Consider the following 72089-nt stretch of genomic DNA (forward strand, 5'->3'; position numbering starts at 1 on the left):
GTTGCTTTGTATTCTAGCTAGTCCATGCCTTAATTTTTGGATTTGTTGATGAATTTGTGAGTTTCCATTGATGATAGCTTGATGTTTTTGTTTTTTGATGATGAAAAATAAATATTTGTTGATAGATTATCATATTTTATTAAGTGGTTTTTTTGATAAGAATGCTTATTAAGGATTAAATTGTGAAATTTGTAAATTGAGGGGTCAAAATTTGAAATAAATGGAATTAATGGGCTGCTAGGGGCCTAGGGAAAATTCGACCTAACATGAGCACAATAAAATTTTGTGTATTTTGAGTTGTTTTGAAATATATACTAAATTGAAAAAATGTGACATATTAGGGGATAAAGTGCAAAATGCCCATTTATGTGTTTTTGGATGAAATTAAATGAATATGTGATTAAATAAGTTAAATTTGAATTAATTTAGATCAAGAAAGAAAGAAATCAGAGTTAGATTGGGGAAAGTTGAAAGTTGTCGAATAGTCATTCCGATTCGTTCATTTCTGTATAAGGTAAGTTTGTAGGTAATTAAATGCTCTTAAATTCAAATGTATTGATATATATTTTCGAATTGATCTGAGCATAGGATGACCTGTTTCGAGTTTGAATTGATTGAATTACGACGTCCGAAAGCCCCGTATTAACCATAGGAATAGTATAGGATACGTATGTCATGACATTAGGACTTCCGATGTATGATTTCGTGTAAGACCATGTCTGGGACATTGGCATCGTATTTGATTCATGTAAGACCATGTCTGGGACATTGGCATCGTATTTGATTCATCGTATTTGATTCATGTAAGACCCTGTCTGGGATATGGCATTGTATGTGATATATGTGTTTCTGAGCATCCTTAACGATTCCGAATGGTTCAACGGGCAATGTCAAAACGAGTCCAAATGTGAATTTGAGCTAAATGACTCAGGTACGTATGAAGTTTATATATTCATGAAATATCAAGGTAAGTGTAATATTCAATGTGGTAATATGTAATTATATAAGTAAGATAATATTATATGTGTATGAAATTGATTAAATTTGGCCTATTTGAATTGAACTATTAATGTTCTTGTGATAAATTAATTGCTTATGACTTACTAAGCTTTCAAAGCTTACTTTGTGTGTCTATTCATTGTTTTATAGATTTTGAAAGCTAGCTCGAGTTCAGGGATCGTCCAGGAACATCGTCACACTATCGAATGCTATTTCGGTACTTTAAAAGTTTGTACTTTTGACATATGGCATGTATAGGCTAGTTTCGATACGGTTCATTTTGATCTGTATATATATGTAACCATGCGAAAATGGCTTGATAATGATGCTAATGTTTGTGTATATTCGGTCATGGTATATATATATATGGTGTTTTGGTTATATGTTTTGGTTGAGTAATGATTTAGTTGATGGATGTGTTTTTACTATAATATATAAGTTCCCATAAGCTAAGTCATGTATAAGTGTCTGTTTGCATATTGGTTGTTTAGGTACGGATGGTGATGGCAAAAGGTGACTATGTTTTATAGAAGTTTGGTCAGTCATTTGAGCAAGTATAATGTGTTTGGTTAATAATGTTATTTATTTATGAAATGGTACCTAGTTGAGAATTTGTTTTGATATTGGTATGACCTATAAAGGTTAAATTGGATGACCGATTAATTGATTAATTGATTGGTTGAATATATGAAAATTAGACATGCTATTTATCATGCAAATTATGTGTACATTTATTTGTTATTTGTATACAAAAATGTTTAATGCGGCTATTGTGAAATGTGCCTAAGTTGGTTATGGTTACAACTGTATTTGGTTATTTAGTGATGCTTGTTTATGTTTTATATATATATGTATGCCTATTAAGTCGTATGGGATAGCATTAAAAGTAATTTTGACTATGCGGTAATGTTAACTAATGTTTTATAGGTGAATGAATATTAGGCCGTGTATTATATTTTGTTTTGATAAATATGCACATGTGCAAAAGCTTTTAAAATTGAGGTGTTTGATATTTAGCCAATGAGATAGATGTATACAATTGAGTGTAGTGTTATATATATATGCTCGATATATGAAAACGCAATGTAATAAGTTTATTTATAATTTCGATTATTCGAATGACTTGATTGTTGATCATATGATTCGGCTACTGGATTTATAAAGCATATGTAATATGCTACGATGTATGTTAGTTGGCTCGAAATTTGAATAATTGAATGGTTATGACTCGGTTAAATTTCAGAGCATGAATTGTAATAAAGAACTGTGTTAGACTGTGTTGTGCTCGTTAATGCCTCGCAACCCTTTCCGGCGGTGGATACGGGTTAGGGGTGTTACAGTTGTATAGAGGCAGAGTATGTGTATCGAGGAATTTAGAGCTTGTACAGAAGATTTTACACGAAGCTCAGAATGGTACTATGTCAATTCATCCGAGGAGTAACAAAATGTATAATGATTTGAAGAAGATGTACTGGTGGCCTGGAATGAAGTGTGACATTTTTGAATTTGTATCTAAATATTTGATATGTCAGCAAGTTAAAGCTGAATATCAGGTACCTTTGGGTTTGCTACAGCCAGTGACGATACCGGAGTAGAATTGGGAGAAGTATCTACATTTAGTCGAATTCGCATACAATAATAGTTATAAGTCAAGTATTAAGATGACACCGTATGAAGCTTTGTATGGTCGTAAATGTAGAACTCTGTTGTATTGGACTGAGCTTAGTGAGAAAGAGATACATGGAGTCGATCTGATTTGTGAAATTGAAGAGAAAGTGAAAGTAATTTGCGATAGTTTGAAAGGAGCTTCTGATCGTCAGAATCCTACGCGGATTTAAAACGAAAAGACATAGAATTTCAAGTGGGTGACAAGGTATTCTTGAAAATTTTGCCTTGGAAGAAAATTCTTCGGTTTGGCCGTAAAAGGAAACTGAGTCCACAATTTATCGGGCCATATGAAATCACTGAAAAAATTAGACCCGTTGAGTATCGATTGGCACTACCACCAGAACTTGATCAGATTCACAATGTCTTTCATGTGTCTTTGTTACAAAGATATCAGTCAGATCCTTCACATGTTATCTCCCTAACAGAGGTTGAGATCCAGCCTGACATGACCTACAGTGAGGAACCGATTAGAATTCTAACACGAGAGACGAAAGAGTTAATAAATAAAAAGGTAGCTTTAGTAAAAGTCCTCTGGCAACGACACGGAATAGAAGAAGCTACCTAGAAAACGGAAGAAACTATAAGAAAGAAATATCCAAACCTCTTTACTGGTAAGATTTTCGAGGACGAAAATTCTTTAAGGGGGGAGAGTTGTAACAGCCCGTTTTCAGTGAAATCGGAATAGTGGTTTCGAGACCACAAATCCAAGCTTCGAAAGAAAATTTCTTTTAATAATATTTCATGGTTTGCATTATGATAAAAATGTCATATGAAAATTTCGTTAAGAAAATTTTTACTGATTACATGATTAATTGATAAAAGGACCAAATTACATGAAATGCAATAGTTGAGTTCTAGTAGCTATAAGTATCAAATAGCTATGGAATTCAAAGTTTGAGGTCCTTATATGGGAAATAAACCATTAAGAGAAGTTAGTAGATAAGGATGATGATTCCTCCATGGAAATTTAATTAAAGAAAAGGATGAAATTGGAAAGAAAAGATATTAAAAGATGATAAATGATTAAATTGAGAAAATATCATCTTTTCATCATCTTTCCTAATTCATTCCATGAAAACCCTAGCTAAGAGAAAATAAGCTCAAGCAAGCATTCTTGGTTTAATTAGGTAAGTAATCAAGTCCCTTTTTAGTAATTTTATATTTTCGAGATTATAATAACTTAATTTAACTATCTCGGAATTAATTTGTAAAGATATCAAAGTACTAAAGTTTTTCCATGGATGAATATAGTTGAATTATGAAGTTTTATAGTAGAAAATGAAAGGTTGTTGATAGATAAACAACTTTTGTTAAAGGAATTTTAAGAAAATATTATTTAGGGACTAAATTGAAAAGATGTAAAATTCATGGAAAAATTATAATTTTGTGAAATACATGGACTATTATTGTTATATGTAAAATTCGGCTAGGCTTGGAATAAGTTGTAATGGCCTAAATTCAAAGTTATCGGAACAGTGATTTCGTAACCATAAATCCGATTTAAAGAGAAATTTATTTTAATATTTTTGCGTGAATATTGATATGATAGGAAAATCGTATGAAAATATCGATAGAAAAATTTTATCGATTTAGTGGTTAGTTAGAAAAAGAAATTATTGAAGAAATTGGGTAAAAACAAGGTATCGAGACCTCGATCTCGTAAAACCGAGTCAAAAGTATTTTTATAAATATTTATGAAATGTTAGTAATATGGTATTAAAATTTCGTTAGAAAATTTTAATGTTTGGGTAGTCAATTAAGTGAAAAAGACTAAATTGAAAAAGGTGTAAAAGTTACTAGAAGGATTAAATAGCTCAATTGTTATATGAGGAGTGACATAAATTGCAAATAAGCCCAAAAGGAGATATTTTGGGCGGCATAAGCAGAGAAAAATAAGGAGAATCGGAGAATTAAGGGTAAAATTGGAATATTGCAAAATTTACTTTAAAAGTTAGGACTAAAGTGAAATTATCTAGATTTCTCTTTATTTTTCTGCATTCTCATCAGCCAAAGCGTCCTAAGGGTTTTTCGAGCTGGTTTTTCATAATTTTTGCACCAAGTGAGTTAATCCTTGCCTTTTTCTTGTAATTTTTGTGTTTCTAAGACTTTTACCACTAGGTCCTATTACTAAATTCATTAGTTTTTTATTTTATGAATGAAATTGAAAGTTTCTGTAATATGTGCTGGAATTTTATGATGAAATAGCATGAAATTGAAGCTTTAATTTGTTTATGAGCTGATTTTATTAGGTAATTTCAATAGAAATTGATTTGTAGGACCTAATTGTGAAGAGGTTTGGAATTGAAGTCTAGTGCTAAAATTATGATTTCCAAAGGTTATAAAGTAGTTTAAAGTGATGGTATAAAGTTTTAATTGAGAAAAATCAACTTAATTGAGAGGTTAATTGAGCAGGGATGAAATTATCATTTATTGAAAGCTTAGGGGAAAATGGTAATTAACGTCATGCACTAAAACAATTTTGGACAGCAGCAGTAGTCTAACTTTGAAAAATCACCAAAAATTTTATAAATTTAATTAGAGGATGAATAAAATATGAAATTAAACCTTATTGATTCTAGTTTCTTATAAAAGAAATGGTGTAAGCAATGGAATTGTAAATCATGAGATATAATAGATTTTGTGAGACAAGGTTAGAATAAATTCGGGTTCCCCTGTTCTGACTTTGGAAAATAATTAAAATTGTAAAAAAATGATTATGAGTTATAATTTATATTCTTAAAATCCTTAATGAGTCTATTTTCAAAATAAACAAATAATAACATCATCTAAATTCTGTAAAATGAGATAATTAATTTTTAGTGAAGAGGGGTCGAAACTGTTGAACAGTGAAACATGGGAAAATTTAAAGGATAAACTGTACTTATTGGCTAAACCAAAAATTATGAAAATTTTATGGTAAGAATATATGTGAGTCTATTTTCGGGGAAAATTAGGAGATTTTAATTTGGGGTTCCGTAGCTCAAGATATAAATAATTTAGTGACTATGACTCAATGAGACAGCTTTGAATGCGCTATAAATATTAATAGAATTATAGAGAATGTTACATATGAACATGAAATGTAGTAGATTAATGATTAAATTTATTTATTTAGATCCAAAAAATTCAAATACGAAGTTAGATCGAGGAGGAAAAGAAAAAGTTCGGGATTAGTAGATTTTTGTTTACGAACAAGTATCGAGGTCAGTTCGTGTAACTTGAATTATATTCTTAAATGCTTGAAATGTTTGTTATTGATGTGAACATGATTTGAATGTTTATTGTATGAAAATTGATGAAACATTGATATATTTGATAAAAAGTTGAATGAAAGGAAAATTTGATGGATATCTGAAAAGGAATTGACGGTAAAAAGGATCTAGCCCGGACGAGTGATCCTATCTTGATATAGCCCTCCCGAAGAATATGTGGAAAATGGATTTATCCCGGACGGGCAATCCAAATTAGGGTCTGAATTTAGCCTGGACTGGTAATCCCGACAATACTCTATGAGTTTATATTATAGGGGATTTAGCCTGGACAGGTAATCCCACTGTAAGGATGAGGTTTGCGGGAGTGTGCTCTCTGAAATGGAAATGTGCGCACATGAATATGAATTGACGGACCCGGATTTGTACACTAAAGTGTACCCCTGAAAATCCATTGAAATTCTAAGAAGTTAAATGGGATAAATATGGAAAAATAACAAGGGAATGAAAATCATGGTATTGATGAGCTCATCAATCGTGATATATATATATTATTGATACATGTAATTATTGAACTAACTTAAATGTTGAGTTTGTGCATGTTAGGGGAATAATGTATTGAATGGATGTATGAATGTTTATTGCATTGTATTGAAAATATTAGGTAAGTATAATTCTTGTTAAATGAGCTTACTAAGCACAAAGTGCTTACCCTATTTCTTTTTCCCCTGTTTTGTAGTGTTAAGAGCTCGGAGGTCGGTTTTGGTCGGAGACGTATCATACTATCAACCTCAAGATCTTGGTATATAAAGAAACTTTATTTTGGAAATCAATGGCATGTATAAGCTAGTAAAGTAAATGTTAATGCGAAAAAATTCTTATGGTTTTGATTTAATCTCAATTTGGTTTTGATTTAATCTCGATTTGGTCCCGATGTATGTTTTGGGCTTCGCAGGCCCAACCAAGGGACGTCATGACATGTTTCAATAAATGAATAGTATTTAATTCGTAATAATGGAAAAATCTGGTAATGCCTCATACCCTATTCTGGTGACGAATACAAGTAGGGGGTATTACATAAGGATTGAATTGTATGAATTTTATTTTTCGAGCCTAGGGACAAAATCGTCATTAATTAAAAGTGTAGGGGCAAAATGGAAATTTTTCCTAAGATATGAATTAGATTGAATTGAATATGAATTGTGTTAAATTGATGTGAAATTTACTCGTATAGATCCGGATAGACCAAATCCGGAGCTAGATCGGGGTAAAGAAAATGTAACAGATTAGTAGCATACAAGTTCACGGACATTGTCGAGGTAAGTTCATGTAACTAAATTTGTATATTTATATACTTTAATTGAATGTTATGTATGAGAATTATGTAATTGTCATGTATATGAAATTCGTCACGTGTCCGATAATAATCGATAAGTATTAAATCTTGTATGAATAAATAAGATTCGATGGATATAGGGTTCTGTTCCCGAATTGGCATTGGTCCTGCATATGTTGTGGACATACCGTAGCTCGAAAGAGCATCCCGTTATAAGTCCTCTCACGCTTTCCGTTAATAGCTTTTCAAAGCATCCTGATTGGTTGTGATTCTGCATGTGTTGTAGACACACCACAACTCTTATGAGTGTCCCGATATATGGCTCTTTGTGAGCTTCCCGATTAAAGGCTCTTTGTGAGCTTCTCGTTAAAGGCTCTTCGAAGCTTCCTGATATGGCTCGCTTGAACTTCCCGATAGAGCTATTCAGAGCTTCCCGTTAATGGCTCTTTGAAGCTTCCCATTATTGGCTCGCATGAGCTTTCCGAACATGGCTCTTATGAGCTTCCCGTATAAAGCCCAAATATACTTCCTGTTACATGCTCACATGAGCATTCTGTTATAAGGCTTGAGAGAGTGCATCCCGTTTAAGTTCTTTTATGGGCACTCCTGATTATGAATTGACGGATTTACAGTATTGTACACTTTATGTGTACTACCCACGTATCCATCGAGATTTCAAATGATTCAACGGGTGAAATTCTGACATGAGAACAAATGGATTCAAAATGAATCATTATCCGTATATACATAAATTACATGGAAATTGATATTTGATGAGCTCATCCTTATTATTGATATTTACATGAAATAAATAACTAAGATGTTTGGTGAGGTTATGTGTGTTAGGCTAATTGCCAAATTTCTTTGGATGCATTTTGTATGCTTACTTTGAGTATAAATGTATGGTAAGTTAAATTCCATTATACGAACTTACTAAGCACTAAGTGCTTACTCAGTTTTATTTACTCTATTTTATAGTGCTCGGAGGCACGTAAAGGTTGGAAGCTGGTCAGAGCTACATCACACTATCCCTCGGACTTTTCGGTATATAGATAGTAATCTAAATTTTGGTTATAATGGCATATATAGGTTACCTTAGCCAATGTTGGCATATAAACATTTTGGTTGTAACTAGCCATTGGTAAGGCTTGTGTTTGGTATATTTTGAGATGAATACATATGCCATAACATGTTTGTGGTATGAGTTGAAATAGTTAAATAATGGTAATTACATGGATGAATGGATTGGAATAGCATAGTTGATAAAATATGCATATATGTGAATTTGGTCAATTAGGTAAGTTTGAATACATGTACATATGTGAGGACATGTTATGCATAAGATTTGGCTTTGGATTGGTTTAATTGTCTTGAATTGGTTGATGAATGTGTTTAAATGTTTATGTAGGTGAAAGGTAAATTTGGGTAAGGATTAAGGTTTGGGAGTTGCCTTATTCTGTCCACATGGGCAGAGACACGGGCGTGTGTCTCAGTTGTGTGTGACACATGACCTAGCACATGGACGTGTGTTTTGGTCGTGTGTCCCCTGTATCTTAAAATTTCAAAATAGAATACTCAGAATTGATCACACAGCCTGGCACACGGGCGTGTGACTTGGCCATGTGACCCCTGCACGTAAATAAATTACAAGAAGAGAGTTACACGGGCTGGGGACACGGCTGTGTGCCCTACTCCAAATACCACATAGCCTAAGACACAGGCGTGTGTCCCTTGTACCTAGGAAAATTTTTGATGTTTCGAGAAAAATTCTCTAAGTACCCGATTTAGTCTCGACTTGTTTCTAAGACATATTTTGGGCCTTGAGGGCTAGTATAAGGGACAAAATAATTTATGTATTATTGATTTCTGATATAATTGTAAAATGTTACGAAATGTCTGAATATTGATCTGATTATTCTGGTAATACTCCGTAACCTTGTTTTAGAGTCAGATACGGGTTAGGGGTGTTACATTAAGTGCTTGCAATCACTCCTGATATGTTGTGCTTGAGTTGTGACAGAGCCAATTATCAACGTGCCATAATGTTCTATTGATGTAGAAGCTGAAGCTTTTGTTGTGTTAATGAAGCTTGTCCTTCATTGAATGGATTAATGAATTTTCCTTTCAAAAAAAAAATCACCCATGAAAAAGACCTCAACCAACTCCTAATTAATAGACTAAGCCCCATACATCCAATACCTAAAACCTTTCATCAAAGGTTACACTATGAGCATCAACTGAAAGAAAAGGAGATAAACAAGATGGAGCAATAACATGTGTAAACAAGCTAGCATAGACATGGGCTACTTGTGCCAACTAATGAACGACTTGATTAGCTACTCGTGATGTGGGTGAAAAGAATATAAACTAAATTTATAAAACATAATATATATATACTAGATTTATAGCATACTCATGACGTGGGTGAAAAAAATCTACATGATAAATATAATTATTAAAAATTCATATAAAAACTAAATGATACTTTTGTTGCAATGATAAATATGCATGGTTTTCTTGATTCAAATATTATGGGTAATTTTTTATTGATTTATATAGTATAAAAGATAAAATAAAAATCATCATAATATAACCTCGCTTTATAAAAAGAATGATTTTTCAATAATTTCTCAATTAAGTTGGGCTCAATTGATGGGTGATACTAACTTAGCTAGAGACTTTATGATAGTAGAGATACCATATAAAAAAATATCTTGTCTAACTTTGAACTCTAATAATTAAAAATCTTGTGAACATTGAGAAGCAATGATATATAATATGATAGGCTTTACTTGCATGACAATCTGTAATTTTCATTAAGAAGCATAAATACCATTATTCGCATTATATATACTCTTTTTTTGTTACTAATTGTTTTGTCCACAGCGATATCGAGAAATATTGTTCCTTGCAAAAATACTCATTAGGAAAGACACTCCATTTGAAAGATGTGAAATTAAGTTTAAAAAGGTTGGTAGGATCCTTAGGTTTGCTCCAGCGTTAGATGTCTAGGAGAATATATCAAATATTATTGAAAAGTCTACTTCTTAACCTTTCTATGGAGTACAAGTGTTTTCCCTTCCTCTTTTTCTTGATCAAAATGCACACTAGTACTTGAGTTTGCAATAGTACTCTCTTGGACAAAATGAGTTACATGAGTGTAACTTTCACAACACTACAATCATATCCATTATTTTTATAACCTCTCTCCATTTACTCGTTACTAATGTTTAGTTTAGCATTGCTTCTCAAAAGTGCTTTTGGATCAAAAAGCACTTTTGAGCAAAATCTAAAATTATCTGCTTTTGCTTTTGGCTAAAAAGGTGATTTTGCAAAGCATTTTTTGTCCCCAAAGTACTTTTGAAAAGCCTTAAAAGCATCTTATTTACAAATTTTTATCTCAAAAATATTTTTTGTCCTAAAAGTGCTTATTAAAAGCAATGCTAAACTAGGCTTAACAACATAAATATGATTTCATTCGCTTTAATTCCCAGTCATAATGCATACTTTTTTGAATTAACCCACATCTCTCTCACGTCCTATAAAATATATTATTCTTTTGTAATCGTTCTTTTGATAACTACCTTAGAAAGACTATAAATAATGATCTAAAAATTTTATTTGAGATTTTTTTATCTTTTGACAAAGTTAAATATATTCAATTTTCTTTCTACACGTTTCTTTCTACAATTGCTACAAGCATCACAACCTTCACCATCCTTAGTCACTTATCACCATCATCCTGACCATCTGCCACTGCACTTATTCTCTAGAGTCCATTCCAATCTTCTTTTCTATCATTTTTCCAGGACATTTTAGTTTGCTACTTTTTAACATTTCATCACCTTAACAAAATAACTTTTATATATATATATATATATATATATTCATTTATTTGAATAAATAAATTACCTACTTAGAATTTTAGAAATTAATGATATAATAATATTTATAACTCAGTTATGAAAGTTACATAGCATTACCAAAATGGGGTCGTTAACCCTAATGATTCTTGTGTTCAAAGATTTTAATTTTCGAAGGACTAGGCCCCGTTATATTCTGTGTTCGTTTGTTGGATTTCCTAATCAGATTGGACTAAATAGTAAATAGGGCTTAAAGTTGAAACACAATCTAATAGAAGGACCAATGAAGCCCTAAGTTGTTGGATAGTTATATGAACCCCCATTAATGTCCTACATGTAGGTATGTATCTAAGAGATTAACGACTTGAATGGTTGTAGATCATATTATATATAGTATATAATATATTAATAGTTTATATATATATCAATGATTAAATATTCTAATATTATGTAATATATATTATTATACTTTATAATATAATAATAGTTATATATGTATTAATATTTTTAATAATAGTTATATATTATATTATTATTTTATGTATTAGCAATATTTATTTATTATATTATTACTAGCATATATTACACTATTATTTTATTTATTAGTAATATACAAATTTAGTATATTGAGGTTATGTAATCGATTTCGAGAATAGTTATATAATATATTATTATAGTATTAAAGTTTAATTTTATATATTTATTATACATTTATAATTATAGAATTGAAAATATTTTATATTAAATTAATGTTTTTTAAAAATATTTTATTTTATATTTTAAAATAAAAATTATTAATTTCACCAAAAAATATTATTAATTACTTTTTCTATTAATAAAAATTTAATATAAATACATTATGCTTATGAATACATTTTTAAAAAATAATTATCATTTATTTATATTTTATTTTTATTTTAAGTAATAACATAAAATTATATTAATTATTAATATTTATGACTATTTTTTCGGGCTTTGAGTTGGATTTTTCTCAGGTTCAGGCTAGATCTGTTTTCGGACTCGAATTTGTTACGGGCTCGGACTTTATCGGGCTTGAATTCTGTCGAGCTTAGATCTGATACGAGCTGAGTTTTGTTGGACTCAGATTGTTACGGGCTTGGATTAGCATGGGCGGGCTTTTTGGGCTATGGCCTATTTTGCCAGCTCTATAAGGATTATATCCACAACTTATAGTACATGGACTAATAACGAAATTCAACATTTATAAAAATTCGTAATATTTCCAGAAAAATATTAACAATGGTAAAAGCTAGAGGTGTTCATGGGTTGACCCGACTAATTCAAAAAGCCCATATTACTGTTAAAATTATTAAAACATATGATTTTATATTAATGTTGATATATTTTTATAATTAAATTTAAATAAGAATTTCAAAAAATTCATTTAATTTAAAATTGGGCCAAAGAAACTCGACCCAAATAAAAAACCATTGTCTAATGGGCCGGGCTGACGTAGCCGGATGGACCACCAAGTTAAAACAGAGTCCAAAGTACTAAATGCTCCAATCCACATCTAGCGGAAACACAATGGCGGGAACCAACGCCACACAATCCCGCCAGTTGAACCCTCCCGATTCAAAATCAAGTCCCCATTTTATATAAACTCTCAATACCCATCTCTTTTTCGCTCAAAACCCTAGGCCTTCGCTCCAATTTTCCCATCTCTTTCGCAAGAGAACCAAAAGAGAAGAAAAAATAACTACTAAAAAATGCTTGAGCTTAGGCTAGTTCAGGGTTCGCTTCTAAAGAAAGTCTTGGAAGCGATTAAGGACTTGGTCAACGATGCCAACTTCGACTGTTCGGCGACGGGGTTTTCTCTGCAGGCCATGGATTCGAGTCATGTTGCGCTGGTGGCCCTGTTGCTGAGATCGGAAGGGTTCGAGCACTATCGCTGCGACAGGAACATTTCCATGGGGATGAATCTCGGTAACATGTCCAAGATGCTGAAATGTGCCGGAAATGATGACATCATCACAATCAAGGCTGATGATGGCAGCGACACTGTTACTTTCATGTTCGAGAGCCCCAGTAAGTCTTCTATTTCCCTGGGTTTTGCGGGTTGTTTAGTGTTTTGCTTGAGTTTAGGGTTTATGGGATTTATTGTTAATCGGGTATTTTTGGGTGGTTAACAGTTTCGACTTTTTTATGTTGGAAATTGTGTCATCTGTTTGGTTGCTGGGATTTGGTGGAAAGCTGAAGGGAGCTATATAAACTATGAGGATATTGTTTATTTTCACTAGTCATGGAGATTGATAAACTCGTTTGTGATTGTTCAATTGTAATGAGATTACTCTCCCCAATTTTTGTATCAATGACTTGCTGATCTGTTTGTTATAAGATTAACCTGATATTTAGTGTTAATTTCTTTATGCATGTGCTAATGGATTAAAGCCCAAGACAAGATATCAGATTTTGAGATGAAGCTGATGGATATTGATAGTGAACACCTTGGGATCCCAGAAGCAGAGTACCATGCTATTGTTAGGATGCCTTCAGCTGAATTTGCAAGGATTTGCAAAGATCTTGCAAGCATTGGTGACACCGGTACTGCTCCAATATTTTAGCATTCTATAAATTTAGTGTATAGATTCTTTAAGCTTTTCCATATATTTGGAGGATCCTTACAGCATAGTTTCTTCCCATCTTTTTTATTTGATTGCAAATGTTAATTCCTTTTGATGTTGTTGCAGTTGTTATCTCTGTTACCAAGGAAGGTGTGAAGTTTTCCACAAGGGGTGATATCGGAACTGCAAATATTGTTCTTAGGCAGAATACCACTGTAGATAAAGTAAGTCCTTTGTCCAATAATATTTTTCTTCTTCCTTTTTTCCTCTGCAAGTATTATAATTTGCACAACACTTTGTTGATATTTTAATAAACAAATGCCAGCCTGAAGAAGCAACAATTATAGAGATGAATGAGCCAGTATCATTGACATTTGCATTGAGGTACATGAATTCATTTACAAAGGCTACTCCATTGTCAAACACAGTGACAATCAGCTTGTCATCAGAGCTTCCTGTTGTGGTCGAGTATAAGATAGCTGAGATGGGTTATGTTAGGTTCTACTTGGCACCCAAGATTGAAGAAGATGAGGATGAGACTAAGCCACAAGTTTAACTTTGAATTTGGGATGGATTTTGTTTCCTTTTTGACTACAATATGTGTTTGATTGTCATTAATGTTTAAGGCTTTCAACAAGTTGCCAAGCATATTAAGTTTGTTTAGATTAGGTGGATGATTAACATTTCTCTTTTGCTTGGATTTTCCCATATTGTTATAAATTATGTGTTCCATTTTCTTGTGCGTCTTCATTATTGTTGTAAATTTTGAGACTTGAAAACTTGAGCTTGACTTGAAATATTATCAAACTATTCAAGTTAAACTCAATTACAAATTAACATATGCAATATTTATATTAATTTTTAAGATGATGTGATAATGAAACAAAAACTTAATCAAATTTATATATGTTTTCCCACCAAAAAAATCCATATATTTTAAATATAATTATAAAATAAATCTTAAACGTTTTAGTTTTTATTATATATAATATATATCAAGGTTAAAAAGTATTTTAGTAATACTAGTTTTTAACCCTTGTATGCATGAGATTTATTGTTTTATTAATTTAAATATATTAAATTATTTTGTATATATATATATTTTATAAATAATATACAATGAAAATAAATTAGATGGTAAGATAAAAAATATATTCAAAAAATATTAAATCATTATTATTTAAATATATTGGATCAATCAAAATTTAGTGATTACATACTAAAGGTTTGTGGTTAATCAATAAATGTTCATTATAACTAAATGTTATTTAGATTGATCCAATATATTTATAATATTCATAATCATAAATAATGTTGATGAAAACATTATAGTTTTGTTTGGTAGAGCGAAAAATATTGGAAGGATGAAAAATTGAAGGAATAGAAAATTAAAAGGATGAAAAATATAGTTTTTCTTTGGAAGAAATTTTTTTCTTTCCATTCATTACTTGATAAAGGAGAAAATGAAAGAAAATAAAATAAAATAAAACATTTCAAAAATACATAATTTTGAACTAATATGCACATCTCTCTCATCATTTCAATTTAGAAGGATTGATTTTTATGCATTAGGAAGGAAAATGATCAACTTTCTTATTTTCTTTCCTCACTTTTATTCTCAACCAAACACACTTGAATTTATTTACTTTTTCCACTTTTCTTTTCCTTCCTTCCCATCCTTCCACTTTTTTGCCTAATCTAGCACACCCTAAATTTTTAATATTGGTGTAACAACTTTTGTCTCATGCTGACACGACACAATTTGTTATATATATCACATCAACAAATAATTTAAAATTTATAAAATATTTAAAACATTCAAAAGTAAAAGATATAAATAGTTCATAGAAAATAAAAACAAAGAGCATAAAGTACATTTAAATTGCTATACAAGCTACCATGTTTAAACATTTAATATTTTAATCAAGATTTTTGCTATAAAAATAATTTAACTTTTTAAAAAGTTGATAACTAAATTTAACTAAAAATGATCAAATTAACAACATATATAAATATTAGGGACTAAATTTATCATTATACCTTTATAATATTGAATAAGAGATAAAATAATCTAAGATTTTACATATGGAATTTGATATGTTAATAATTATTAAGGAAAATCAATATTTACCACATAATTTTTATGATATATTTGTTTAAATCAATTAGAATATTTTTGTATCATTCATTATTAGAATAAGGGTAAATTGCACTCAAGGTCAATGAATTATTAATAAATTTACATTTTGATCACATAATTTAGAAAAGTTACAAAATAATCATTGAATTATTCAAAAGTTTTTAGTTTAAGTCACTGAGTTATTAAAATCGTTATTGTGTAGCCTTCTCTATCGCACTACTTGCATTAATCGAAAGCTCTCATTCCTCTTCTCTTCTAGAGTTCATTTTTTTTCATCAAACAGTTTTGAACGTCACGAATCACTGAACCAAAATCCATATAACTTTCTTATTCGATCTCCAACATTGATCATCAGATCAAATTGGATCTAATGTATGTTATTCTACATTTCTACTCATCAATGAGTATTAATCAATCGTCGAATTATGGCATGAAGTTCACTTGCCGGACTTTTTTTCTAAAAGATTAGTAGCCCAATGATTTAAATAAAAACTTTTGAAATAATTCAGTATCATTTTGTAACTTTTTAAAATTGAGTGACCAAAATATAAACTTATTAATAATGTAGTTACATGTATTATACCCTTAGAATAAACAAACAGAAAATAACTTAAATATTTTTTCATGTAATAATCAAATCAATCAAAACGTTATGAAAAATTTATGCACAAATATATACATGATATGATATATATAGGGCAAAATACCAAAAAAAGCCAATTTTTTTTTTAAATTTACCGAAATGGGTCCGGTATTTTATTATTTATCGGAATGAGCCATTTTCCCCTAAATTGCGTCCACGTCAGCGCGATGTCAGGGGACGTGCCAGCAAATCGTGGCCACGTCAGCGCGCTTTGCTTACGTGGCAACAAAGCGCGTCCACGAAAGAGCGATTTGTGTCCACGTCAGCAAAGCGCGCTGACGTGGACGCGATTTGCTGTCACGTAGCGCGCCCTTGGGGACGCGATTTGCTCCGCGCGTGAACAGTGCAACGATCATTTTTTTGACCGTTGCCCCCTCAACGGTAAAAAAAAATCTATAAATACCCCCACCCCTTATTTTTTTTCACAAACTAATCCTCTCTCAAATCTCCTCTAAATTTCCTCTCAATTTGCTCTCAATTTCCTCTTAAATTTCTCTTAAGTCCCTATTTTTAATTATTTTTAAAAAAATTTAATTTTTTTTGATTTTTTTTTAAATCGTAAAAATTTGTACGAATTTAGCAATGGCCGGAGATTTGATTCGTCTTGATAACAAACACATATCCGTCGTACAAATGAAAATGGTAAGTGTTAAATTTAATTTTTAAATATTATTTAAGAATTTTTTATTTATACATTTTTAGATAATTATTAATTTATTATTTGTTATAAAAGTCTGTAGATCAGATATTGGAATGCAATATCCGTAATATGCATGCTCTTCCATCACCGTTGGTAGAGAACTACCTGCAAGAAGCGGGTTTTTGGCACGTGGCGACGGTAGGCCGGGGATGCAAGGTGGACCCGAAACTTATCAGTGCGTTGATCGAGAGGTGGAGACCCGAGACGCACACATTTCATCTTCCATGTGGGGAGTGCACTATCACGTTGAAAGATGTCAGTCTGCAATTGGGATTGCCGGTGGACGGGTACCCAGTCACCGGGTCTGCCCAATCTAGCGATTGGGGAGCGGTGTGCTAAGAGCTTTTGGGCGCTATTTCGGAAAAAATGGACGGAGGTAAGATCGAGATGGGCTGGTTACGAGAAACATTCTCGGATTCGGATGATGATTCAACCGAAGTAGAAAGAATCTGATATGCTCGGACATACATTCTTCAGATAATTGGAGGTTATCTGATGCCAGACTTGTCACAGAGCCGCGTACATCTAAGATGGCTGCTGAAACTCGTTGATTTTAGAGCAGCTGGTGAATTGAGTTGGGGGTCTGCCGTCTTGGCAACATTATATCGGGAGACGTGCGAGGCGACGCGACCAACTAAAGTAAAAATCGGAGGTTTCCTGTCACTACTGCAGTCATGGGCACTGTTTCGCTTTCCATTTTTACGTCCTCGAGTGGACCACCCATATACATTCCCACTCATAACGAGGTAAATTTTATATTAGATTTTGCAATTATTATGTAGATTTTTAAAAATGAAAGTATGCTAAAAATTTATTTAATTAGGTGGAACCATTCGACAAGTCAAGCTCGATTACCTACCTCTTTTGAATATATACGGCTTCTATTAGACCAACAGTTAGAAGCACATGTAAGTATTAAATAAAATTGATATTTCCATCATTCGCTAGTCGATTGATATTTAGTATTTAGTATTTAGTATTTAGTATTATGTATATAACTAATATTTCTATCATGTTCATATAGTTTCAATGGACACCATACGAGGATCCGGCAATTCGGGCAGTAATTTCGGATGAGTTCTTACAAAATCCAAACGCTTGGTACCCGAAAGTCGCGTTGATCAGCTATGCGACCGTGGAGATGCACCAATCAGACAGAGTGTTACGACAATTTAGATGTAGACAATCGATTCCCGTGGCACCTGAGGTGTTTGATGATCAGCACAAAATCGACATACGGTAACTGCATATGGATTGACCGAAATTCTGGTCCCACTACATCGAAATGTGGGAAGATCGGTATGAGTATATACCTACTATGGAACCGATCATCGTTCCGGAGTTAGCGTGCATGCCGGAATATATGCCATGGTTTAGGATCCATGGCAAGTCGTATTTACTGTTGACAGAGGAAAGGCAGCGGCAATTACGCGTCCAAAGGGAAAGACGTGAGCCTTTAAATCCAAGACAACAGGACGACGACGCTGGCCCCTCAACGAGGCCCAGACATTCACCCGGCCCATTATCAGCGACCATTCAATCACCAAGCCTAACGAGAGCACCGACATAGTCACCCGACCTAGCAGTTCAACCGATGATACCCACGGCACAACCTTTTCAGATGATGCCAGATGCGTTTCTTAGCCTTTTTTGGTATCCTAACCCTTATATGTTTCCTTTTTCGAGTCCTATGGTAGGTTGGAGTCAATGGCCCGATTCAGCTCCATTTCTTGTTACGCCGAGTGGACCGCCGATGTATAGGACAACGGCGCACGAGGGATCGCAAGAGGGGCCGTCAGGGAGCTTTTCTTTTTACCAATCCCCACCACCGTATGGGTTTAAAACACCGTCGCCGTTGTTGATGCAGACACCTCCACATTCACTATTCTATCAAGGTGGCTCATCGTCCCAACTCCGACAACTAGATGCCCTACCGGAAGAACTAGAATCCCCGTCGGAGGAACCACAACCGCCGCCGGAAGCTGGACAAAAGAGGAATCCAACGCGTAACCGTCGACGACCGCAATGTGGCACTGAATTCGACGGGCACGGAGATTGATTTGTATTTTAATTTATTTGTACAAATATTTTGAATATTTTGATATTATTTGATGTAATAAAATAGAAATTTTTTTGAGTTATTTGTACAACTAATTCAAATTGACAAATGAAAGAACACAGATAGAGTCTAAATACCCATGTTGGTCACTTGTCGTTGTTTGCTCTTAGATGGATATTGCCTGTAGTAGTTGGAAGAAATGTGCCTTAGGCAATATCGATGGTGTGTGTGCTGCCATAAACTTCCCTGTCGATCAAATGCAGCTAGTATACTGGTGCCCCGATCTAAAATAACACAGATATCAGGTTGGGGGTACACATACCTCCTTAACCTAGAGAGAAAGAAATCCCAGTCATCAGACGACTCCCCCGGTGTTATTGCAAATGCAATTGGAAGAATTCTCCCACCGTCATCCTGTGTCACTGCAAGTAATAGCCGATGAGTATACCTACCAAACATAAAGGTACCGTCAATTTATACCAATGGCTTGCAGTATGAAAATGCGTCTCGGCATTGCTTAAAAGTCCAAAACAGGCATTTGAACACTTGGCATCCACGTAGCAATCAGTCGTTGTAGTACACATCTTCCGTTTCAAGTTCTGTGATGGCACTTGAGACATATCTCTCTAGCACTTGACACCACTGTCATATTTCATTATATGAGGCGTCTCACCCACTATGCATCTTCTCCAATGCCTTTTGCTTAGCTATCCAAGCCTTGCGGTAAGAGGGCGTGTACCCCACTTGCTACGAATATTGGCAATTAACACCGGCACTGAAGTTCTGGGATCTGCTTTCACCGTGGGCAGTATCAAACTAGCTAACATAGCTGAATCCATCTTGGAATGATCTTGTGAAACACCTATAAACGGAGTACATTAAATAATGCAACATTACATAATAACAGTATTATTCAGAAACCGTCAATACTGTACCTGCAGCACATGTATGTGGATCTTTGTACTTTTTAATCTCCTACAACCCTGTCTTTTTCCTTAAGAAGGCGTAGATTTTCCATGAACATGTACCGTCTTGCACCGCACACTTCGCCTCAAACTTATCAGATTTGGATTTAACGACGTAGTAGTTAACGTCGTTTTTGATGCTATGTTTTTTCAAAGCACTAATAAAACTATCCTTATTGGTAAACTAATTACCAACTTCAAATTCATCCGAATCTAGCCCTGAACTTGTACGATCACGCAACCAGTGTGGTAGATCTGGAAACTCTAATGCATCATCTGCAGAAAGATCGACATTATGCATGTGGGCTGGAGGTGAGTATGCTCTGAATCGTGGATTTTCTTCTTCATCTGAACTTCTTTCAGCATCTTCAGGTCCTGTTGGAATAGGCTCCGGTTCAAAAAATAAGCCAACTTCTACACCATCGGGCCCGGGCTCTCGAGGTGGATCCACATCGGAGTCATCTTCTAACCCACAATCATCTGCAGCGTACGAGGTCCCCTCACCGGTTGACGTCGTAGGGAGTACATCATCCCTTCTTCTGGGCATTTCATAACGTCCCCAATTAGATGTAGATTGCCAACCAGTAGAACTTGGTGCCGTTCCCCAGTACGTATTTCCAGCATCAAACATCTAGCCACCGACATACATGTCTCATCCACCGACAGAGTGTCTTGCAGGGGATGTGCATTCGACACCACTACCAAACATGGGCTGTTCCGTGTTTTATAACCCGCTAACCGAGTGTTGGCCAGAGGTCGTGTATACATCTCGAACACCGATCTCAAGTACATCATTTGGCGATGTAAATTGTACATATAACTCAATATAAGGTGCTCCACTAGCGAGATGAGTCTGCACCATTGCCTCTAAGCTACGAGCACATTTTATGTCGAACAAGTCATATGTCACCGGATCAACAGAAGAACAAAATCGATACGTAATAGACAAAACTTTCATTGGCGTCGTTCCAAAAATTTTACGCCTAATTCTTTTACGAAGTTCTGTCAAATCTATGTTCTGGTTAAAAACCAGTCGCACCGTATTCTCGGACAAAAAAATAACATCATTCTTAGTGTGGCAAACCTCACAATCATAGTAAATAACAACACTAATACGTTCACTCATATTTGAAACTCTAACCTTCTTAGCCTCTCTAAATTGTTTCTGTTGTGACTTATGCATTCTGAGAACATTTTCTGCCTCATTTATAGCCTCAGCCCAAACATGCTACTGTAGCAAAAGCGCGTCTACGAGGGTGCAATTTCACAAGTTTTTCTCAAATAGCATCCTGCTAGAAGCGTTTTTATACTATTTGCTCAGAAACGTCAACTCGAAATTATTTTTCCAGGACCTACTGTAGCAAAAGTGCGTCCACGAGGGCGCGATTTCACAAATTCTTCTCAAATAGCATCCTGCTTGAAGCTTTTTTTTAAACTATTTGCTCAGAAACGTCAACTCGAAATTATTTTTTCCAAGACCTACTGTAGCAAAAGCGCATCCATGAGGGTGCGATTTGACAAATTCTTCTCATAAAGCATCCTGCTTGAAGCGTTTTTTATACTATTTGCTCAGAAACGTCAACTCGAAATTATTTTTTCAGGACCTACTGTAGCAAAAGCGCGTACACGTGGGCGCGACTTCAGAAATCCTTTTGATAAAGCATCCTGCTTTGATTTTATCTTAAAAACCCATAAACTCGAAACGTAATCCAATTTTGAATAAATTATAATTAATTTAATTACGAAACCCTAAACCCTAATCCCTTATTTGTTTATTTTTTTCTCTAAAACCCTAAAAATCCTAAAAACCCTAAACCTTAAAATCCAAAAACCTAACGTGGGAAAAACGGACAAATCGCATCCTTAGGGGCGCGCTACGTGGCAGCAAATCGCGGCCACGTCAGCGCTGACGTAGACGCAATTTAGAGGAAAAGGGTTCATTCCGATAAATAATAATATATCGAGCCCATTTCGGTAAATTTAAAAAAAAATTGGCTTTTTTGGTATTTTTCCCATATATATATAAGTTATAAATTCTAATATGAAGAGAAAATTACAATAATTATATAAAAATTGGTAAGTAGTACATTAACTCTAACATTCTTAGCTATTATAATATTAATACCACACATTTAAATTTAATTTTATTACTTATAAAAATAACTTTGACATTATTAATTATTATCATATTTATATATAAAACTTATATTTGTTTAATTAAAACCTTGGATTTTTATTATTTTTAATTTATCCAATTATATTTTATGGTTTTTTATAGATTTATAATTTTATTAATTAATAATATATTATATTATTTTTAAGTAGAACTTTTAAAAGATATATCCAAATTAATTAATTTCACATAAATATACTATCATATTAATTAATATTACTTTTATCATTATCACATACTAATACTAATAAATTATTATTCTAATTTCAATTTAGTATTATAATTACTAATAAAAGTATTCTCATCACCTCAAAAAGTCTCCAAACTCGTACTTTTATATATATATATATATATATATATATATATACACTATAGACTGAATCCTTGAAGTATATTAAAAAAGTTTAGCTAAATTAAGCTCAGAATTTAATAATGAGATACTCAAGTTAAACTGGTTCAATCTCGGTTTCAAAATTTTTAAATCAAAACTGAGTAATTTACTAGCTCAGGTATCATTAGCTGAAGCAGAACTAGGACTAAAACTTTACGTTGCACTCTTCTCTATTTCTACTTTTTTAAAAGCATATTTTAACCAACATGATGCCAAGAAGTGATGTTCTTCGATGATTACAGTTCAATTCGTAAATGAACCATCAAAGACAGATTTTAATTCATCGGAAATTTCATGTTCTGAAGTGGAAATCAAATGAGCTAGAAGAGTTTCAGCATTACAAATTCGACGTGTTATAGTCTAATGGCAACTCGGTACATATAAAGCGCAACAAAAATGAAACATCTAAGCTGCCATACGTATATACATATAGTTTGATCTATTTCATCATGCTACCACGAAAGCACTGGATGTACCCGTGAAATGCTGAATCGATCCCATAAGCCGTTTTGCAGCACCAAAATGTCTTATTCTGTAAACTCCTAGTGAGGCAGATGGAGGGATTGTCCATTCGATGGTTGCTTGACTTCGGGGGCTTAGTTTCGAAGGTCTTGACCACTTAAACCGAAGGCAGAAATCGTCATCATCATAAGTTGGAACCCATGAATCCTTCCCTTGGAGTATCTCAACAAGAGCGAATGTACCTTCTGTCATAAGATCGTTCCTGGGGCAAGCTGACCAAAAGACCACAGTCACCGTGCTACCTCTCTTAAAAGTTGAGTTAGCCGGAACATCGGAGCTGACATCCCCGAAATTTACACCAGCAGGGGTAGAGTCCATTACAACAGGAGTGAGAAAGCTTATTTGTTTCTTTAGAAGATCAGGAGGTTGCGGGCCAGGTTCAACAGCTTGGCCTTTGATAAGAGCACTTGCGAGCTTCTGGAACTCCTGAATGTAGGCACTGAGTGTGTGCGGACCATACAGCGTGGAGGCACCCTAAGAAGCACAAAGAGCTTGTAAAAGAACTAGACAGATCATAAATATGAGATTACAAGTTCCAAACACAAATGAAATGGCAGTCACCATTGCAGATGCGCATGCAAGTGCATGTACGACCAAATTTATTTCTAGCACAAGCTTATGGTAAGTTCAAGTTCTAAAGCTGTCGAACCAAGCACCGAAGCTACCACAAGAGTAAAGAGAACAAAAATACAGCTATTCAATGCCAATTTATGCCTGGCACAAGCCATATCGGTTGTGAGTTCAAGATCTAAAGCTCTCCATCTAAGCAAACTTATAGAGAGTCAGAATAAAGCTGTGAATAGAAAATATAGTATAGTTGTTTTGTGTAGCCGATAATTGTTAACATTTGGGTTATTATCCACACAAGTATTGCTGATTTGGCACTGACCTCATATCTCTGAATCTGGTACTCCTCGAAGGTCGTAATGTACTGTGAATATGTATTGGTCAAACCAGCTATAACAACATGAGTGTTACTACCAAATTCTCCACTACCGCTGCTTGTAAGCATGGTTTTTACAGCATCTCGAAGCCGCCTTCCAGACATTGTCGTAAATTCTGCTTGAATCAAAATGGCGAGAATTCATCCTCATGTTTTAAAGTGAAAACAGAAGATACAAATGGGAAAAAGCTACTACCTCCAGGTACACTGAGAATGACTAGCTGTCCTATCCGAAAGATCTGTACTGGAAGTATTGAAGGCTGCCAAGATTATAAATCAAGCAAATGCATCATTAGTGAACTTATTCCAAGGGAAAAGGAATCACAAGCATCTTTTTAGACATAACAGAAGACAAAATGTCATCAGAGGAATCCACGAGTCAAATGATTCCAATCCTTCACCAGGCATCTAAGTAAAGCTCGTATTATGGCATATGACTTCCACATTATGAAGACTTGGATGGACTTGTATGTCCCCTATGAGATATTGTTGCAACTTACCGCCCAATCATATGGTTGCTTCATTTCACCAGTATCTAACAAGATGGGCTTTGGAGAATGACACTGTACTTGTTTTTTATCAGGAGTTTTGAGTAAGTTGCGCACAAGCCTCCAGAAAGGATTTCCCTGACATAACATTCCAACAACATTAATCCTACAAAGTAGGCAAACATATGCCACAGAAAACAGAAAAATATAGGTGCAGTCTTAAATTACCTTGTCATCTCCTTGCTTAAAATCGAATGCCCCAGGGCCATCAGTTGTTCCTGCTGCAAAAGCAAATCCCATTGCAGCGGGGCATGTTTTAACTACCTCAGAACCTCCTCCTTCTTTAGGAATTGTAACCTCAAGCTGGGAAAAGTCTACATATGAGTGGCGATAGTCAACCTTTCCTTTTAATTGCTCAGATGCTGTGTTAAACAGATCCACAGCTTTATTGAATTGTCTCTCTCCAATAATACGTGTACTTTCGAATTCATCAGGATAGCTGCCAAGTGAAGCATTTTAGTCTTCGGACACAATATATAGGTATGTCATGAGAAAGAAGTACAAAGCAGGAAGAGAAATCGTGATTACCCTGGTCCTCGGCCATAGCATAGTTCATTCTTTCCACCACAGGTACTATGATTGAAGTCACAAGGAACACCAGTGTCAATACAAAATGCTCCAAGTACATTGGGACTAACATCACCACAATTTGTTTGGCAAAATGCAGACACAAATCCTGGCTTGTCAGCCTGTCGAAGAGCACTCCTGACATGTCTAGCAGCACTCGAAACCCTGGTTGCAGGTTTACCAGGAGAAGACTGGAAGGATGAAGCAAGCTCCAGCAACTCATGGTCTACATAAAAAAGACATTAAAGGAAATATTGCACGGACCCAGGCAGCACATCAAGAAGTTCAAGCTACATATTATGGATCGGATGAATAATTTCTGTTGCAGATTAAAGATGATATCTAGTACTGATTGTATTTTTCCATTGCTCTTTCTACATATTTTTCAAATTAATGCACAATTACTGGAATGGAAAGATAAAAACTTACGATTATTATGAATACTAGAAATGATGCTCGAAACTCTTCGAGGTATTTCATCAGTACCCAATTCATCACTTTTAGCACTGTTCTGCTCAAACCAATCTTCCATAAATCGTGCTGCTGCACCCTTGTTATCGCCACTGATCAGAGAGTTTGTACGACTCATTGATGTTCCATGAGTTGCAAACCAGTTGAAGCTACCCACTGGGCCCCATTGGTCATCTACAAACTTTAAAAGGGTCATTTCTTTATCAACATTGTACTTATATTTGCTCCTCTCTGATGCAGGGTTATTGAGATAGGCACTCGGACTACGGTTTACTCCGGCATCTAATAGCTCTCCTGTTCACAACCCATAATCTTTGAGCATAAATAAATGCATACGCCTCAGATACACAACACAAAGTGGAAATCACAGCAAGATAAAGCCAAATAGGTACAAAAACTAGTGTATACAACATTTCAGAAAACTTCAACTTGCGAATAGAGATCACCAGAATCAAAGAAGATTATCCAGTCACATTATTTCTGCTAAACAATATCGACATCTAAAAACACGAACAGGATAGTAGCAACTGCATATTTCATGTTCCTTACCCTTGTTCACGAAAATTGATCCAGGTTGGAGATTTTCATGAGCTTGTACAATACTTTTCTCGATGCCATCTACCAGGGCATCAAATGACTGACGAACAAATCCAAGAGATGTAACAATATACACCACATATTGGAGATAACCACCAGGACCTGCGTGGGTGTGAATACCACTGATAGCAACATTCTGTTCAGTATATAAGTTCCCATACCTGCAGGTATAAGTAGCAGCTAAATTACGGTAGACATGTCAAAGGTTAAAATATAAACACTATATGCATATCAAACTAAAATCCATTTGAATTTCATCTACTTCAAAAGCTTTGGTGTCTGTGGTTCGGTCTTACTCCATGTTGATGCAACATTGTTCTAAAACCAAAAAGGTTAGACAAAAAGATAATAGCATAAACTTCAACCAGGATTGTACTTTAATATGGTTAAAAAAAGAGAAGCTGATCTTCAGGCCTAACTTGCGGTGATAAAAATTACCTTGCTTTCAATCTCTCAAGAACCTTTATAGTCACTAGTTGTGAAGCCATGCAAGCATCGAGATTAACAAAAACTACTCGTTTCCCTTGTGGCTCTGCCACGATAAATGACCGAGCTCGCAGCCTAAAGTGAATCCCCGAAGCAATTTGTTCTGTGTTAGCATATCCCATCATATTAACGTCGGCTGCTGGCCCAGTAATGTCGTAGCTTCCCATCCCAATTAAATAGTTGGAATCTGAAAGCACAGTTTTACTATATTGCAGCACAAGTACCAAAGATATCCATAACCACATGGTTTTCAAAGGAATTCGAAAATGGCAGCCAATAGAAGCAAGTAACTCCATCATGAACCCAACAAGTACACCAAGCAGCACTTCTTATCTCCTTCTCATTTCCCTTCATCAAATACAATAATAACATGTCAAGGCTTTATTTGGCAAAAGAAAAAACAAACAAACAAACAAACATTAATCCAAAATTTCTCATAAATTTAGCTTCAAAGAGTAAGTGAACTGTTAACATTAGTATAATCACATACATAAAACCAAAAAATGTTCCATCAATCAAACTCGAGACACCATAAAGGAAAAAATATATAGCAACAAGTTGTATGATCTCAAAACGGTTTTAAGCTTTTAACCTAAGATTTTACCCCCTCTTCCTATTTCTTTTAATTCAAAATATATGAACTTGCCATTATATCTGTTAGAGCATCATGCAGATAACACGAGAGTATTATCTGCTTTGGGTGCCGCTGAAGAGCTGATAACTCTCAAGGTTTCATTCCCAGTTCTGAAAAAGCCTAGAGGGCACCTCAAGTCGCTGAAGGGCAAGAACCATGGCTGCAGAAGAGTGAGAGCCCCAGGTGGTTTGAACCCAAGGTGCCACACAATGCGCTCTCACTCTTCAGCACCTATAATTCCCGCTCTTTAGCGACTTAAGAGGCGCCCTTAGGCTCTCTTTAAAGCCAGGGACAGAACCTTAAGGGTGTGTAGGTTCTTAGCAACATCCAAAGAGGATGCCTTCGCGTTATCAAGCATGATGCTCTAAATATCAAAAGCCAGTATCAAACCTAAAACTAAAGCAAAGTAAAAAGTTCAAAAGTAACCCCCCTGACAGTGAAAACTATCTCATCATTTAAGTAATCATTTCGATCAATAAAATCAAACCCTATATAACTAAATTACCTAATTCAGTTTTTTTTTCTAAAAATAATTATCCGTTCTCGAACTTAGCAGGTTCAGTAAGCAACAATCAATTCGAAGTAAGTCAAGAATCAAGAACACCTTCCATGAACCTCATTAAAACAACTTCCGAAGAAAACCCATTGAAAAACTGGAATTCGTGATCACTCTTTTTTAGTGCAAGAATCAAGAAGTTCCAAATGATTAAACAATACCCAGAATTAAAAGAGGGGGAGACTATACCTTTCTATCAAAGAAAAGATTTATCTGAGCTTGCTTTGATAGTTTGTGAGTAAAGATAAAGGGAAAAATAAAAGGTGTTGGGGAGGCAAAGATTCTAAAAGAGAAGTCAAACTAAGGAAAGTTAAACTGGTTGCTTTGAAGGGAAGATAGAGGTGATGCTATTGTTTTGTTTTGTTGCATCTTTGCTACTTTTCAAGGTCTGATGGCTTCTTGGAATTTAGTTTCGGACAGTGTTCAGGTGCATGCCCAATGTTTAATTGGCTAATTTAAGACATTAGATTTTTTTTATTGATGAAATAGTCACACAATTATATTTTTTTGTCACTTAATTATGAAAATTTATAAAATGGTCATCTAACTATTTGTAATTTAACCTTATTTTTTATATTTTTTAATTATAAATTTTAATATATTTTAATGCTATAGAAATTTGACATTTTCAGCTATCCTATGTTTGAACAAAATTTATTAAAGGAAAGGAAAAGAAAAGATATATATATTTTGAGTAGTTAAAATTAATAAAGAAGAGGAAATGGAAGTAATTTTAATATTTTTTGTTTGAGTAAACCATGGAAAAGAAAGGATTTATTCTGAAACAAATTTTCAATTTTATCTTTTGTATAAATAACAATAACATAAGGTATGGTATGGTGGTTGTTTATCTCAATTTCTTAAAATGTGTTTGGATGAACGATTGGGTGCAATGTAGGCCCGACTCTGTCCAAAAAATGAGTCTAAAATTTTGTCAAGCTTAAACCAAATAAAAATACTAAAACCCGAACCCGACTGTATTAATTTTTTATATTATTATTTTTATATAATTTTTTTAAAAATATATAATACATCAAAAATACTAAAAATATTAAAATAAATGTTTCCCAACAAATTGAAAATATATTTAAAAATATATATGTATACTTAAATAACACTAAGATAAGTGCAACTTAATAAGCAAATACTTCTAAAATAGTAACAAAATTAACAATAAAACAAGAGTTATACAATATCCAAATAATAACAACAAAATAGTCACAACATAATACTGAAATGGTAACAAAATAGTGAAAAAACAACAACAATAAGAAAATAACAACAAAACAGTAAAAACCAACAAAAAAACATCAATTTTTTTTGCATATTTGGGTCAGGTCGAGCAAAACTCGAGGCAAAAAAAGCCTTACCTAAGGCCCGATCTATTTTTTAAACGGGATTTATTTTTTGCCCAAACTTATTTTTCGGACCTATATTTTTACCCAAACCCTCCCATTTTTAGGGCGAGCCTTCAGGCCAGATCGAGTGGCCCAACCCATGGACAGGCCTAGCGCGGTGCGATGCGTTTAGCTTACTTTTTGTCTCACGCTACAATATTTAATCTCACCACCACAATTGTTTTTATACGAACCGCAGTTAAATGTACCGTCTATCCAAACTCACCCTTAATCATAAGGTTGAGGATTGATTCTCGTTCATGGGAATGAAACATATTTCATTGGTAACCGTTTATCTTCTCGAAAAGCATCCTTGGCAAACTTATTAGTTAATGTTAAAATTACGAATTTCTTTTCCTTTTACCCAAAATATAAAAAAGATAAGAGAAATTTGTTTCCCTCCCTTACTAAAAGTAAATTATCCAAATGAGAGAAATATAATTTCTTTTCCCTTATTTTATTTAACTTTCTTTAGATTTTTTTCCAATCCAAACATTGCGTAAAATTTGGAACAATGGATTTATTTCCATTTTGAAAAGAAACATTTAAAACATTTTTTGAAGTTTCTTTTGTTTTTACACAAAGTTTTATATAATATGGAGATAAATGAATGTGATCAAGTCTTGGTACGTAAACAAGGGTTTCAACTTTTGACCCCGTGATTCAATTTTAGTTTTAGTCCCTTTTAAGTTTAATTAATTTCCATTTAATTACTTTAGCCCCTTTGTTCGGTAGATAAATTGTATTTTTATCCATCTAACCATTTATAATTAAATTTAAGTTGTTCTAATAGAAAACTTTTAGTTTCGACTCTGGTTTTAAAAATTTTATCTTAACCCCCAACAATTTTTTTTTTACTTCAGTTCTGAGTTTTCAATTAACATCAATCAAGTTTGATTCGTAAACAATCAGTATTCACTTAAACCACAAAATGGTACCTAAGCTATACAAATTTTCTCAACTTAGCACCTATTTATTTTTTGTCACAAGTGGTACCTAAGTTATACTCCGTTACCCAAAGTGGTACCTAAACTATGTTACCCAACTACCTCAACCGTTAAAAATAATCTCTTAGCTAATTATTTTGTGATACATGACAATTTTTAACTTAAAAAATAACAAAGTTGAATATTATTTACTTTTATGAGCATATTCATTTATTTTATTCTACACCTAAGAGCTATAGTGACGAAAAATTCAAGAACTGCTCAAAAACTAATTCAACTCTAGTTTTTAATGATAAAATCCAAATTTCAAAGGGTGTTTTTCTGATTTGAAACCTTGATTTCAATTACATTCTCATCTTGATTCAAATCCTATGTATTATTTTTTAAAAATAACTTTTCTATTATATATATATATATATTGCATAAAATAATTAATGTTGGGTGAATATCTATAATTGAAAAACCCCAAATAAGCATAAAATCCAAATACTGAGAAGAAGTTGAGTAAAAAAATGGTAAGAGGATTGCATAGAAAAGTTATCTAACAAAATTTTTAAATGTGCATTAAAAGAGAAGAAAGAATTAAGGGAGGAGAGAGTGTAGACTTTTTGAAAAGTTTAAATATAATATAATATAATATAATATAATATAATTCTATTCTTTTAATTTGAAAGAGTCATGTGTCACAAAATGATTGGTTAAGAAAATTTTTAAAGAATGAGATAATTTGGGTAATGGAGTATTGCTTAGGTACCTACTGTAATAAAAAAAGTTTAAGTATCATTTTGTAATTTAAGCTTATAAATAAAATCAATCTAATGTTATGAACAATAAAAGTATTATGGAAGCCCCTGTACTAAGAGGTGAGTTGCATTTTGCCCCATCTACTAAAAAAATAAACAAATTAGACCTTGTACGTTAGAAAAGAGTGCAAATTAACCATTTCGTTAAAAATTTCATCCATATGTGCTGTTAAGTGATGATTTGACTTTTTCAATTTTTTTATATAAGTGACATAGAATTGAAGGATGAGTAGGATTGAATAAAAGTACTATGGAAGTCCTTGTATTAGGAGTATACATTTTACTCTTCTACTAAAAAATGGGCATATTAGCCTCTCTACATTAAATCAAAGAGCAAATTGGTTTATGATGATGTGGCACACCATGGGTCGGGTTCGGGCTGGGCCTAAGCATGACGTTAACATACTTTATGCTTACTCAAGTCCGGCCCGACTCAAAATCTGGGTCTACAATTTTGCTCAAACCCGTCTATATTTGCAAAAGATAACTAACCCAAGTCCATTTTAAGTCCGTCCATATTATTTTTAATTTTTTTAAAATATTTATTTTATTTTATTTTAATATTTAATAAATTTATACATTTTTTATTTATTGAAATTATTTTTAAGGTGATCTTAACATTATTTTAATGTTTACATTAGAGTAATATTATGTATTTAGTATAGGTTTATTTTTTTTAATGTGTTCTAAATTACATAATATATAAAAATAACATAATATAAAATATTATAAACTTAAAATGAGTCAGGCCGGGCCAAAGCCTTGAATGTTCAAGCCCGATTAACCCAGCCTATATTTTAAACAAGCCTAATTTATTGTTCAAATTTATTTTTCGAACCTAATATTTTTACCTAAACATTCCAACCAAACTATCACAATTGATTAATAAAATATACAGTTTTCTTTGTTCTCCCATTTCTCTTTTTTTTTATTATTATTATTTTATAATATGTAACCAGTACGATACTCTGATAAAATTTCTCTAAAAAAATTATCGTCTGAAAACCCGTGGCACAGAGCAAAAATTCCTTTTCATCTTCCTTACCATTAGCCCACAACATAGCCATTTGAAAATTTCCGTGAAAGAAAAACTAGCCGTTCTTAGAAGGATTTAAACTTAAATCTCCCTATTTTCAAGGTCTTTAAACCACTCAAAAGACAATTGACAATTTATGTCAAAAAAATTATAAAACCAAGTTTCATCGGAGAGAATAAAGACAGCCAAAAATCACAAGTAGAGGAATTTGGTACAATGTGAATGGTCTGGGTGTAGGCGATTATTATTACCTTTTAGTTTGGTAGCATTGTATCGCAAAAATTTTGATTGTTTTATAAATGATTATTACTATGGATTTATAAATATTATTGATACATGTACGGATGGGGTGAAATTGATTAAATTCCATTCACCGAAGCTGTCAATTTTCAAGATTGGGAAATCAGCAAACTTGCGACGACTTTTTGGATGGGATCCACACATTTTTGGGTTGAGATGTCTCATGGCGTTTGATGATCTATCTCTTACATTCGAAACTCACTTTGAATCACTCAATTTCGAGTCTGAGAGATCAAGTTATGACCGTTTTAATAAAGATTGCGTGAGCAGAATTTTTGGACGTGAAAAAATGAATGTTTATTATGATCGGAGCATTATTGATCAATCATGATAAAAAAATGAATGATTAGATTTTAAATTGAATTTCATGCTTGAGATGGTTGTTATGAAAAAAAAGTTAGTACTTTCCTCCTTTTGTTTGTTTGAATAATCTCATTATAGATTTTGATTATATCTGTTTTTTTATTGACACAATGTTTAGAACTACCCATAATCCCTTCCCAACCCAAATATAGGAGGATAATACACTTCTGCGCACTCGAACCCACGTCCTCCTACATTGGCAACATTACCCATGCCAATCGAGCTAAGACTTAATCGACTAATGTTAGTACGTTCTTGCATCATGCCAGATTTCGATGTTTGACATGTGAATTTTATCCATGCAATTTATTTGAATTTGTTGCGATTTTACCATATTTGCCAAATATGGTTGCACACCTTTAGTCACATAAAATCTTGTGGTAGATTGGAATTTGAATTCTTTAATTTATCGGTTGATATATATTAGAATTCTATCATACTATCTATGATAATTGTGGCAAGTCTTACATGAGAAATTGCATTGATTGCGATCATCTGTCATGATCTTCCTTCGTCATCATCCCCATGAAGGGTTGAAAGAAAAATATTTGATTGTGAAAGATCCTCTTGAATTGTGGAATAATTGAAAAGAAATATATGACTATTGGAATATGATAATTCTATCTAAAACTCATGACGATTGGGTGCACTTGAAGTTGCAAGATTTTAAAATTGTGAGTGAACATAACTCCACAGTATTTAGGACAAATTCTTTATTAAAATTATGTGGGGAGAATATTACTAATGAAAACTTATTAGAGAACTTTTTTTTTTTTACTTTCCATGCTTCAAATGTGCTTCTACAGTAGTAATACTAATGAAAAAAAAGTTCAAAGAAATATTCTAAATTAATATCATTTTTAATTGTGATTGAACAAAATAATGAGCTATTAATGGAAATCACAAAGCCCGTCCTATTAGATCTACTCCATTCCCTGAAGTGAATGCAACAATACATGATAAATATGAAATATGTAAAATGACTGTGGATATGAATCTGATAGGTGGAACTATAATAATTGTCAAGGAGGTGGCCATAATAATTCTTTTCACCACCAAAAGTAAAAAATGAAGATAAACAAGAGAAGAACAAGAATTCCCAAGAGAATCCTTCAATGAGTGGAGATAACATATGTATCGATGTGGTATGAAAGACTACTAGTCGCGTACCTTTCGTGCACCTAAACATTTAGTTAAACATTATCAAGATTCCATCAAATGGAATAGAGACAATGCAAAATCGAATAATAAGAATAATGTTGAATCAAATTTGGCATACCATATTGATAATCATGTTGAATCTAAATAGTAAAGGGATATTGACATTGTCTTTATGATGTTGATCATTTTAAATGCTAACATGTCAATTTTAGGATTTCTATAATCCATGTTGAGGAATTTTGTTATTCAATAATAAAACTCTATGATTTGATTTTAATATTTGTATGCAATCTTATGGTCATATTTGTATGTACTTTGTTAAGATAAAATTTCTTGAAGTATGAATCAGATCTTTTTGTGGATTGCAACACTAATTACTTGATTCTTGAATATCTTACTAGTAATAATTTTTCTCACCACTAGAAGAGAAAAGATAGAGATAAATAAGAGAACAACAATAGTTCTCAATATAACCCTTAAAAGAAGTGAGATAACTTATGTGTTCAATGTATGAAAAGTCATTGGTTATATACTTGTTGTACACTGAATATTTTATTATTCAAATAATATTCCTTAAAGGAAGGAAACATATATCTCATAAATGATACAACAATGCATGCTATTCTTAGGGATAAAAAACATGTTTCTTGTTTGGTAATGAAACAAATTAATCTTTGGTGGTATATAATTAATTTAAGGCTCCGAAGAGCTAATATATTATTACCCTATGTTCAATGTAGCAATAAAACATGTTAAACTTTCATAGTACAAATTTAATTAAAGGCTTCAAAGAGCTAACATATTGTTATTCAGAGAAACAAAGTAATAATTAACACATTATGTTCTAGTTGGTCTTAAAAGAAATTATTATGTTTTAAAAATATATACGTTATAACGAATACCATATTGAGACGGTGGATAAGAAGACAATTAGTTTCAATATATTAAATCTATTATCTTAGGTAATAATTTTGTATTGGAAAGTTTTCCTTTAGTTTGTACTACGCATATATTAGTATGGTTAAATCACATGCATAATAAACCACAATTTTACTAGTCTAAATATATCAATTAATTGACATGATCAGTTAGACCATCCCGATCAATAATGATGCAACAAGATGGGAATTTAAATGGATATTTTTTAAAGAACTTCAAGATTCTTCATTTTGCAAGTGTTGCTTGTTCTCAAAGAAAATGATTTATTAGAACCTAACTAACAAAAGTTGAGATTGAATTTCTTGCATTTCTGAAAGAAATATGGGTCCATTTATCTATCAAGTGAATATTTTGAAATGACTTTAGTATATACATCTACAAGATAGTCACATGTGAGTTACCAACTCACAACCTGTCATTTGCAAGGTTAGTACTTTAATTATTAGTGTAAGAACAAAACTTTCAAATTATGCAATTGAGACAATTTTTGCTAATGTTTGCGAGTTTATCGCTCAGGCTTTCAATGATTATTGTATGTTAGATTGTCAATGCTAGTAACTATCACAAAAGCCTATTGTTTATACGTATAAAATGATTTAGCATAATTAATATTTAAATGTGATTGTGCCTCAACATACTTACACCGAGTAGAGAAAATTACAAAAAAAGAAGAAGTGAAGTGCGATGTTATGCAATTGCCATAGGTTTAGTTGTAAAATTTATGTGTTTCAGTGGAACACAAAGTATTCTAAGGATCGAACCAAAATGAGATTAGGTGATACAAAGAATTAACAAAGAAAACACATACAAATTAATGAGTCCAGCTAGCTAATATCCAAAAAGCATAGTACAACAAACCATGAAATTGTTGGATTAAACTAATTTATCAACTAAGGACTGAATTGCAACAAGATCAAAATTACAATTAAAATAATTAGAAAAAATGTAGTATTTGATTAATGTCTATGTTAATAACTAATTCTCGGATTAGGGAGCTAAATTGATTAAATCTCTAATAGTTTAATTTTACCTCTCGGTCACTAACTTAACCAATTAAACAATTTAGTCCAATTAATCTCTCAATATCACTTAGATTAAATAGGAACAATTGAATATTTACTTGACAAGGTCTCCTCTCGGTCTCACTTATCTAATTATTCACCTATAGTCGTCAATTCTTGGTTTCTACATTTATTCAATTTATCCCAAATCCTCTCAATTTAGTCCCTAATCAATTAATCAACTACAATAAAAAATTAGTTCATGCCCATATTCAACAAAAAAAACCCATTCATTTTCATGTTAATTTAAATATTTAAGTCACACAAAAATAGTAGACTTTAGAAATGCTTAGAAATCACGATGAAATCTTCGATTTGATTGTTGAAATAAAGTTTAAACATGAAATCCACAACCTTGATTACTCGATTGGATTGAGAAATAACTAAAAATCTACTTAAGTTTGATGCAAAAATCAAAAGATACAAAAAGGTTTTCATACCTTTGAGTGCAAAAAGAAAAGTATAGAAAATTATATCTAAATCAAGTAGAAGCTAAACCCTAAAAATTACTCTAATGAAAAAGCTCTCCTTAAAACATTTCTCAAAGTAACTTAAATAGTCTAACATGTGTTAACCTGAAATAGACAAAAATTCCCCTATTTAACACCTGACTTACGCTTGAATGATTGAGAATTGCATTTGCAAACTTTGCATCGTCACTGTAACACCCTAAACCCGGCCTAGACATTATGGCTGAATCTGGGAGTGTTACGAAAAAGAGTTTTGAAGTCGATGATACTTCGATTAAACAATGTTTAGTTAATTGATAAAATGTCCAAGTTTTATAAAACATATTCATTTATATATATTACTGAAACCATTTGTTCTTTAAAGTTAACTGATTAATTCGCAGCGAAAGTTTGAAAATCGTTTAAAACAAAATCACACTCGTGTTTTCAAAAATTAACCTTTGTTAGTGTAAAATCGGTATTTTGTCGAATCATCGTAGTTTAGAAATCATAACGCAATCAAACCCCAAAAAAATCAAACCAAACAATCAAAAAAGTCCGAAGAGTCCAAAAATTAGAAACTCTCACGAAAACCAAAAATTTCAGTAAAATCGTATTTATAATAATAATGAAAAAAATTTCATCAAGTGGTAACCACTGAGCCTCCATCTTACAGACCCGCCTATGTCTGTTGATTACCTGAATAGAACAGACAAACAAATGTGAGTTTTCGTAAACTGAGTGTGTAACCCAACAGAGATAGTCATGCAACATACATAGAATTTCATATACAGTCAGAAACATATTCGGACCTAAGTTCATAACAGAAGCAGATATCAGAATCAGATAACAGATCAGACGTATATAATCCTACCACCATCCTCTACACACCATCTCTGTCTATCCCATCACATCATGTGCGGTTAAAAACACCCAGCCAACCCTACACACCATATTGTGTAAATGCGACACATAACAGATAATATGCAGTCAAGCTGCCAATATATAGGCGAGAGGTTGCCGTACAGATCACTTCATCCACATATACAAATCCCACCCCAAACACAGATATATAATACAGATGCAAAAATAACAGAATAAACATGCTTAACATGCTCGTATACAGATAAATACATACTTAATAGTACAGTCAGACATACATATCAGTTTTCTACTTAGATCAGATTACTAGAGTATCAGGTCACATTAATTAGGGTTTGGTTAGCCCTTACCGATCCTATGGTAGGCCTACAGTTGACTGGAACGACTCGTGTAACCCTAGGGAAGTTTTCAAAATTTTGGGCCCATAAGCCTAGATTGGCCTTGCCCGTATGGCCCACATGACCATACCATCGTTGACATATGACCGTGTCTCGCGTACGGCCACACCTATGACATCCATATGGCCGGGTCTCGCACACGGCTAAGCACATGCCCATGTGGCATCGACAATGCCCTTTTTCAGCTTTCGTCGAACTTCGATTTTTCATGTTTAGGGTACACACCTGGTTCATTTTTGATGCTGCAGCAATCCTGAGCCCTCCAAAACCAAAGAAATAGCATCCCATTGAAAAATTAGTAACCAATCTACGAATCGAAAACATAACCCGAAATAACGCACATAACTTACCGTAGACAAGAACAGATACTAACGCGGTTTAGACCGTCGGAGCAAAACCCCCTTCTCCACAGCCTTCTCCTACACAAAATTTCTTAGAAATCAGATCCCCTATCTACATCACTATGCTACTACAAAAAGAATAAATCAACAACTTACCTAAATCACATAAAAATGCTAAGTTCTAGAGTGCAACGTGAAGAACAAAAGATGTAAACAGATTTGAAAGGGAAGGAAAACGAGAGAAAGAATCAAAGGTGTAGAGAATGAGAACAAGAAGGAAATGTCAGAAAGAATGGAAAAACTGATGTCAAAATTTTTCATTGGGATGAGACAGAAAAGAAAGAAAAAACAAAAACAAAAATAAAATAAAATAAAAATAAACCAAAATCCGTTAAATTAAGGCATGATCTCCTATCAACTGAATCTCAACTTCCCACTCTCTCATCCACTTATACAGGCTTCCAAACCCATCCAAACTCTCTCAGTCAACTGAAGGAAAAATTATCACCCACGCTCATGCAGGGATTCAAGCACAAGACCTCTAGCAAGCTAACTCCTTACCATTCGGCTTCAAAATTTACCTAATCCGAACAGATGAGGATACTGTTGACGCATCAAATCCTCAGGTTCCCACGTGGCTTCCATAGTGCCATGATTTTGCCACAGAACCTTAACCAACGGAATGGACTTCCTCCTCAGAACCTTAATATCTCGATCCAAAATATGAACCGGTTCTACCTTAAAAGTCAAGTCCGGTCTAACCTCAATCTCCTCAACAGAGATAACGTAAAATGGATTAGATCGATACCACTTCAACATCGAGATGTGAAACACATCATAGATACGGTCCAACTCTAGATATAGCTCTAACTTATAAGCAACCGGTCCCACACACTTCAGAATTCGATACGACCCAATAAAATAGGGCTCAACTTGTCCTTACGACCGAACCGTCGAGCCTTCTTCCATAGAGATACCTTAAAGAATACGAAGTCACCCATAGAGTACTCGATATCCCTCATTTTCAGATCTGCATAAGACTTCTGTCTATCAAAAGCCGCCTTTAGACGATCCCGAATCAGTTTAACCTTATCTTTAGTATCGAAAACCAACTTAGGATCCAAAACCCGTCACTCACCCAACTCAGTCTAACGTAGCGGAGTATGACACTTATGACCATACAGAGCCTCGTAAGGTGTCATCTGGATGCTAGACTGGAAAATATTGTTGTAGGCGAACTCAGCTAACGGTAGAAAATCCTCTCAACTACCTCGAAAATCAATCACACAGCTCCAAAGCATATCCTCCAGTATCTGAATCACCCTATCAGATTGACTATCGGTCTGAGGATGGAATGCAGTAAAGGCCGTGCAGACCGGAATAAAATGGGCAGACTTGGTCAATCGATCCACGATGACCCACACAGAATCCTTCTTGGTGAGTGTTAAAGGTAACCCACTAACAAAGTCCATCGACACACGTTTCCATTTCTATAAGGGAATCTTAACAGATTGGAGCAAACCCGAAGGTAACTGGTCCTCAGCTTTAACCTGTTGGCACGTCAGACAACGAGCAACAAAATTCATTACCTCTTGTTTCAAACTTGGCCACCAGTATAGTTCACAGAGATTCCGATACATCTTACTACCACCGGGATGCATAGCATAAAGGTTACTATACGCTTCCCTCAAAATTGACCGCCTTAGATCAGAATCATTCAATACACAACCTGACCTCAAAAACACAGAACTCCATCCTTATTTAGTCCAAAATCAGAAGTACTGCCACTCTCAACCTGACGAAATAGCAGTCTCAGAGACTCATCCTCTAATTATTTTTCCCAAACAAACTAAGACAAGTGAACATCACTCTTAAATCAGTCATCGCTCTACGACTAAGAGCATCGGCCACCACATTGCCCTTATCGAGATGATACCCTATCGTACAGTCATAATCTTTGAGCAACTCAATTCATCGATACTGCCTAAGATTCAACTCCTTTTAAGTAAGGAGATACTTGAAGCTCTTGTGATTGGTGTAGATGATACACATCTCACCATACAGATAGTGCCTCTAGATCTTTAATACAAACACCACAAAGGCTAACTTGAGATCGTGCATCGGATAATTCCCCTTGTGTAAATTAAGCTGATGGGACGCATAAGCCACAATCTTACCATCTTGCATTAGTATACATCCCAAACTGACTTGCGACACATCACTGTAAACCACAAACTCTTTACCAGATTCTCGAAGCTCTATTGTTGTACATCAATCCAGACGAAGGGAATATTCTTGCATAGAAGCTTAGTTAGAGGAGCTACAATCAGTGAGAACCCCTTAACAAACCTCCGATAGTAACCAGCAAGACCCAGAAAATTACAAATCTCAGATACGTTCTTAGGCTGTTTTCTATCAAGCACAGCCACAATCTTTTTAGGATCAATTCGGATCCCTTCGGTAGAAACCACATGCTCCATAAATGTTACCTCTCGCAACCAGAATTCACATTTGCTCAACTTAGCGTAGAGCTGTTTCTCTCAGAATATCTGAAGCACTACTCTAAGATGCTCATCATGCTCATTCTTAGTCTTAGAGTACACTAGAATATCGTTAATGAAGAATACGATGAACTAATCTAGATACGACTGAAAAACTCGATTCATAAGATCCATAAATACAGCCGAAGCATTCGTCAAACTAAAGGGCATAACTAAGAACTTACAGTTCCTATAACGAGTCCTAAATGTCATCTTACGAATATCAGCTTCCTTAACCATAAGCTGATGATACTCAGAATGGAGATCTACTTTTGAGAATACTGCATGTAACACCCCTAACTCGTATCCATCGCCAGAATAGGGTTATAGAGTATTACCGAAGTTCACAAATTAATTTACAGACATTTCATTTCATCAACCATTCATATTTATAACCAATCAAAATAAAAAAAATTAATGAGCAAATGTTGGCCAATTTAACTTATACATGCCATTATAACTAGAATCAAATCGTCCAAAATTACCGATAGTACCAATGGATAGTGTGATATATCTCTTACAAGCTTCCAACCCAATCGAGCTTCTGATAATCATTTCAATGCATCTAATAATTATACATATTACCAATAATAATTCAATTTCAATAATAAAACACATATTTATATAATATTCATCACCAAATAACATTCACTTTAATTAAAATTATACGAATATAATTCATATGAACTTACCAAGCTAAATTGCGTAAATAATATAATTTAGGAACATTTTGGTAATTTTCTATTTTCCTCAATTTCCACTCAATCTTGATCTAAATTAATATTTCATTCAATTTATTAATTTAAATAATAAAAAATTCATTTCATGCAATTTGGTCATTTTTGACATTTTACAAAATTACCCTTAAAATTGTACTTTTATTCAATTTAGTCCCTGAACCTAAAACATGCTAATTAGCCATTTTAATGAAAAATCATACTAGTTGAACAATCATATATTTTCCTCCTCCTCCTCTCCATTCCACATTCTTAATGTATATTACATGCTTAAATGTAACATTATCTATAATTTCACTATTTATTTATATGTTCATTCAAAGTCATCCACTTGAGTCATAGTTACTAAATTATTTATATCTTGAGCTACTGAAACTCTGAATTAAGATCTGCTAAATTTATATGAAGCTAAACTCACATATCTTCTTACCATAAATTTTTTAGAATTTATGGTTTATCCAATAAGTACAGTTTATTCTTTAAAGTCATCCCTGTTTTGTTGTTTGATAGTTTCGACCCTTCTTCACTAAAAATTAATTATCTCCTCGTACGAGATTCGGATGATGTTCCTGTTTGCTTTTATTAAAAATAGACTTATTAAAAATTTTAAAGATATAAATTCTAACCCACAATTATTTTTATACAATTTTTAATTGTTTTCCAAAGTCAGAATAAGGGAACCCGAATTCATTCTAACCTTGTCTCACAAAATTTATTATATCTCATGATTTAAAATTCCATTACTTACACCGTTTCTTCTATGAGAAACTAGACTCAATAATATTTAATTATATATTTTTTTAATCCTCTAATTTTATCTCCGCAATTTATGGTGATTTTTCAAATTTAACCTGCTGCTGCTGCTGCCCAAAACTATTTTAGTGCAATATGTTGATTACACTACACCAGAACAGGTTTTTAGCGGCATTTTTTTAGGCCTTTAGAGGCGCTTTTTAACACCACTAAAGGCATTTGCGGCGCTTGAAGAAGCGCCACAAAAATGCCGCTAACGACAATGTTGCTAACTTTTGCGGCGCTTAAAGAAAAAAATGCCGCTAAAGAACATGTTCTTTAGCGGCGCTAAGAAAATAAACGCCACTAAAGATAATATTCTTTAGCGGCGCTTAGGAAAAAACGCCGCTAAAGATCATGTTCTTTAGCGGCGCTTGGGAGAAAACGCCGCTAAAGATCATGTTCTTTAGCGGCGCTTAGGAGGAAAACGCCGCTAAAGATCATGTTCTTTAGCGGCGCTTAGGAAGAAAACGCCGCTAAAGATCATGTTCTTTAGCGGAGCGTGGTCAAAAACGCCGCTAAAAGTAGTGTTCTTTAGCTACGCTTATTTCACAAACGCCACTATTTAATATGACTTTTAGCTGCGCTTTTTTAAAAAACGCCACTAATTTTGGGATTTTTTTAAAATAAAATTTTCTGTTTTTTTAGCCCTCTTGCAACAACAAATCAAAAGCTACCAGATTTAAACTAACCAAAAATAATAAATTTATATAATATTTCAAATTAAATGACTAAAATAATATTAATTGATATAAATAAAAGTGAATTCATACTTTTCTTTACAAAAACGTTAAAAGTTAAAAGGATAAAAATATTTATGCAATATACACTATGACGGCGGAAGTTGCGACTGCTGAAACATCTTCATCATAATCTGAAGCTGCTGTTGAAGTTCGTCGTACTTTTTGCTCTGCTCTGCTTCTCTCGATGCCGCATCTTTTTGAAGTCGTAGCTGTAGTTCTTCATATTTCTTTTGAACCTCTGCTTCTATCTCTGCTTCTTTCGCTGCGACTTCTGCTTCTCTCGTTGTAGCCTCTGCTTCCCTCGCTGCCGCCTCTGCTTTAAGTTGTTGCTGAAGTCCTTCATATTTCCTTTGAACCTCAAATGTGGTCGCTTGCATCTGAGCCATCTGGTCTTTTAACCTCTGAACTTCAGCTTGAGATTGACTCCCCGAAGCCATGTATTGGTGCGAGCTGGATCCAAAATATTGGGTTAATGATAAAAGATCCTTGAAATTGAACCCGACCATACTTTTCAGGACCCAAAACTTCAGTAATAATCCGGTTATCAATGTCTTCAAGATGAACAGAACTATCACTAGAAGCAATCGCTTCGTACTCGCCTCTTTTTTCCTTTAGTTTTTCCTAATAAATAAATCACATAGTTAGGAACGCAATATATATTAAAAAAACAAATGCAATATAACAATAGTCGCATTACAAGCAATGAATTAAACCATTAGAAAATAAACACTATAAATAACTAAAACAAGTCAAATCGTATTAAGTAAACGTACTATAATTTCACCAGCTTCAGGAGTCATAGCAGATCCATCTTTCTTCTTATGTGTAATTTCAAAAAGTTGAAGGCGTCCAAATTTTTGACCGGACGACCGTTCCTACAATATAGTAGTAAAAATATTATTTAATAGAAAGTTATACATATTTGAGAATATTAAAAAATTAAAAATACCTCCGCCTCAGCTACTCATGCAAAACTTCTCGACCCGGCTGTGTGAGTGAATTTTTGTTGCTGCCGGCTGCTTTTTCCAACTCGTTCACGATCCTACGTTATAAAATTTTTAGTACGTAAATAGTAAATACTGTAAACAAAAATAATTACAATAGTTTGGAAGTACGTCGTACCTCACCTTTCTGAGAATGCCAAAATCTAACCGCATCTTCCCATTGGTACCTCAACATACCCGGCGGGACATTTTGCAATTTCTCATCGAGGGTTAATTTTGTCTTATAATAATTTTTCTTCAAAGTACTTTTATTGTCTCTCCATCTTTTTCCCAATGCCTTCTTTACATAAGCATCCGAGACCTCTAAAGTAAACCTCGCCTACAAAAAACACAAGTTAATAAAGTAAATATAAATGAAACTATTTCCCAAGCATTACAGATGACCTTAACATTTTGTTACCTTAATATTATCAAGGGCTTGGTTTTTGTTGCTATCGGGCATTTGACGCCATGACTCGTAGTTGATAGGCAACATATTCGCATTTCGTGCTAAAATGCCCATGTATCCTGCTAAAAGTCGAGCTTCTGATCCAACAGGCTGACCAAAACTGTTTCTGCATACCTTGACACACTCGAGTGGATCTAACTCGTATAACTCTCTAAGTAGCGTACGTCTTCGACCTCTGCGCGTCCCACCATTTTCAGCTACAAATGGTATATTATAATATAAGAATTTAAAAAATAAATCAATTATAAGTCAACACGCATGTAAATTAAATGTAAAATTACTTTGAACTTCCGTAAGATCCTCAGGTGCAATCGGAACATTCGAAGATCCAATTGCTTTGTCATTGTTCAAGACTATTTGTTTCATCGAGTTTGGATCATTTTGAACAATGCTTTCCTTATAATTTTTCTTCTAGGCATTTTATCGCAATACACATAAAATGTAATTAAACTTAATAACTAATTACAACAATAACAACACATATAAAATAGTTGAAATATATAATAAGACCAAGATTTAATACTAATGTAAGTTACATATAATTAAACAATCGTAAAATCTTACTACATCATTATTCAGTAAATATCTTCATCTCAGTATCCCGACGAACCCATTGAAATTGTGCACTAGTACTAGGGATAGTATCGTTTAAGTTTTGTTCTGGAAATAGCAAAGTTTCTGATCTGTCGTCGATGTTATCTCTACTTCCACTGCCCATGTCAAACAAGTCTCTAGGGATGTTACGAGTACAACGTACCAACCCTCATCGCTTGGATCTTTTGAGTAAAAAACTTGTTTGACTTGAGATGAGAATACATACGGCTCATCTATCAGTTGTTGTCCTGTGTGAATCAATCGGTCAAAGTTCACCATTGTAAAACCAAATTGATCTTGCTTGATTCCACGAGCTGTATTAACATCGGCCCAATCACCTTGAAATAAAACAACTTTCCATTTGTCGTAGTAATCCAACTCAATTATGTCAGTAAGATGTCTGAAATATTCCACATTTCCCTCGACAGGATTATTGTCCTTAGCACTAGCATAACTTGTAATTGCAGAATTAACAACTATTCCACAATTTTGCGTTCTCCTCAACCTCTCGCGATATTTTGTATGAAATCTAAATCCGTTGATGAGGAACGCACTATATCTTTTAAACACTCGATTTGGACCTTGGGAGAGCCATTTAACTTCGTCGTCTACGTTCTTCCCACTCCAAACCTATTGAATGGAAAGTAAACTGAGTAATTAAAAATGTTATGGAAAAACATTATTATTTGTAAGCGGAAGCTCCAACTGCATACCGTTTGGCTTAACCATTCATAAAAAGATTCTATAAACAACTTATTGATATCTCGATGTTGTGTTCTTCGGGAGCGCGAACGAGATCTCAATATTTGTTTGTACTCATTGTGTTAAAAAAATGTTCACTTTGTTAGAAGATAAATAATTATTAGTTTGATAAATATTTATCAAATTTGTAGAACTTACTTCCGTAAAGGTTCCAATGATTCGTGGTGAAACAGAACATATCGATGTGCTTGTACCCATGATAAATGATCTAATTCTGCAATTTCAACTTTGCCAATTGGTTCTCCAAAACTTTGGAACAAATAAGTATCGGCTAAGTTATGGTCCACGAGTCCAGCATTCCTATTTGGTCTGTTCAACCTTGTTTCAACATCTTCCAAATATCTTGAGCAGAAGGTCATACATTCCTCTGCCAAGTAGCCTTCAGCAATCGATCCTTCTGGATATCGCTTGTTGTGGCAGTAAGACATTAATTTGGATAGGAACCTAAACACAATATACAACATTATCAAAAGTTGTAACTAAAGGTATAGAGGTGAATGAAGGAAAATTTTAAAATTTTAATTAACACCTTTCTATGGGATACATCCATCGATAGAAAACGGGTCCGCCAAGAATTGCTTCGTGCGGGAGATGGATTATCAAGTGTACCATAATGGTGAAGAAGGAAGGTGGGAAGATTTTCTCCATGTTGTATAAAGTCAAAACAGCTCGATCCTGTACCTTCTGAAGTTCTTGAACATCCAAAACTTTGCCACAAATGGCTTTCATTATATTGGATAGTTCAATTATACAAGACGTCACCTTCTTAGACATAAAACATCGTAGAGCAACTGGAAGTAAATCTTGCATTAAGATGTGATAGTCATGTGATTTCAGCGAATATAATCTTCGATCTTTAACACTAACACATCGAGATATATTTGATGCATACGTATCTGGAACCTTTATATCCTTCAGCATCATGCAAAATAGTTCTTTCTCCGTCTTGGACATTGAGAAAATAGAAGGCGACAACCGATATTTCCCATTCGGAAGTGGATTGGGATGAAGATTAGGCCGAATTCCCATTTGGACTAAATCAAGTCGACTCTGAAGATTGTCTTTTGATTTTCCGTCGACATTCAAAATTGTACCCACAATGTTCTCGCAGACATTTTTCTCAATGTGCATAACATCAAGATTGTGTCGTAAAAGGTGATGCTCCCAATAAGGCAACTGAAAAAAATACTTCTTTTTTTCCACAAGTCCGCCTCATTAGGATCGTCCTCTTCGTCGGAGTCATCATCAGCTTCATCATTTGATCTTCTGTTTCTTTGCATGTTTGGCGGTTGGTTCATCTTCCCATAAATGAAATTCATATCTTCCAACATGAACAAGATTTCAGAGCCACTGGTCTGCGAAGGAGCTTCTCTGAACTCTTTAGTGCCATCAAATACAGAACTCTGAAATATAAATCTATGATTTTCCGGTAACCACCGACGATGCCCCATGTAAGAGAACTTCTTCCCATTGTACAACCATTGCGAACATGTTTGTGCAGCACAACAAGGACACACGTAATGACCCTTGGTACTCCAACCGAATAAATTCGCATAAGCGGGAAAGTCATTAATGATCCACATCAAAGCTGCACGTAAATTAAAGTTCTATTTTCTCAGCACATTGTATGTCTCGACACCAGCCCATAATTGTTTTAACTCTTCAATAAGTGGCTGTAAATAAATGTCGACATCATTCCCAGGCCCTTTCTCCCCAGGGATAATCATAGATAAAACAATGGAAGATTGCATCATGCAAATCCACGGAGGCAGATTGTAAGGAACAAGCACAATGCCAAATCAGACGCAGATACTCATGATCTTGAAAGGATTAAATCCATCAGATGCTAGCCCAAGCCTCACACTTCTAGGATCGCTTGCAAAGTTTAGAAATTTATTGTCAAATGATTTCCAAGCTAAAGAATCTGCCGGATGCCTCATCTTCCCATCATCGGTTCGTCCATCATGGCGTCACGTCATAGACTTCACTGTCTTCGACGACATGAAAAGCCTTTGAAGCCTTGGTATCAGTGAAAAATATCGCAAAATCTTGACCGGCTTCTGTCTTGGGTGTGCAACATTTTCATCGTCGTTCCCATCTTCTGTGTTGCTATTTATCCAACGTGATTGGCCGCATATATGACAGCACTGTTGGTTTCTCCGATCGCCCCTATACAACATGCAGTCATTCGGGCAACTATGAATTTTGGTGTACCTAAGACCTAAATCTTTTATCATTTTCTTCATATCTTTGCATGATTGAGGGATTTTTGCAAACGGAAACATTTCTCTCAAAAACTCTAACAGCATTGTCAAAGAGTTCCCGGTCCATCCTCCCAAACATTTTAATTGAAAAAGACGAATACAGAAAGACAATTTTAAGAATTTTGATCCATCATATAGTTCTTCGTTCATGTCATTAAGTAGTGCGTAGAACTTTGCCGCTTCTCCATTCAGCTCTTCATGATGTACACTTCTTTCGGGTTTGGTAAAAGCATTTCCACCGAGATTACAATCATCAGATGGCACAAAGTCGGGTGGGAACGACTCTAAACCATGACTGTGAATATTAAATGCTTCCCGCAACATCTCTTCCATGTCATCCCCTCTAACAGACTGATGGTAAGCAGTACTATCATAAGATACATCCATCCTTGAAGAGGAAGTACTAGGCGGGCATTCTCCATGAAAAAACCATTGTTTATAACCCCGAACAAACCCATCAAAAATTAGATGCTCGTATACAACTTCACGATAATGCCAGTTTATGTTGACACACTTCTTACACGGGCAAAGAATCATATTCTCTTGGCTTGCATATTGAAATGTAAAATTTAGAAAAGTTTGTACTCCATTTCGATAACCGTCGCTTACCCTTGACAAATTCATCCAAGACCGGTCCATTTCTTATTTCTTGAAGCCTAATCTTGACAATAAATTGCACGGGTTTAGGATTTAGGAATAAGTATAATTAAGCTATGTAAGTTATGTATTATGTAAGTTATTTATTATGAAAATTATGTAAGTTGTGTATTATGAAAATTATGCTATGTAAGTTATGTAAGTCATATAAGTTATGTATTATGTAAGTTATGTAAGTTATTTATTATGAAAATTAAGTAAGTTATGTAATTTATAAATAATTAAAAAATGTAAGTTATGTAAGTTGTGTAAGTTATTAATTAACTAAGTTATGTAATTTATGTATAATATTAATGTAAGTTATGTAATTTATGTATATTAATTAATTATGTAATTTATGTATAATATTAAAGTAAGTTATGTAATTTATGAATAATTAAAAAATGTAAGTTATGTAAGTTGTAAGTTATGTAAGTTATGTATAATATTAATTAATTAAGTTATGTAATTTATGTATAATATTAATGTAAGTTATGTAATTTGTGTATAATATTAAAGTAAGTTATGTATAATATGAATAATTAAAAAATGTAAGTTATGTAAGTTGTAAGTTATGTATAATATTAATTAATTAAGTTATGTAATTTATGTATAATATTAATGTAAGTTATGTAATTTATGTATATTAATTAATTAAGTTATGTAATTTATGTATAATATTAATGTAAGTTATGTATAATATTAATTAATTAAGTTATGTAATTTATGTATAATATTAATTAATTAATTAATTAATTAAGTTATGTAATCGAGGATGTAAGTGGATCACTCCCCTTTAATATTTACTACTTTTTATCATTTCAACACTAATTTGATTTTTTCGATCATTTTCACTTTCAACTTTTAACATTTAATTAAATTATAATTTTTAGATAAAACGGTTAGATAAACTCTTAAAATTTAATGACATTAAAGTGACAACTCACGTAATAATTCATATTTATTGCATAAAAATCAGAAAAATAACAAAAATTTTAAAATTTCAACAAATTTAAAAATATTCATAAAAACAAATATCTACAACGGTAATAAAGTATACATTATATGAAATGTTATCAATATCATTAAAATTTTAATATAAGTATTTTTTGCAAAATAAAAATAATTTAATTAAGTTTGAATATAGAAAGAAATGATAAAAATAAAATTAAGACTGAAATGACGAATAAGCGAATATTAATAATAAATTTATTTTTCGCCTTTACGTTAAATAAATTAATAATATATTTATAATTAAATAAAACAATAAAAGCTAATTTTTATTTAAGTAATGTAATATATATAAATTTTAAGTAATGTAATATATTTAAGTAATGTAAGTTATAAATTTTAGTAAGTAATATATTTAAGTAATGTAATATATTTTAGTAAGTAATGTAAGTAATGTAATATATACTGTAATTTTAGTAAGTCATGTATTTAACATTCTGTTAAATCGGGCAGCCCATTTTTACAATGTATATACAATATCCAAATCTCGTGTGTAAGAAACAAACAACATAGCACTAACAAACTCATTGAATAAAGCAGAACAGACATGTAGGAACTCAGTGTGAATTAAAGGAACTTTTTGTTCTCCATGTGTTCTATATCAATGTTTTAATATGTGTCCAGAATCCAGATATAGCTGTCAGATGGATACTTTAGGAACAATTGGAGAATGAAGAAATCGTGTAACATAGTTTAACATTGTTTACCAACTACAGAGCTAATTACAGAGTCTTTGGAAAATCGATTACGTTCTAAGAAAATTACTTTCAACAATTTTCTTTGTAACATGGAGAAAATTTAAAATATATAAAGAAGGAAGAGCAACTAAAGCATTTACCAGAGATGCGCTTTATACTAAATTACTCCAAAGCCTCAACAATATATGAATAAATTAGGCTTTGTCCATTTCACCCAATAAGTTTTTCTTAAAAGATATTTTAAAATGCACAAAATTTCCAAGCCATTCAAATGTTTTTACCAAGTTAAAAGTTTAAATAACACTTAAAGCAAAAGCGTGATGCTTATTTGAGGAAATTCACAGTGAAGTCAACTAAAATTAGAGATTGTCGAAGAGTAAACTTTTGTAGTTTTAGTTCAGTTGTTTACCCCTTTTTAGTAGTAACTAAATAAATTCAACTCTGAAATCAGAAGGAATAAAAGTAAGAACATTTTGATTAAAATAATATCAGCAAACTTACCTAAATACGAGCTGATCAATAAGGCAGTAACAAATGGTTAATCCACAATTTTGAGTTGTCCTTTCTTTAACAGTTGGGCAAATGCAGTGTTACTTTTGGGGAACAAAACTTGAACATAAGAACAAGTATTATTTTTAACTCTTCAACAATGAGAAGAACAAACTAGAAAGCAAACACAGAAGATCGGTACTTCTTCCCAAATCCTAGACACGCAAAAATTCCCAAATTCCCCAAATTCCCAAACAAACTGGTACAAGCTTGGTGATTGAACTTGGACTCTAAACCCCAAATTCCCAAATTACACTGAACCCAAACCCTAAATCAAGATACAGTGTTTTGAAAGAAAAAAAGCTTACCTTTTAACCACAAATTCCGCAACTTTGATAGTATCCTGTCAAGATTGACTCAACTGTTGCTTCGTTTCTGATGATTTATGAGTTCTCCTCTCCCTTTTTTCCTTTGTATTTTCTCTTTCGTTTTTATCCCTTTCATTTTGTCCTCTGCTTCTGTTTCTGTTTGTGTTCTGCCTTATAGAGAAAATGATAAGTTAAAACACGATGAACAGAAACGGCGTCGTTTTGCCAAAATTTTAAGACACCATTGCGGCGTTTCTTAGAAAAACGCCACTATTTGCTTGTATATTTGCGGTGTTTCCAAAAAACGCCACTAAAATTGGAGTTCTAATCTGAAACGGCGCCCTTTAATAAAGCTTTAATGCATATTTCTGGCATTTTCTATAAAAAACGCCACTAAAAAATAATTTTCTTAAGCTAAACTCCGTCGTTTAGCTAATATTTTAAGTCACTTTTGCGGCGTTTCCCGCGAAAACGCCACTAGAAATTAACAGAAACGGCGCCGTTGAATTAATATAGAGAAAATGCTAAGTTAAAATTCGAACACAGAAACGGTGCCGTTTAGACATTGTTTTAATACCCTTTTGCGGCATTTACTGAAAACACGCCGCTATTGATTCCAAAATTTCCGGCGCTATCACGAAAACACCACTACTACTTAACGTACAACAAGCCAAACGGTGACGTTTCAAGTAATTAATTCTAAACTTTTTATAAGTTAAAAATCGTGTAGACAGACGACGTCGTTTACTCAAATTTTAAAGACACTTTTGCGGCGTTTCTTGAACAAACGCCACTACTGCTTCCCACAGTTGCGGCGTTTAACCCCTAAAACGCCACTAAAAGTTTAACTATTCATTCGAAAACGGCGCCGTTTTGTAAATTTTAGATTTTTTTGTCATTTTTTGTTTTTTTTATTTCATTTCTTATGTATTTGGTCCTAAATATATCCATCCATATAAAATATATCAATATATTTTTAACTTATTTATGAATTCTATTTAAAGTAATATTTAAATATATCAATTGGTACTTTAAATTGATTTTTTAAAATATTATTTAAAGAAATTAATCTAAACTAACCTAAAACCCTTATCCGATCCCTGAAACCCTAAACCCTAAATTCTAAACCACTAACCCTTAACCCGTAACTCGTAACCCCTAAACCCCTAACCCTTATATCCCAAACCTTAAATCCATACCCCCTAATCCTTAAAATAGCACGGCCATCCAAAATAATCCCTAAATCTTTAATAATCATAAAATAGTTATAATTGATTAAACAATAATTAATAGTGAAAACTTTTTGTAATATTATCTTTATAATATTTATTTTTTTGTATAAAGTTTGAAATTTATAATATTTAATTTTATTGATAAATAAATAAATTTAAACTATATACTCATAATTTCAATATATTAAATTTATTATTATATATTTTAGAAATATATAAGAACATATTTAATATAATAATTAATAAAACTAATTAACCTAAACTTAAACTCTAACATAATCGTTGAAACCCTAAACCCCAAATCCATAACCCCCTAACCCCCTTAACCCCTAAAGCATAACCCTTAACCCTTAAATCCCCCTAACCCCTAAACATTAAATCCCAAACCCTAAATACATACCCCGGCCTACTCCTTAAACTCTAAACCATATACTATAATTAATTCAATATTTAAAATTAATACTATCTCCTTTACGATTATATAAGAAATTATTTAATATATAAACTAAAAAAATCAGTAATGTATCCTTTTAAATAATAGTATTTTAATTTTTCCATTTTTAAAAAATATTTTAAATTATTTTAAATCCTTGAGCATTAGCGGCGCTTTCCTAAAAACGCCGCTAAATCCCCGACAGCTCAGAAAACGGCGTCGTTGGTCTTAGGTATTTTTGCGACGCTTTCCCAAAAACGCCGCTAAATCCCTGAGCATTAGCGGCGCTTTTCTAAAAATGCCGCTAAAACCCCGACAGCTCAAAAAACGGCGTCGTTGGTCTTAGGTATTTTTGCGGTGCTTTCCCAGAAACGCCGCTAAAGCCCTAAGCATTAGCGGCGCTTACATAGAAGCGCCACTAAATCCCTAACAGCTCAGAAAACGGCGTCGTTGGTCTTAGGTATTTTTGCGGTGCTTTCCCAAAAACGCCGCTAAATCCCTGAGCATTAGCGGCGCTTACCTAGAAATGCCACTAAATCCCCGACAGCTCAGAAAACAGCGTCGTTGGCCTTAGGTATTTTTGTGGTGCTTTCCCAAAAATGCCGCTAAATCCCTGAGCATTAGCGGCGCTTACTTAGAAATGCCACTAAATCCCCGAAAGCTCCGAAAATGGCGTCCTTGGGCTTAGGTTTTTTGTGGCGCTTTTCTGGAAACGCCGCTAATGTTTATTTTCAGCGGCGTTTTCCATGAAGCGCCGCTAATGATCTATCTTTAGCGGCGTTTGTTATCCAACCGCCGCTAAAAACGCCGCTAAAAGCCTGTTTTGGTGTAGTGTTACTAAGTTTATAACTCCCTTATTCCCTTTCTTTATAATATTTCTCATCACTTTCACTTATTTCCTTTCACTAATATATCAAGAACATAAGACCTTATATAAGAAAACTCTACTATAACATCATTTCTATGCTTTTTCAATAATATCAAACTTAAAAATATATTGAAATCTTGATGTTCTTGCCTTGTCCTATTAGTTTCAGCCTTTAACTTGATTTTCTCTCTCCTACATCTTCTATTTCTTAAATGTAACTTGATATTCTAGCTTTCCATAGTCACCTTGTTATCTTTCTCTCATGATGGGTATGGAAATTCTTTTGATTCTAAGTGAAAATGGTGAGTATTTGGTGAAATGACCAAATTGTAAAGAAAAGAAAATTTTCTTTCTTTTTCTTCTTCTTCTCACGTTGGTGCATGGGAAAGATGACGATAATTCTTCATCTTTCTCTCCTTATATATTAAATAAAATAATAATAAAATAATAAAATAACAAAATATCTCATTAAAATATTAATAAACTAATATTTATTTAAATAATTAATCTAAAATATCACCAACATCATCATTTCCTTCTAGATTTCTCTCTCTTCTAATTGACTATTTTGCCCTTTATGATCTTTTAAAATTCCATCCTTGAGTCATACTCAATTTGGTAAAATTATGATTTAGTCCCTCAAAATTCTTCACCTTTTCAATTTAGTCCTAATTCATCCATTTTCCTTAGTTTCTAGATCATTCCACCCTTAAAATATTTACACTATTGGTCCTTAAAATTTTTTATATTTACACTTTAACCCTTCAAATTTTGAGTATTTACTCTTGAGCAACAAAACTTTTCTCACTTTTGCCATTTAATCCTTTCTTGAATTAATATGTCATAATATACTTCTCAATGTTGCCATAACTCAAAATTTCCCTTTTTGTCACTTTATTTCCTTATTTTACTATATCAAGGATATTATCTTCCTTTCTTACTGTAGTAATTTTTGGGGTATTACACCGCAACCCTACGATACTGATCAAACAGATCGTCGATCATCGGAAGTGGGTACTTATTCTTCACAGTCAGTTTATTCAACTACCCATAGTCAATACACATCCTCATGGTACCATCCTTTTTCTTTACAAACAGAACCGATGCCCCCTACGAAGACACATTAGGATGGAGCAATGGACACTGGAGCTGTACCCGGTAAAAGCTCAATACCAAACTCAATTTCTCGATTTGTAGGTAAACTCGGTAACTCATCGAGAAATACATCTAGAAATTCTCTCACTATTCTGATATCCCAGATAGAAGAGTCCCTAGAAACAGAAATACTGACGTAGGCACTTTCCGAACCAATTTCTTGGCCACTAGAGCGGAGATTACATTAAACATGTAATCTCGACGCTCGTCAATCACAATCACCTCCTTGTCATCCTCGATCCTCAGAAAGACCCTCTTAGTCGCGCAGTCCAAACTAACCCGGTGGACCACTAACTAATCTATACCCAGAATTAAGTCAAACTCCCCAAACAGTAGCTCTTTTAGATTTGTCAGAAACACGACCCTTTGTACTTCGAACAGAACATTCCTATAAAGTATATTATCCCGAACAGACTGTTTCAACGGACTCAGTACAGTAATCTCACCAGAAGTACACTTAACAGAAAGCCCTAAGTTCTCGAAAATAAAACTAGCTACATAGGAGTGTGTAGAACCTATGTCTATCAAAGTAATATATGGAGCATCAAAAATTAAAAGTGTACCCGTAATCATCTTAGGGGCGTTTCTATCCTCTCGGCGTCGAGCAACATAAGCCAATGCAGGCTGCCTTGCCTCAGTCTGGTTAACACCTCTGCCCGGTGCTCTTTGTCTTCGGCCCATACCATTACCACCCCTAGTCAGTCCACGACCACTAGGTGGCTACTATACTACCCTCTGAGGCTGAACAAAACCCGATCTTGAAGCTTGCATCTGATCAGAACGATGTGGACACTCTCTAATCCGGTGTTCCAAAGACTCACACCGCAGATAAGCCCTCAATCTCCTCCAACACTCTCCCGTATGGCGTTTACCACAATCACCATAAAGTTGAATCCCAGTAGGAATAACATGAACTCCCACTCTTACTGGTCTGTCAGGTCCGACCTGTTTATTAAGCCTCTAAACAAAATTAAAGGGCTCCGTATCCCTCTTATTCTTGCCTCTCTCACGGTCTCTATTTTGCCACTCCACGCGCTTAACCTCTTCGGTGATCTTCGCCTTATCCACTTGAATAGCAAACTCATGCTCCTTCTACGAAGTAATCAGAACCCTTAGACTATCTATCAAACCGTCCTCAAAATGGACACATTTCTCATACTCGAATGCCACAATACCTCAAGCTTAACAACTCAGTATCAGATACTCAACCTCATACTCGGCTATAGACTTATCACCTTGCATGAGATACATGAACTCATGCCTACGAGCATCTATATAGCTCGCACCCATGTATTTCCCTGGAAGGGAGTCTTAAAGTAGTCCCAGTTCAGACAATCTAGTTGAGTACCCTTACCAACTGACAACCACCACTGATAAGCTTCGTCGCGAAGTAAAGAGACTGCACCCTTCAGTTTCTGCTTAGGAGTGCAATCAATGTCATTCATAATCCTCTCAGTAGCCTTCAAGCAATACTCGGCCACAGTAGAGGCGACTCCAGTGATGCCCCTAAACAACTCATCTCCATTGCACCAGAGTCGTTCAGTTACTGACCCCTAGCCCTCAGATCCAGAATGGGGTCCATCAACCCTCTGTAAAACCCTCAACATAGCTTGGGGTAGTGCGTCGTCCTAAGCTGAGAGGCTTTAAGACCCAGTCTCAGTAGTAGGTGAAATTGGTATCTTGCTCATATCCAAATTTGGCATACTGCCCAAAAAAGAAGACTCAACTTGAGTCCCCCTGCGGCGCCCACCACGCCCACGAATGCCTCGATCACGTATTCTACGTGCTCTCATCGTAATTCAAATTTTATCTAAATTTTAAAATTTTATGCATCAGTTTCAGTGTTTATTAGCAGATATTTTATGCTCAAGTTATCAGAAATTAAGAAGTATTTCAGAGGTTTTAGTTTCTAACTAACTCAGTACAATTTCAGAAAGAAGTAACTATAGTTTTTTTCAAAAAGTTCTAACTATAGTGTTTTCTAAATTCAGAGATACTTACAGGATCAGCGTAGGAGACTCGGTATACTACATACTTACTCAAAATGATCCAAATTATTTGAAAACCAGTCCTTTTTCAAAACACAATTTTGAAACCCAAATTTTATAGCTCGAGTTTTGCAACCTGGCTCTAATATCACTAAATGTAACACCTCAAACCCGGCCTAGACGTTATGACTGAATCCGGGAGTGTTACGAAAAAGAGTTTTGAAGTCGATGATACTTTTATTAAACAATGTTTAGTTAGTTAATAAAACGTCCAAGTTTTATAAAACATATTCATTTATATATATTACTGAAACCGTTACATGTTGTTCTTTAAAGTTAACCGAATAATTTGCAGCGAAAGTTTGAAAATCGTTTAAAACAAAACCATGCTCATGTTTTCAAAAATTAACCTTTGTTCATGTAAAATTGGTATTTTGTCGAATCATTGTAGTTTAGAAATCATAACGCAATCAAACCAAAAAAATTTAAACCAAACAGTCCAAAAAGTCTAAAGAGTCCAAAAGTTACAAACTCTCACGAAAACTGGAAATTTCAGTAAAATCGTTAATTAATAATAATAATGAAAATAGTTTCCGTCAAGTGGTAACCGCTGAGGCTCCGTCGCATTGACTCGCCTATGTTTGTGGATTACCTGAACAGAACAAACAAAAAGATGTGAGTTTTCATAAACTTAGTGTGTAACCCAACAGAGATAGTCATGCAACATACACAGAATTTTATATACAGTCAAATACAGATTCGGACCTAAGTCCATAACAAAAATAGATATCATAATCAGATAACAGATCAGACGTACAGAATCCTACCCTAATCCTCTACACACCATCCCTGTCCATTCCATCACACCATGTGGGTTTAAAAACACCTACCTAACCTTACACACCATATTGTGTCGATGCGACACATAATAGATAATATGCAGTCAAGCTGCCAGTATATAAGCGAAATGTCGCCGTACAAGTCACTTCCTCCGCATATAAAAATCCCACCCCAAACATAGATATAGAATACAGATGCAAAAATAACATAATAAACATACTTAACATGCTCATATACAGATAAATACATACTTAACAATACAGTCAGACAAATATATCAGTTTCCTACTCAGATCAGACTATCAGATCGCATGAATTAGGGTTTGGTTAGCCCTTACCGACCTTACAGTAAGCCCATAGTCGATTGGAATGACCCGTGCGACCTTAGGGAAATTTTTAAAATTTTGGGCCCACATACCCGTGTGGCTCACAAGGCCACACCTATGACATTTATATAGTCGTGTCTCGCATACGACCACACCTACGACATCCATGCGGCTATTTCTCACACACGGCTAGTCACACGCCCGTGTGGCTTAGAAAATGCCCTTTTTTGGACTTTTGTTGAACCTCGATTTTTCGTGTTCAGGGTACACACCTAGTTAATTTGTTATGCTGCAGTAATCCTGAGCCCTCCAAAACCTAAGAAATAACATCTCATTGACCAATTAGCAACCAATCTACGAATTGACAACATAACCCAAAATAATGCACATAACTTACTGTCGATAAGAATAGATACTAACGCAATTTAGATTGTCGGAGCAAAACCTCATTCTCCACAGCCTTCTTCTATACAAAATTTTACAGAAATTAAATCCCCTATCTACATCACTACGCTACTACGAAAAGAATAAACCAACAGCTTACGTAAATTATATAAAAATGCCAAGTTCCAGAGTACAACGTAAAAAATAAAAGATGTAAACAGATTTGAATGAGAAAGAAAACGAGATAAAGAATTAAAGGTGTAGAGAAGGAGAACAAGAAGGAAACATCAGAAAGAATGGAGAAACTGGCGTCAGATTTTTCCCTTGGGAAGAGAGAGAAAAGAAAGAAAAAACAAAAATAAAAATAAACCAAAATCCCTCAACAATCTACTCCAAGGATTTAGATAAACAAGATTAATTTATTCAGGGTGTTACAAACACGCTCTAATGCCGCGACAAACAGATCTTGGTCTTGCTGCATCTTCAACAATCTACTCCTAAGGATGTTTGCCAACTTTAGTTTCGCGATCATGATCTCCAATGTCATGAATTACATCTTTGGATGACTTGGACTCCTCAAACCTGATGAGTGCACACAAGGCTGCAACCTTGAAGGTTCAATGTTGCGATTTAAAGGTTGATGTCACGACATCACTCCCTTAATATTGTGACTCCATCAATAGTCTACTTGTAGTGTGATTTTGTTAAAGTTTAAGTCCTTATGGTGATGGAAGCTTCGGTGTCGAGACACCAAGGATCCGGCATTGTGGCCTTGACTACAGTGGTAACATTTCTTCAAGTTTTGGCCTTCACCACTTCCTGTACAAGCTCAAGTTAACCGTTAAATTCCCAAAGGCACGATTTTGCCATTTTGGTCCCAAAAAGTACTTAAAATGCATAAAAACTAAATTCTAAAGTAAAATCTAATAAATACTAAAAACTACTAAATAAATCCATAAAATACTTGAGTATAGCTCATTAAGTGTAGAAAAGGGTTTAATGTGACGTATCAATTTATGGCAGATCAAAACACCTTCAATTAGTAGCTAACTCATATCTTTTGAGAGTAATTTTTTTGTATATATGTATAAGGATATGATATTTTATATGAATTGAAAATTGTATGCATCATGTCATAAGTTATGATAAATGCTCCTCATTTAAATTGGTTATCATCAGAGCTAAATACTTTACATTTTAGAATTTTGAATATGCAATATATGTTCAAGTTGCTCTACCACAATGCATGAAATGAGTATTCAAAGAAAGTTGAGAATATATATTAATTATGTATCTCCTTGTATTATTAGATGTTTTGAAAAATTGGAGATTTAATTATGACATGATTCGGTGATTATTAATTTTATTTGACAGTTTTTCAAACATTAGTGGGAGAAATAATAGTTGGATGAAATAATTACTTGGGATGAATTATCATTATCTAGATCCCAGACAAAGTAATTTGAACCGAATTTCAAAAGGATAATTCACTTTATTGCAATTTAATTTCCAAATGTATTTACCGACTTGATAAGAATAACCAAGTGTCATATACCGATTGATGATTTAAAGTGTAATAGCCCATTTTAGTGAAATTGGAACAATAGTTTTGGGACCACAAATCGAGGTTAAAAAATTATTTTAATATTATTTTATGATCTACAACATGATAGTATTACCGTATAAAAATTTTGTTAAGAAATTTTACCGATTACATGCTCAATTTGATAAAAAATACTAAATCGCGTAAAGTGTAAAAGTTGAGTTCTATTAGTTAAAAGTATTAAATAGCTATAGAACTTTAAAAGTGGAAGTCCTTATATGGTAATTAGCCCATTAATGAGTTAGTGGATGATAATGGCTTTGCAATCTTGTAATTATTAATGTTTTAAAAGGGTAAATAGGTAATTATGTAAATAAAGACAAAATTTAGTAAAATAAAAGCCAAGTATCATCTTTTCTTCCTTCTTCAACCGAATGTGAAGAGGAAAGAAAGCCATTTTTGTTGAGCAACATTCGGCCAAACTTCCATTGTCCAATTAGGTATGATTTTTATCCCGTTTTTAATGATTTCTATGTTTTCAGGATCATTGTAGCTTAATTTAGCTATCCTGGGGGCTAATTTGAAAAATTGTTAAAGCACTTGAGTTTTTTCATTGATGAATATGTTAGGGTTTTGAAGCTTAATGGTAGAAAAAGAATGGTTGTTGTTAGATAAACAACTTTTGTAAAGGAATTTTTTTATGAAATTATCAATTAAGGATTAAATTGAAAATTGTGATAAATTGTGTGATAAAGTGTGAATTTATTTAAATATATGGGCTACTATAAATATTTTTATAATTTTTTATAGTTCGGCTAGGCTTGGGTAGGGGTAAAATTGAATGGATTTCATTTTCCGAGCTTAGGGACTAAATTACAAAGAAATAAAAGTATAGGGGCAAAATGGTAATTTTTCCAAAAATGTGTTTTGGACTAAATTGAATATTGAATTGAGTTAAATTCATTCGTATAGATCCGGTTAGACCTCGTACGGAGTTAGATCGAGGTTAAGGAAAAATATCAGATTAATCGCCTTCGTATCTACGTAAACTCGTCGAGGTAAGTTCGTGTAATTAAATTGTGTATTTATATACTTTAATTGAAATATATATATTTGGATTGTATAATTTTTATGTATAATTATTGATCGCATATTTGACGACATACGACGACTACCGAGCCCCGTTTGAACCTTAGGAATTCGTAGGATACAAATGACATGTCATTAGGGTTACCGATTTTAGCTCTTATGAGCTTACCATTATTTAGGTCAGAGGAGCTTACCGTTATTTTAGCTCGGAGGAGCTTACCATTTACAGCTCGTATAAGCATACATGTATAGGAATTGACCGATTACAGATCAGTACACTTCGTGTGTACTACCTGCGTATCTAACGATATTCTAAATGGTTCAACGGGCATAGTTCTGTTACGAGTTTATACAATTTCGATACGAACTAGTACAGGTATTTACATGAATTACATGGAAATGGTTTTTATATGAATTACATGGCTAACTTAGTCGATGAATATGTGTCAGGTTTTTGGCCAAATTGAGTTGTGATATACTTTGGTTTACTTACCTAAATTATGGTTAAATGGTAAGTTAAATTCTGTGTTATACGAACTTACTAAGCTTAAATGCTTACTCTATGTTATTTTCCATGTCTTATAGTGATTCGGAAGCTCGTTCAGGTTTGAAGCTTGTCGGAGTTATATCACACTATCTATCTGCTCTTTTGGTACTTTTGGTTATCTAATTTTGAGTTATAATGGCATGTATAGTTATTTTGGTTAATGATAGCCTACATGTTTTATTATGTTTTAGCCATTTGATTTGGCTTGTGTTTTGGTATATTTTGCTATGTAGATATATAAATGGTCTTATCATGTTTGATGTGTGGTTTGGTATGGTTAATGATAGCCTACATGTTTTATTATGTTTTAGCCATTTGATTTGGCTTGTGTTTTGGTATATTTTGCTATGTAGATATATAAATGGCCTTATCATGTTTGATGTGTGGTTTGGTATGGTTAACATGTAAATTGATTTATGTTTGATGGATGAAATTTAAATGGTAGTTGAATATGCATATGAATATGTATTATATTTTGGAGTGATTTAGGGCTTGTTGTAGAAAGCACATATGTATAACGATGTTAGTTTTTAAATGATTTATCTGGTGAATTGGTATTTTGGGAACCAAATGGTTGAGCTTGATAAGTGACCTATATGTTAAGTCTTGGGTATAATCATGCATATATGTATTTGGTCATTTAGGTAAGTTTGGATACATGGTTGACATGTTTTTAAGTTGTCATTTGAGGTGCCTACAAGCATATTGGTTGTATGTGATGATATTACATGTTTTAAGCTTGATTTTGGTTGATTTTGGATGCCTATTTATGACTTGATTATATGCAAATTGTTGTGTTTAGGTTGGTACCAATTTGGGTGAGAAATATGGCTTAGAAAAATGACCTATTTTCGTCCACACGGGTAGAGACACGGGCGTGTGTCTTAGCTGTGTGTGACACACAGCTAGGTGACACGGCCATGTGTCCCTTGTATCTTTTAAAAAAGCAAGTCAATATGCTCACACGGCCTAGCACACGGGCGTGTGGCTTGCCCGTGTGGCACAAGTCAGAGAGTTACACGGGCACGGACACGGGCTGAGACACAGTCGTGTGTCCCTATTTTGAATGCCCACACGGCCTAAGCCACAGGTGTGTCTCTTGGCCGTGTGAGTCACACGACCTAGCCACACGGCCGTGTGTCCCCTGCAGATTTGAAAATTTTATAAGTTCTAAAAAATTCTCTAAAGTTTCAATTTAGTCTTGATTTGTTTCTAAGGTGTGTTTTGGGCCTCGAGGGCTCGTATTAGGGACAATATGTATAAATTTGATTGGTTTTTGACATGAATGCTAAATGATATGGAATGTTTGAGATTTCTGTTTTTCTAATCTGTAAATTCGGTAATGCTCCATAACCCTATTCCAGCGATGGATACGGGTTAGGGGTGTTACATAAAGTCCTAGTAGGACAACCTATTTGAATAAATAAAAGTAATACATGCCTGAAACATGGTAGATTGATGGTCATATAATGGAGGCAAGTGTTTCAAAAGAGACCTAAGACATAATTAATCAGTAAAACTCCATAAAAAAGTTCATGTACATGAAATTGAAGAAGAAAATAATGAAAATTAAGAGATCTCAATAAGTTATTCACTACAAGAAAATATGGAATCGTGACCATAGAAAGTTGTCAACAACAATTTTGCATGCAATAATATTATCGAGGTAATTAAAGAAAATGAGGATCTTAAATAAATTTGTTGAGAAGTATAGACATAAAATAGATTGGCTAAAATGAAAAGATGCAATTCAAGTAGAATTAAATTCTTGAAGTTTTTGGACAATAGTCCAAATTCTAAAGGTATAAAGCCAATAGGGTACAAATGAATAGTTTTGCAAAATGAAAAAATAAAGAGAAGTTTTTGTTGAGTTTTAACATTGATTTTGAGAATATATTCTTTTGTGGTATGCAATAACCTTTAAATATTTTATTAGTTTGACAATTTATGAAAGATTTGGAATGTGTTTAATCATTATTGTAACAAAGTTTTATATGAATTACAATATTGTAAAATTTATATTAAAATCCTTGAAGGATTTGGAATGCTAGAAGCATATAGAAATGCTTAGGAAATTGTTCAATAAGGTTGAGTAAATATTTCTTGATTTGATTTGGACATATGTATTATTATAGAAGGATCATGATTAAAGTTTACTATGATTATTGTTGGAACTCCGAAGATCAAAATATATATCTCTAAAATTCTTCCTCACTCATCACTTTCGAAGAATGAAGATATAAACGTTTATCAAATATGTTCAAGTGATCATTTGAAAAGCTAGTATTCAAGATTTAATACATAGAATATGAGATATCATATAGTGTTGTCATGAGAGGGAGTAAATGCGCATTGTACTCTTTTTTCCTTAACTAAGTTTTTGTCCCATCGAGTTTTCCTAGTAAGGCTTTTAAGGCAACATGTTACTCTTTTTCCTTCACTGAGAATTTTTTCCCACAATGTTTTCATCTTAGTAAAGTTTTAACAAGGCATGTTGTCTATCGATGGACATCCCAAGGAGAGTGTTATAAATATTTTGTTATTATAAAGTAGATGTCTATTAGGACAAAAAGTTTGATGTATTTTAGGATTCTAATGTCCATTAGTAGTAGAATTTTATATGATTTGTACTTCTAATGTCAATAATTATAAACTTTGTAAAAGTGTCATAACAATCCCGATTGATCAACAAAATATGCACTTCTCTTTGTTCTTCTGCTTCTCTTATTCTTTACTCTCTTTCTATATATATTCATTATTTTATAACATTTCTCATTTTTAATTCTCATGTGATAAAAATTAAATTAAATTTTACTCCTAGCGTATGTATTTTTTGCACATTTGAAATTCTTTTGCTTACATTTAAAATTTGATTTATTTACTTTAAAATCAAATTATATGAAAATTTTAAAATAAAAAAATTACTCACATGACAAATTTAGAATCGTGTAGAAGTCGTGAGGAAAAAAAATATTTCAGCTTTCATTCTACTTAGAGGTGCTCATGGGCCAGGCTGAGCCAGCCCGAAAAATGGACCTAAAATTTTGCCCAAGTCCGACCCGAATAAAAATGCTAAAACCCAGGCCCGACCCAGCCCGCCCGTATTAATATTTTATATTTTTTATATAATTTTAAAATATATATATAATACATCAAAAATACTAAAAACATCAAAATAAATGTTTCCCAACAAATTGAAAATAAATTTTAAAAAATATGTAGACTTAAATAAGACTAAGATAAATGCAACTTAACAAGAAAATGCCTCTAAAATAATAACAAAAATTAACAAATGACTTTAAAATAATAACAAAATTAACAATAAAATAAGTTTTATACAATATCCAAACAATAAAAAAAATAGTAGCAACATAATAGTAAAATAGTAGCAAAATAGGGAGAAAGCAACATAAAAATAACATTACAAAAAAAGAGTAGATTTTTTTGTCCTTTAGTGAATTCAGGCCGGGTCGAGCCTAGGCCAAAAATGCTTTACCCGAGGCCCGACCCTTTTTTAAACGGGCTTTATTTTTTTATCCAAGCTCATTTTTCGGGCCTATATTTTTACGATTGAGAGGCATAAATAAACCTTCAATAAAATGTAAAATTTAGTCCCTATAATTTTATTTTTTATTTAAAAATTTTAATCCAATAATTGATGCGAATGGAATTTTTCATTAGAATTTGTCAATTTAATATATTAATTAAATTGGTCTCATATGAGGTTGTAAGTAATTGAGAGAAATAAAGAAAACATAATGCAAAAACAAAAAAAAACAATTTGCAATAAGAAGTTATGAGTTTTAAGTAAAATATAAATGGAAAATTCGTTTTTCATTATTTATTTATGAAAAATTGAAAGCATTTTTGTTACTATAAGAAACTTTATCACATACGTATATAGGTTTTGAATATTTTAAATTGTGAGTAAAAGAAAATTTACATAGTTAAATATATCATATTAAGAATATTAAATGCATTCTAATGATTTATAATAGCATTATCATTCTTTTTAGTTGATACCGAGACTAGTGACATTAACTTAATCAACAACGTTATCAATAAGATTACAACATACCCATAATGTGGGTGAAAACAATTATGTAATATATTTATGGGATAAATCTTAAAATTATCGTAAATTTTGATTCAATGTGCAATTTAATACATAAATTTTAATGTGGTGCAATTGTACACATGGAGCTTTAATCTTGATTCAACTATACACATTTAAAGAATTAAATACACCAAATTTTTTTATATTTTGTATGCAATATATAAATATCAAGTGATGCTACATCAATAAGTGTGTTAATAATTTGTAAGAATTGAATCAATTCAAAATTTCATGTATAAAATTACACGAAATCAAAGTTCATGTATACAAGTGCACATTAAACCAAAGTTCATGTATAGTTTTGAGATTTATTCCTATATTTATTAAGTACTAATAAGAAAACAAAATGTTACTTCAGTTGAAATAGTAAAGTTGAGAATGTATATTTGGTGTTTTGGAGTTCAAATCCCATCATAAGCATGATTTTTTATAGAAAAAGACAAAAATACCCTTAAATTAATATTTATTGCTTTGTTAAAATAAGACTATTTAGTAATTTAATAATTAAGTTGGGACCTGGCTACAAGTGGCAGTAGACCTGATCATGGATGAGTCAATGTAAAATTTTCGGCCCGTTTTCTAAGTCTACGCCTAACCCAAAAATGGGCTTAAAATTTTACCCAAGCCCAACCCAGATAAAAATGCTAAACCCAAGCTTGGACCAATCCGCATTAATTTTTTTTATGTAAAAACAAATTTAAAAAATATAATACATCAAATACATTAAAAATATTAAAATAAATGAATCCCAACAAATTGAAAATACATTAAAAATATTTATACTTAAAACAATATTAAGGATGGTTTTGGATGGGCGATGGGGTGCGGTGTGGTGTGTTTAACTTACTTTTTGTCTCACACTACAGTATCTAATCTCACCGTCACCGCTATTTTTACACTAACTGCAGGTAAACACACCGTTCATCCAAACTCACCCTAAGTTGCAACTTAACAAGCAAATGTCTCTAAAATAGTAACAAAATTAACAATAAAATAAGAGTTATACAATATCCAAATAATAACAACAAAATAGTTGCAATATAATAGCAAAATGACAACAAAATAATAGTAAAATAGCAACAGAAAAAAATTGAGCCAAATTCAGGCCAAGCCAGGGCCAAAAAATTCTTACTCTAGTCTCGACCTGCTCGTTTAGAAAACGGACATTATTTTTTATCCAAGCTTATTTTTTGGGTTTACATTTTTACCTAGACCCTCTTACTTTTTCGAGCCCAAGCCCAGTTCATGATCCGATTTAGATTACACTCACTCAATTAAAATATTTATATATAATATAGATTATTCGGCCTTTTGAGGAATTTCATTCCTTATCATATGTAATAAATTGACACAAAAATGAAAAAGAAAAATTACAGGTTTGGTGTTTTCTGACAGCTGACATAAAAGTGAAATCCACTAATAATAATAATAATAATAATAATTTTTCTACCCGTTGGATTTTGTTTACTTCAATGTATTTAATATTCTATTAATAATTGCAGTAGATTTGATTAAAAATATGAAAGAATATTTTAATATCATTAAAATATAGAATTTAATAATTTACTAATCGTTAAATCTAAAATATTAATAATAATGAAATGAAATTAAAACTGCATCATGGATCAAATTGAACAAAATCCTAATTGAATGAAAGACTGAATTCAATAAATTACATGGATTAAATTGAACACATTATTAAATTGACCTTCAGTGAATTTCAATTTCTTCAATACATTTATTACAAACGTTCCACTTGTCTCAATTAAATAGTTAGATCACTTGTCGGAATTCTAACTATGTTCTTTTTCAACAAGATAATAAATTGATTAATTGAAAATATCCATGTTATTAATATGTATTTTATTTTATAATATTTATTTTTAACAATGGTTTTGCACTAGATTTGCTTAGAAAATAGTATTAAGATAACATTTAAATAAATATATGTTTTAAAAATTATTTAGTTTTAAAACAAAGAAATATCAGTTTTAAAAATATATATTTTAAGAATATTAGTTAAAACACATTTTAAAATTTCAGTTATTAAATATATAATTTATTAAGGAATATAATTTTTTTCCAACAATCTTGTTCTGATAATATATTCTTTTTCGACACAATCTTTAGAACTACTTATAGTCCTTCACCAATCCATAAATAAAAGGATAATGTGCGTTAGCGCATTCGAATCCACATACTCTTGCGTTGACAATAATATTTATGCTAATTGAATTAACACTCAATTGACTTAAAGAATATAAGTTTAAAAAAATGTATAAAATTTTGAATTATGTATATTCTTAGCACTTTGATGGATATTTTAATCAAATACAACTTATTTTAAATTTAACTTTCATGTCTTAATTTATATTGGCCATAACATAAATTTTCACGCAACCTATCGAATTTTCAAATAAATAATTAAAGATATTAAACATTGACAATATTTATTACTTTTTATTTATAATTTTTATCAAAGTTTTTTTATACTTTTTCAATCATTATATTTATTAGAATTTGAAAATCTTGGGCTAAATTGTTTAAATATGTTGAAATTGTATGTTAATCGGTTATATAGGCATTTTTTTTTAAATTTAAGGAAATAGGTCGATTTTGAAAATTGGACATATAGGACGTGCTTTCACACTCTTTCTCTTCGACCATTGATTTTTAGGGTTTTTTAAGGTTAAGGTTGGGTTTTAGAGTTTATATATTTAGGGGTCTTATTATTTAGGGTTTTGAGGGTGACACCATGAAAGTTTATAGGTAGATTTGAGAGGTCGGGAATGCGATAACACATATCAAAATGTTGGAAAATCGAGTTTGGAAAATGCAACGGAAAATAAATTTAGAGAAAAACCAGAGTTTTTCCAAAACAATAACTTCGTTGTGATATCTGAAGTAATAAACATTTAATCAAAATTGTGCATTTTTTTTTTATCTATGATGAATACTTCGACCGAGTAGTCTTCTCTACTATCCTCAAGCTCACGTCTGCCGAGTGTGGGCTCGCTTCGAATCTGAAAATTTTTCACAAAAATTACCAATGGGGTAATTTCACAATTTCTTTAAACTTTTGGGCCAAGTTGTAAATAAGAAAAATATCTCTAAAAATTTTTTGAAATAATTTTTTTAGAGAATTTTCTCTCTACAATTTTATCTTGAATTTAAGTGTTTGTAAATAATGACGAATACTCTTTTCATATAGGGAGAGTTTAGAGAGTTCAACTATGATTAAATTTAATCATTTTAATATTAAATTAATATAATATTTATCAAGATAAATATTAAATTAAATATTAAATCTTATTAAATTAATAAAATATTTATTTACAAGATAAACAATAAATTAAATTAAATTAAATATTAAATCTTATTAAATTAATAAAATATTTATTTACAAGATAAACATTAAATTAAATTTAATATTAAGATAATTACTTTAATATGAAATTAATAAAATAATATTAAGATAAGTATTTAATTTAATTTAATACTAAATCTATTAAAATATTATTATTTTTAGAATAGTTAATCTAAATTCAAATTATGTGGTATAGTCACAATAGGAGTGTAATTCTTCCACTGCTCAACCATCAAACACCCACCATCGCTGTCGCAGCCGTTGGCACCTCGAGCTAGTTCAGTTTCTAGAGGTTCGGTCCGGGCCAGTGACGGCCTGACCGGTCTAGTCCAGCCATAGATTGGACCGTCGGCCCGAATTTACATATCAGGCTCGGTTCGACCAATTTTTGGGTCTTGGTCTCGGTTTTAGGCTCTCGAGCCCAATGTACTATCTCAAGTCTAATTTTCAAGTTCAATTACCCATTGAGCCAATTGTTTGACTTGAAAATTAATTTTCAAAAATATCATATTAATTTTAATTAATTTGATTAATTTAATTTAATTTAATTTTATCAAAATTAATTTTCCCAAAAATCATTTAGTTTTTCCAAATTAATTTTTCAAGAAAATTCTTTAATCAAATTCGCTAGTTGAACAATTCTTACGGTCACCCAATTTAAGTCCACATTGAATAAATCAACTCAATTAAATTATTTCCAAAGTCGTAAAATTATCTTCTGATTCAAAAGCAGTCTGATCGAGCTTTTATTGAGCTAGCGAAGAGACCAGTCAAACATATACAATTAGGCTTTAGTAATTGCAATTGTGTCTAGAAGCATCATTCGGATAATTCACTATTACTTAATCATGGAGCCAGTCCACAATAAATACCATGATTGAAAACTCCTTATTATACACTATTTACGAAATCAATTCATTCAACTGCTTTATCCAATGACCTTGTCATGTGTGTGTTATCCTCATATGAGTTGTTAATAAGTTGTTTAATAACGATAATTGTTGCATCCCCGAAAAGAGCATCACATTTACTTCACCATAACAGACGCTGCCCGCCTAAGAGTCCTCCTACGTCCACAGCGGTGCTGACCTTCGGATAAGAAGGAAGGTTAAAGATACCGATTGTGTGAAAATGGAGAAAAATATTACGTTGATTAACGGGAAGCCCCATAGATTTTCCGTATGATTATGCCCTCAAAATTCTATATGGTATTTATATGGAAACATCCCTATGTATCCAAAAAGTTTGAGCTCGTGATTGGATGACGACTATCAACTGGCTCCCCAGTTATACTCTGATCCATGTCCTCATAAGGGCTGTCAACCGAGACCTCTATGTAGACTTCCACTCTTGATCGTATAAAACATCGTTACCCCGAAACTCGACTTCTACAGGATAGGTTTTTGGGGTACTGGTCTTATTTCGACACTATATTTGAAATGTGTGTGTCTCGGAGCGATATTGCATGACTGACAACTCAAGAATACCTCAAATAGGAATAAATTTTATCGACGAAAATTTTTAACACTAAAGCGGGAAAAAAATCGAGAAAGAGAAATATTGTAAAGTGGATAGATGATGATCGAAAGAGATGATGGGTTTAGGGACCATGGAGTACGAAGAGAGAGCCCCCTATTATAGGCCTGAGGGAAGGGGAAATTAAAAAAAAAACCTTTAGTTGAAAACGTTCCGCAGAAGAGACGTTTTCATTGAATATCTAAAAGAGATGCCTCAAATCTTACCCTAGATTCTCAGGTTCAAAGCATCTTGGCAAGCTTTGAAGGGTGGTGGACAGAAAGCGCGTCCAGCAGTGCAAGCCTTCGTACTAACATGTCAGGGAAAACACGCCTAATTGGACGCGCTTTCTTTGTATTTACTAGAAAACACGTCCAGCTTGGCGGGCTTTCCCTGACATGTCGTAGGAAAGCTCGCCCAACTGGACGCAATACAAAGAAAGCGCGTCCAACTAGGTGCGCTTTCCCTAACATGTCAGCAGGAAGGCTTGCACTGCTGGACGCGCTTTCTGTCCACCACCCTTCAAAGCTTGCTAAGATTCCCTGCCCCGAGAATCTTGGGTACATTTTCAAGCACATTTTCAAGCATAGGTGCCTCTTTCATTATCATGACTTTGATGAAAACACATATGCTGAAACGCGCTTTCAAGCACAAAAGACCCTTTCATTATTATTCAATGAAAACACATTTGTTAAAACGCGTTTTCAAGCACACCTTCTCTCATTCCTAATTTTTTTATTATTAAACTATTGAAGTATTCAATATTGAGACACAAGTAAGTTTTTTCATTTTTGAAGTGTTGCATTGCAAGTGTCGTCTCTATTTCTTTAGCCAACTATCTGTAGATTTTTTTTCTAAATATTTAATTCGTTTTTAATTGAAATGAGTCGACAAGTGAAATCCATAATTTGTTACCACAATTAAATTTGCAATATGGATGTCGAGGTTGTATTTGCAGGAGCCCAATCTGTAGACTTCTCTTTCTATCATATCATTCAATTACGTAAGCTACGATTAAAAATTAGGAGGAAAGTTAGAGGTTTAAGCTAGGGAAGAATTTTGAGCTTGAAATGTAGATATCTGGCATCTCTAGACCTATTTAAGTATGGGTTATTTGATGTGAAAGGCGAGCTGGAGATGGAGGTGGTTATAGATTTGCATTGCTCACGTAGAGTTATATGTCTAGTTTGGTGAGGTTGATGGAGCTAGTCCATCTTCGACCAATGTTGCAATTAATATGGGAAACAAAGTAGAAGTAAAAGTCCTATGACATGGTTGTGAGGTGAGTTCATTGCTTTGTTACAAAACTCCCATTATGATGTCCCAGAATCATCAATGGGAATAAATTCTTCAATTTTAGGCATTGATTTCAACTTTGACGGCCCTTTTATCCATCAATCGAGGTATGAGCATACCCAAACCTCGACACTCGAACATGACATTCAGTCAGTGTATTTAGTTTCAACTC

The 72089-nt window shown here is 33.1% G+C and overlaps 3 protein-coding genes across 3 annotated transcripts; 1 reads left to right on the plus strand and 2 right to left on the minus strand.

Moving 5' to 3' along the window:
- Positions 1-12646: 12646 nt before the first annotated feature.
- Positions 12647-14395, plus strand: LOC105788736 (proliferating cell nuclear antigen). Its single transcript, XM_012615770.2, has 4 exons — positions 12647-13124; positions 13488-13640; positions 13787-13884; positions 13986-14395. The coding sequence occupies exons 1-4, from the start codon at positions 12806-12808 to the stop codon at positions 14214-14216; spliced, it is 801 nt and encodes a 266-aa protein (XP_012471224.2). The 5' UTR covers positions 12647-12805; the 3' UTR covers positions 14217-14395.
- Positions 14396-22982: 8587 nt separating this feature from the next.
- Positions 22983-28455, minus strand: LOC105788737 (neutral ceramidase 1). The gene is made up of 10 exons (XM_012615771.2): positions 28245-28455; positions 26818-27213; positions 26332-26540; positions 25741-26076; positions 25273-25537; positions 24913-25183; positions 24697-24822; positions 24393-24456; positions 24143-24312; positions 22983-23727 (listed from the first exon to the last, which is right to left on the minus strand). The coding sequence occupies exons 2-10, from the start codon at positions 27162-27164 to the stop codon at positions 23179-23181; spliced, it is 2337 nt and encodes a 778-aa protein (XP_012471225.2). The 5' UTR covers positions 27165-27213; positions 28245-28455; the 3' UTR covers positions 22983-23178.
- Positions 28456-38702: 10247 nt separating this feature from the next.
- On the minus strand, positions 38703-40612 carry LOC105789683 (uncharacterized). The gene is made up of 5 exons (XM_052622979.1): positions 40482-40612; positions 39722-39866; positions 39403-39622; positions 39110-39225; positions 38703-39026 (listed from the first exon to the last, which is right to left on the minus strand). Exons 1-5 carry the CDS (start codon positions 40610-40612, stop codon positions 38703-38705), a joined length of 936 nt encoding a protein of 311 aa, XP_052478939.1.
- Between the last annotated feature and the right edge of the window lie 31477 nt (positions 40613-72089).

The sequence above is a fragment of the Gossypium raimondii genome, chromosome 2 (assembly GCF_025698545.1).
Source record: "Gossypium raimondii isolate GPD5lz chromosome 2, ASM2569854v1, whole genome shotgun sequence".
NCBI classification, from domain to species: Eukaryota; Viridiplantae; Streptophyta; class Magnoliopsida; order Malvales; family Malvaceae; genus Gossypium; species Gossypium raimondii.

Bases quoted from the DNA above. Each gene is read 5' to 3' on its own strand.
- LOC105788736 (XM_012615770.2), top strand. From the start codon at position 12,806: ATGCTTGAGCTTAGGCTAGTTCAGGGTTCGCTTCTAAAGAAAGTCTTG. The intron at 13,641-13,786 runs GTACTGCTCCAA...ATGTTGTTGCAG, and splicing joins TGCAAGCATTGGTGACACCG to TTGTTATCTCTGTTACCAAG. The intron at 13,885-13,985 runs GTAAGTCCTTTG...AACAAATGCCAG, and splicing joins AGAATACCACTGTAGATAAA to CCTGAAGAAGCAACAATTAT.
- LOC105788737 (XM_012615771.2), bottom strand. From the start codon at position 27,164: ATGATGGAGTTACTTGCTTCTATTGGCTGCCATTTTCGAATTCCTTTG. The intron at 26,077-26,331 runs GTAAGGAACATG...GGTTGTGAACAG, and splicing joins ATCAATTTTCGTGAACAAGG to GAGAGCTATTAGATGCCGGA. The intron at 24,313-24,392 runs GTAGTAGCTTTT...TGATTCAAGCAG, and splicing joins CATTCTCAGTGTACCTGGAG to AATTTACGACAATGTCTGGA.
- LOC105789683 (XM_052622979.1), bottom strand. From the start codon at position 40,612: ATGGAGCATGTGGTTTCTACCGAAGGGATCCGAATTGATCCTAAAAAG. The intron at 39,867-40,481 runs GTTTGTTAAGGG...TGTGTTTTTGAG, and splicing joins CTTGCTGGTTACTATCGGAG to GTCAGGTTGTGTATTGAATG. The intron at 39,623-39,721 runs GTAATGAATTTT...ATTCCCTTATAG, and splicing joins GGCCAAGTTTGAAACAAGAG to AAATGGAAACGTGTGTCGAT.